Source organism: Scyliorhinus canicula, chromosome 9, assembly GCF_902713615.1.
Source record: "Scyliorhinus canicula chromosome 9, sScyCan1.1, whole genome shotgun sequence".
Lineage (NCBI taxonomy): Eukaryota > Metazoa > Chordata > Chondrichthyes > Carcharhiniformes > Scyliorhinidae > Scyliorhinus > Scyliorhinus canicula.
In genome coordinates, this window is record NC_052154.1 from 159,492,395 (window position 1) to 159,564,264 (window position 71,870).

At 46.8% G+C, this 71,870-nt stretch overlaps 2 protein-coding genes across 3 annotated transcripts; both read right to left on the minus strand.

Annotated features, from left to right (window-relative positions):
- Positions 1-576: 576 nt before the first annotated feature.
- LOC119971844 (2-oxoglutarate-Fe(II) type oxidoreductase ppzD-like) lies at positions 577-30,727 on the minus strand. Of its 2 annotated transcripts, none has more exons than XM_038808054.1 (8): positions 30,514-30,727; positions 20,002-20,183; positions 19,020-19,147; positions 17,401-17,467; positions 11,966-12,122; positions 11,081-11,226; positions 6,178-6,288; positions 577-856 (listed from the first exon to the last, which is right to left on the minus strand). In XM_038808054.1, exons 2-8 carry the CDS (start codon positions 20,152-20,154, stop codon positions 674-676), a joined length of 945 nt encoding a protein of 314 aa, XP_038663982.1. In that variant the 5' UTR covers positions 20,155-20,183; positions 30,514-30,727; the 3' UTR covers positions 577-673. The 2 variants fall into 2 exon arrangements, with proteins under 2 accessions (XP_038663982.1, XP_038663981.1); XM_038808053.1 differs by having other exon boundaries at positions 30,378-30,629.
- Positions 30,728-48,370: 17,643 nt separating this feature from the next.
- Positions 48,371-69,525, minus strand: LOC119971845 (2-oxoglutarate-Fe(II) type oxidoreductase ppzD-like). The gene is made up of 8 exons (XM_038808055.1): positions 69,494-69,525; positions 60,443-60,624; positions 59,423-59,550; positions 55,938-56,004; positions 51,539-51,695; positions 50,885-51,030; positions 49,698-49,808; positions 48,371-48,650 (listed from the first exon to the last, which is right to left on the minus strand). The coding sequence occupies exons 2-8, from the start codon at positions 60,593-60,595 to the stop codon at positions 48,468-48,470; spliced, it is 945 nt and encodes a 314-aa protein (XP_038663983.1). The 5' UTR covers positions 60,596-60,624; positions 69,494-69,525; the 3' UTR covers positions 48,371-48,467.
- Positions 69,526-71,870: the final 2,345 nt, after the last annotated feature.

The window sequence follows — 71,870 nt, forward strand, 5'->3', positions numbered from 1 at the left end:
GATTGGGTAAAATAACCAAACCATTGGAGAAACCTCAATTTAAGTCACTTTGATCACAAAGGACCGAGATGTTCTTCTTACTGAAAGTGTTGACAGACAAAACAGACACAGGTATGATAAAGAGAGGAAGTCATCTCAAGGAAGGTTAACAGTCATGTTTGATTTGAGTCTGTAAGGTACAATGTATAACAACTGAGCATTTACATTTTACTTACACATATTAATATGTAGGAACTACAGTTTGCAGTTTTTTTGCTTCAGTGGTCATTACTTTCTAATTTACTCCTCATTCTTTGCTCCCCATTTATTGGTCCAAACATTTCCTGCAGCCAAGCTGTCAGTCTTCGCCTAGGCCTCAGACAACAACCACAAAGGCACAGTGACAAACGTCCTTCCCTTGTGGCAATATCCTATTGGCCCTTCCATTGTACCTCCTCACAGAAACATGGCTGAGACTGGGAATGGAGTGAAATAAGAGACCAAACTATCGCTGACATCACACACATGTTCCCCAAAATGTTCCACCACCAGCTTTCAGACATTGTACTTAAATAATCACATTGTAGCTTCCAGAAATCGGTTGAAGTGTTCTTTATTTTGTGCCTTCTCTATTTAATCATGAAGCCTCTCCTCATAATTGCCGCTGTATTTATTCATTGGATCAGAAATAATGTTACATTTTGTATGTGGCATCAAAATGTTCTTTTAAGTACTGCAGCGGGTTGATGGGAGGGTACTTCTCAGACCCATCGCAGCACGTGACCATTACATTATCATCCGGATGAACAAAGAAAGCCAATGACTGTCTAGATTGGCACATCTTGTCATCTGATTGTGGTAGAAGCACACGATGTACCTGCAAAAAAACACAATCATTTACCCACGTTACTGTTATATACTACAAGGCAGAATCACCTGTTCCAGTCTTATCAAGAACTCTAATATAACCAGGAATGGAAAATTTCAACTATAAACCAAATGAAAGATGAATTGAGTTATCTCAAACCCGAGTCTTTGTGCTGCTGTATTTGTCTGTCTTCAGATCTCTTTCTCGCTCATCCCCCAGTTTTCTACCTCTGATATTTTACATTGTACCTGATCCCTTGTGGCATGTAGGAGCCTGATTCTGTTGACTCGCTCTTCATTTGTACAAATTTGTAATATTTTCCATTTTAGGACCACATCTTATGATTCAACTAAAAATAATAAAGTTTGAAATGATGCTTTAAATACTGACAAGTTCTTGGAAATTCTAGGTTACTGTAAAAAAAAAACTGTGAAGGATTTCAGTTAAAATGAAATATATTGGGGTGGCATGGTGGTGCAGGGGTTAGCACTGCTGCTTCATGGCACTTAGGACCTGGGTTTGATCTCGGCCCCAGGTCACTGTTCGTGTGGAATTTGCACATTTTCCCCGTGTTTGTATGGGTCTCACCCCCACAACCCTGTGCAAGGGAGGTGAATTGGCCTCGCTAACATGCCTTCAATTGGAAAGAGAAAATTGGATACTCTAAATTTAACAAAAATGAAATATACTGAACAATTGCACTCCTGTTTTCCCTTCACTCCACTCTCACCTGTGCAATCTGCCTCAGTCTTTTGCTGAGAATTGTCTCAAAGGTCCTATTGTATATTCTGGAAGTCGATAGAAAATACTCCGAGGCCCCGACCGTAGGGCTGCTGGCGGAGAGAAAAAAGCTGCAAATGGACTTCAACCTGCTATCTACTAAGAAAGTATACCAACTCCGTCAGACACGGAGGACCTTTTACAAACACGGAGACAAGGCTGGCCGCCTATTGGCTCACCTTGCTAAGAAAGCAGGCAGCCACAAGGGAAATAGCGCAGGTAAAGGATAGCAGATGCAGACTGGTAACAGAGCCAAAGGAGGTCAATCGGGCATTTGAGACCTTCCACCGGGGACTGTACACCTCCAAGCCCCCTCAACGGGGACACGGAAATAAAACAGTTCCTAGACAGACTGGAACTACCAGTGGTGGGGGAGGACGGACAGGGAGAGCTGGAAGCACCAATAGATCTGGGAGAAATCATGGAGAGCATCAGCTCCATGCAGGCGGGAAAGGCACCGGGACCCGACGGGTTCCCAGCGGACTTCTACAAAAAATTTGCACCAGCCCTGGCCCCACACCTAAGGGGCATGTTCGTGGACTCACTGGCAGGGGGCACCCGACCCCCCTACGCTAGCACAGGCCACAATCTCATTGATAGCCAAACAAGACCTGACTGAATGTGGATCATACAGACCCATTTCACTGCTGAACATGGATGCGAAAATACTCGCAAAGGTCCTGGCTAAAAGGCTGGAAGGTTGCGTACCAGAGGTGGTCGCAGAGGACCAAACGGACTTTGTAAAGGGTAGGCAGCTCACAGCGAGCATCAGGCGGCTGCTGAATGTGATAGTGACCCTCCTTGGGCAGCACGGTAGCATTGTGGATAGCACAATGGCTTCACAGCTCCAGGGTCCCAGGTTCGATTCCGGCTTGGGTCACTGCCTGTGCGGAGTCTCCACATCCTCCCCGTGTGGGCGTGGGTTTCCTCCGGGTGCTCCGGTTTCCTCCCACAGTCCAAAGATGTGCAGGTTAGGTGGATTGGCCATGATAAATTGCCCATAGTGTCCAAAATTTCCCATAGTGTTGGGTGGGGTTACTGGGTTATGGGGATAGGGTGGAGGTGTTGACCTTGGGTAGGGTGCTCTTTCCAAGAGCCGGTGCAGACTCGATGGGCCGAATGGCCCCTTCTGCACTGTAAATTCTATTCTATGAGAACACCAGAGGTGATCGTCTCCCTGGACGCAGAAAAGGCCTTCAACAGAGTCGAATGGAACTACTGGGTGAGGCTCCTGAACAACGCTCCCAAAGCAAATGTCCGAACAAACACCACCAGCTCTGAATACTTCCAGCTACAGAAAGGAACAAGACAGGACTGCCCCTTGTCCCCATTCTTGTTCACAAGAGCGATCAAACCCTTGGCAATAGCCCTACGGGACGCAAAAAGCTGGAAGGGAACCCGGAGAGGAGGCAGAGAGCACAGAGTTTCACTCCATGCAGATGACCTGCTGCTCTATGTCTCGAAGCCACAGGAGAAACTGAAGGCAATACTACAAATACTGAAAGAGTTTGGAACCATCTCGGGCTACAAACTGAACCTGGGCAAAATAGAGGCATTCCCAGTGAACACAAAAGGAGGAGGGACAGAGCTGAAGGGGCTCCTGTTTAAAACGGCCCAGAACCGATTCTGTTACCTGGGGATCCAGATAACCAGAGACTGGACACAGATCCGCAAGTGGAACCTGACCAGCCTGGTGGAGGAAGTAAGAAGAGACCTTCAAAGGTGGGCTCACTCCCACTCTCCCTGGCGGGGAGAGTGCAGATGATCAAGATGAACGTATTGCCACGTATTCCTCTTCCTGTTCAGATCCATCCTGATCTTCATCCCCAAGGCTTTTTTCCAAAACGTAAACAGTCTAATCACGGCATTTGTGTGTGTGTGTGTGTGTGGGGGGGAGGTGGGGAGGTTGGGGGGGGGGGGGGGGGGGGGGGGGGGGGGGGGCGGAGAGAACCCGAGAATTCCCAAACTGACACTGGAAAGAGGAAAAGTCAAAGGGGTTTGGATTTACCGAACCTAATATAATACTACCACTGGGCAGCAACGGCAGAAAGAGTGAGGGAATGGGTACAAGAACCCGACACAGATTGGGTAAAAATGGAGGGGGCATCCTGTAAAGGAACGATCCTCCAGGCCCTGGCTACAGCAGCACCCCCATCCTCCTCAACAAGATACACAACAACTCAGTGGCAGCTGCCACGCTGAAAACGTGGACCCAGTTGAGACAACACTTGGGGATAACCAAAATGTCACCCAGTGCCCCCATCTGTGGCAATCACAGATTCCCCCCAGCCAAGCTGGATACCACCTTCAAAAGATGGAGGCGGGACCGGGGCATATTGACAGTTGGGGGATTCTATGTAGGGCGCAGACTGGCAACACTGGACGAACTGACAAGGAAGTGGAAACTAGCAAAAGGACAGGAATTGAGACACTCCAAATAAAACACTTCCTCCGCAAAGAGATAGTAGGGTACCCCGGGGCCCCAGAAAACAACTAGAGGACCTGTTATGCACAAGCAGCAAGAAGGTGGGGGTGGGTTTGTGGGAAAATATACGGACAGCTACTGGACAGAGCCGGACTCCACTGGACGAGACCAGACAAAAATGGGAGGACGAACTGGGGACAGAGGTAGGGTGGGGACTCTGGAGCGAAGCACTGAGCAGGGCGAACTCCACCTCCCCCTGCGCAAGGCTAAGCCTAATGCAGCTCAAAGTGGTGCACAGAGCGCACCTGACCAGAACCCGAATGAGCAGGTTCTTCCCGGAGGTGGAGGACCAATGTGAGCGGTGCCAGAGGGGCCCCGCCAACCACACCCACATGTTTTGGGCTTGCAACAAGCTTTCTGGGTTGTGGGCAGCCTTCTCCGCGGCAATGTCCAAGGACGTGGGGGTGAGGGTGAAGCTATGCCCAATAGTGGCAATCTTCGGGGTATCAGAACAGCCAGAGTTACACATGGGGAAGGGGGCTAACACCCTTGCTTTCGCTTCCCTAAACGCATGCCAGAGAATCCTGCTCAACTGGCGATCAGCAACACCACCCACAGCTGCAGACTGGCTCGCTGACTCTCGGAATTTCTCCACCTGGAGAAGATTAAGTATGACATCCGAGGGCCAGAGGAAGGCTTCCTGGACACTTGGGGGCAGTTCGTCAGCCTGTTCCAAAACCTGTTTGAGGCCAGCAGCGAGGAGTAAGCTAAGGGGGGGAAAAAAATAGATGGGGAATCAAAGGGCTGCGCAACCCGAGGGGGTGGGGGCAGAAGGGAGGTGGGGAAACCGTAAGAGGAGAGGAAGGGTGCTAAAGCCAATTGGGGGGGGGGGGGGGAGGAGGAAGGGCGGGGGGGGGGGGGGGGGACGGGGGGGGGGGGGGGGGAAACGGGGGTGGGGGGAATCATAGACCGACCCAGAGGGCAACAAAATGTACTTGGAGTTAGTTAAATGAAGGACAAAGCAAACCACTGTAAAATAAAGTAAATTAGCGCTGGCAAGAAAAATGTAATGTATAAACACAGTAACTGTTTATAAATAGAGAAAAGCCAATAAAAAGAGTTTAAAACAAAAAGGTCCTATAGTATTAAAATTGGCTGCATCAGGAACAGGCCAAATGTTGCAGCAAGTCTAACAAAGGAGCCCCACCACAACTTTCTGCCGGTAACCCCAGCAATTAGATTGAGCCCTCTACTAAATTAATGATCTTCCTGAAGCACACAATTATCTTCCTGAAGCACAATCAGGTGAGTTGAGACTGAGTCCTGCTTTCTTGACTTTTAAAACGTTTTAGAATATTGATCTCAGCCAAGATATTTTACCCCATGGCAAATAAGAAGGATAGATTTTTCTGAATTAGATTAAAGGTTTTCTACAGTAACTCCTCCAAGTGAAAACATTGTTCAATAGTAAATTGCTTTGTACTGCAAAACAATTAGGCTTTAGTTTGCTTAGTGATATTTTACATATTCAACAGGAAAGCAGCATTCGGTTGCAATAGCAACCAGTATCTTAAGGATGGGTTTGTGAAAATTTTGGGCTGATATAATTCGGACCAGTATACTGGAAGCACAGTGTCACTTTGCTCCAAGACAGTCTATATTGTTTGTGACGTTCCAGTTAAGCCAGCTCATTATGGGGTAGATTTTCAAGTTACAGAACCACCTGGATGCAAACTGTCAAATGTGGGGTGAGGGGACGTGAGATGGAGGATGGGTCCATGGTGGGATGGCTGACAGGGGTTGGGGGTGTCGAAGGATCGGGGTGGCATTTAAAATTGGTGTAAAATCCAGCCTCAGCAGGACGTTCCTTGCCGAGGCCAAAAAAAGGGCAGTGTTCTGTTAAATAACGATGTCTTTAGCGCCGAGAACCTTCCCGCTAACCACGCCCAAAACAGGACTAGCTTTTGTCCCATTAAATCGCACCCTTCATCTGCATGGACCCAAAGCAGAATTCCCTTTTGCACCAGAATCGTGCCATTCATCTTCATGCACAAAAGTAGACTATTAAAAACATTTTGTTTTAATATCGCATGATTGTACTCTACCAAAACAAGTGGTATCTTACCGTGGATATCAATCTGTCAGATGTCCACCTCTGCAGCATGTCACCTATGTTGAGAAGAACAGTATTTGGGATGCGGGGGGCAGCCACGAACTGACCAGATTTGTGCATAACCTGAAGTAAAGATGTTGTAAAGTGTTGAAGTACCACCAGCTGCCACATTTACCATCTCTTTACCCCATCAAACGTTTTCTTTCACATTTATCACTTTGCTGGAAGGTACCAATTCACTGGCAGCTCTCTGCTAATTTGCCCAAAGTGGCCACTTTGAGCACTTAATGTAACCGTGAATGTTGGCACACGGAGTTGACTGATTATATCAGAATCGGATTCAGTCATGACCTGACGTGCATTTTCCGCCATAGGCCCCTGGCTATGATCAAGTGCAGGAACTTTGCTGTTGATTTTAATCCATCCTTCCTAACTCTTATTGTTAAATCAGCATGAGGTCTTGTTCGTCTTTTCCTGAAAAGCCAAATGGTAAAACATCCACTCGCTGGGGAAACATTGCTTAATTTTGCTGTTGGTATTAATGTGATACATCAAGAACCGCACTATTATGAGTCTTGTTGGTGCCATATTAATATCTGTTTCTTGTAAACAAATTCAGTGCGAGCAGAAAAAGATTGTTACAATGTAAATGTCTGATCAAAGGGGAAAATCCGGACAATTCTGGATTTGGTGATGTGTAATGAGGCAGATTTGATTAGGGATCTTAAGGTGAAGGAACCCTTAGGAGCAGTGACCACAATATGATAGCCATGATGTGGAGATGCCGGCGTTGGACTGGGGTGAGCACAGTAAGAAGTCTTACAACACCAGTTTAAAGTCCAACATGTTTGTTTCAAACACTAGCTTTCGGAGCACTGCTCCATTCACCTGAGAAAGGAGCAGTGCTCCGAAAGCTAGTGTTTGAAACAAACATGTTGGACTTTAACCTGGTGTTGTAAGACTTCTTACTGTGCTCACAATATGATAGAATTTACCTTGCAGTTTGAGAGGGAGAAGCTGGAGTCAGATAGAACGGTATTACAATTAAATAAAGGTAACTACAAAGACATGAGGGAAGAGCTGGCCAGAGTTGATTGGAAAAGGAGACTAGCAGGGAAGGCAGTGGAACAGCAATGGCAGGAGTTTTTGGGGGTTATTAGGGAGGTACATCAGAAATTCATCCCAAGGAGGCGGAAACATGCTAAAGGCAGGGCAAGGCATCCATGGTTGACGAGGGAAGTCTTAAGATCCCGAATCAAATCTGCCTCATTACACATCACCAAAGGATGTGCTGGTCTTGGAAAGGGTCCAGAGGAAGTTCACAAGAATGATCCCTGGAATGAAGATCTTGTCATATGAGGAACGGTTGAGGACTCTGGGTGTGTACTCGTTCGAGTTTAGAAGGATGAGGGGGGATCTTATTGAAACTTGCAGGATACTGCGAGGCCTGGATAGAGTGGACGTGGAGAGATTTTTCCACTTGTAGGAAAAACTAGAACCAGAGGACACTATCTCAGACTAAAGGGACGATCCTTTAAAACAGAGATGAGGGGGAATTTCTTCAGCCAGAGGGTGGTGAATCTATGGAACTCTTTGCCACAGAAGGCTGTGGAGGTGAAATCACTGAGTGTCTTTAAGATAGATAGGTTCTTGATTAATAAGGGGATCAGGGGTTATGGGGAGAAGGCAGGAGTATGGGGATGAGAAAATATCAGCCATGATTATCCTATGTCTTATGGTCTTATACAAAAATAGAATTCACACCTTTGGAATGTGTAAGCAGTACTGTAAATATATATATTAAAAACATTTTTTAGAGTACACAATTATTTTTTTTTCCAATTTAGGGGGAATTTTGTGTGGCCAGTCCACCAATCCTGTGTAAATATATATGTAGTAGTAAAGGTGCTCCTTCTCCTGGCATGCAAGCAGAAACTTAAGCGGGAGAATCCGGTTAAGAAGGTCATGCAATGCTGGTCCGAGGCAACAGAAGAGCTCCTACGCCACTGCTTGGAGTTGGTGGACTGGTCCATATTTAAGTACTCAGCAGCCAACTAAACAAGTATGCCACCACCGTCACAGACTTCATCAGCAAGTGTGTAGAAGACTGTGCCAAAGGTAGTATGTACGTTTCCCCAATAGGAAACCATGGTTTAATCGGGAGATTCACTCCCGACTGAAGGCCAGGTCTGAGGCATTCAAGACAGGCAACCCTGACCTATACAAGAAATTCAGGTATGATCTCTGCAAAGCCATCGGGGATGTCAAGAGACAATACTGACTAAGCTAAAGTCACAGACTGATGTTGATTGTGGAACGGCCTAAACAACATAACAGTAGACTATCTGGCAGCAACTCTCCCCTCCCCGATGAACTCAATGCATATCTACCGTCACCGCTTTCAAAGTCAGTTCGGCCTTCCTGAAAGTGAACCCTCAAAAAGTGACGGGTCCTGACTGGGTCCCTGGTCGTGTACTCAGATGCTGCATGGACCAGCTGGTGGATGTGTTCGTGGACATCTTCAACCTCTCCCTGCTCCGTTCCGAGGTTCTCACCTGCTTCAAGAAGACCAGCATCATACCGGTGCTAAAGAAAAACTAGGCAACATGCCTCAGTGACTACCATCCAGTGGCCTTGACATCGATCATTATGAAGTGCTTAGACCGGTTGGTCATGAGACACATCAACTCCATACTTCCAGAATGCCTTGATCCACTGCAATTCGCACACCGCCACAACCGGTCCTCTGCAGACACTGAACATCTCTACTCTAATCTAGACTCCTATTTATTGACTACAGCTCTGCCTTTTACACCATTATTCCACCCAAGCTCATATTAAATCTCCAAATTGTAGGACTTGGCTCCTCCCTCTGCAACTAGATCCTCGACTTCCTGACCCTTAGAACATAATCAGGAAGGATAAACAACAACACCTCTGACTTCCAGTGATGGTGATGTGCTGAGCGGACGCACATTAGGTGGCTCTCTTCCCAACCAGAACAAAAAAAAAGCCACTTTTAGAGAATTTGGCCTGAAAAACCAACAGAAAACAACACCACCTCCTTGATAGTCCTCAATACCAGGGCCCGCAAGGCTGCATACTTAGCCCCCTACTATACTCTCAATACACACACAGCAAAAACTGGTTCCAACTCCATCTACAAGTTTGCTGATGACACAACTGCAGTGGGTTTGATCTTGAACAACGATGAGTCAAGAGTACAGGACGGAGATATCCTAGTGGCGTGGCGCAATGACAACAATATCTCCATTAACGTCAGCAAAATGACTTCAGGGAGCAAAGTATCATTCACACCCCTGTCTGCATCAATGGTGCTGAGGTGGTGATGGTTGACAGCTTTAAATTCCTAGGTGTGCACATCACCAACTTCCTGTCCTGGTCCACCCAGGTCGATGCCACCACCAAGAAAGCATAACAATGCTAATACCTCCTCAGGAAACTAAGGAAATTCAGCATGTCCACATTGACTCTTGCCAATTTTTACAGCACCACAGAAAGCATTCTATCTGGCTGCATCACAGCCTGGTATGGCAACTGCTCAGTCCAAGACCATAAGAAATTACAGAGATTCGAGAACACAGCCTGGTCCATCACGCAGACCCGCGTCCCATCCATTGACTCTGTCTAGACCTCTCGCTACCTGGGGAAAGCGGGCAGCATGATTAGAGACCCCTCCCACCTTGGTTATTCTCTCTTCAAACTTCTTCCATCGAGCAGGAGATACAAAAATCTGAGAACACGCCTTAACAGGTGCACAAACAGCTTCTTCCCCACTGTTACCAGACTCCTGAATGACTACCTTATGGACTGAACTGATATCTTCACACATCTTCTCTACTGTGTAATACTGCACTCCATATGCTGACCTGTTTCCTGTGCCTATGTATTTATAATGTATGACCTATGTTTTTTTTCATGTATGGAACGAACTGTCTGGACTGTATGCAGAACAATACTTTTCACTGTACCTCGGTACATTGTGGCCATCTGAAATGGCCATCTGCAAAGGGTAATGGGAATTGTGGTCAAGCTGGGACACAGACAGTGCACAGCCCCTGTGTATTGTGCAAAGGAAAAACCAGACTGAACTGAAACCTGCACCTGTTAAAGGTCAATCACCGATTTCCCCAGGACAATAGACTCAAGTCAAGGAATAGCAACAGTAACAGACTCCCCGGCGCCGCTCCCCCTTATTTGGAAAGGTATACACACTTGGAACAATAATGACTCGGACTCGCTCAGCCATCAAGGTACCCGCCCCTAATTGGCCGGTATTGATCAGAGTGATTTAGACTCTATCGATCCATTGGACCCTGAGTTAACTCCACCCAAAAGGGCGCGAAAGAGAAGAAGGATAAGAAGCCCTGTGCACTAGGGATCGGTCTCTTTTGGGATCAGCCTGTGCCACACCAACTGCAGCATAATGACCAGCCAAGTTCAAGACCCGCGATCGCTACCTGAGAGAGAGAGATAAGCCGCAGCCGAGACGAACCTGACGATTTCCAGCCGACACATGTGGGGACTCAGATAAAGGCCTTATCTACCTGCACAGAGCCGGTCATCCAGAAGTTAAATAAAGGTCATCTTAGTTGATAGGTGTAGTTTAATACGTAGCTGTATGTATCATTGTACACAGAAATAAGTCTTGTGTTTTATAATGAACTGTCTTTTGAACGAACATACTGGTTGTGTGATCATTTGGTCGATACAAGAAACCTACTCGCAGCTTGTGGTCTGATAATAAAAGTGGCAACAACGTGTCAAGAAAACAAATCCAATAAAAATATAATTGGACCAATTGAAATCAAAAGGTGAAGTTTGTAAAGGTACTTTAATAATACTTTACAATATATAAAAACAATTAAATCTGAAATCAGAGATGTACATTTACCTCTAACCCTCCACATTCATCTTGGAAAAGTAAAGTGAAGGTTCCGTAATCAGAATGCTCTCCACAACGGATCTGTTGACTCTTCACAGAGGGTTTATGTATTGACGGATAATACAGAGATCGAAGCGTTGTTTGATTTTGATTACCTTTAAAAGATTGCCAATAGTTTATAATGAAGATAATGAACTAATAGTTTTATTTATTCAATTATTTCTGAATATCAGATGAGTTAGTGTATCTTACCGACAATCTCCAAGCTGTTTTATTCATAGAATTTACAGTGCAGAAGAAGGCCATTCGGCCCATCGAGTCTGCACCGGCTCTTGGAAAGAGCATCCTACCCAACTGCACACCTCCACCCTATCCCCATAACCCGGTACCCCACCCAAGACTAAGGGCAATTTAGCATGGCCAATCCACCTCTAACCTGCACAGCTTTGGACTGTGGGAGGAATCCAGAGAACCCGGAGGAAATCCACGCACACATGGGGAGAATGTGCAGACTCCGGATTTTCTATGGCATATCTTGGTGACAACTAAGAAAGCACACAAATCTATATTATATTTCGCATAAAATATAAAGTATACATTATATTAGATGCAACCTTAGCTCAGATGTTTAAATAATAAAAAGAACTTTCAGAAAGTGTGTCAAAATTTAAAATTCTAATTATGTTAGACACTGTCCAACAACACATCTTAAGTGAAGGGTTAACTATTGCCCTCAGTTTCCTCAGGGTAAGTTCACTGGGGTTTCTTCTGGAACATCAACAGCTTTCTTGGAGTTAGCCTGCCTTCTTTAACGTACACTGGATCTTTAAATCCAGAGTTTTTTGGTTACAGGAGCCAGAACCAGATGTCATTGTTTATGAAATTAGTACTTACTGTCTATCTTTTTGTGCTTGTTGATAAAAAAATCGCCCTCAAGACCCAGGCCCAGTGCAATCACTTTCAGAATTCGGACAGTCAATAGCTCGCAGATTTTGAAGAATGATTCCACACATTCCCTAAATTCAGGCTTATGATTGACGGAAGGCCATTTCTAAAGAAATATGTAAGAGGAAACAGCAAGACTTTATAATCAGGTTTTCTTTACTGAAAAATATAGAAAAAGTTATTTTCTTTACTTAACCGTGATCCAGATCTATCGTGCCACTTCTTTCTAGTCACAGGTCCAGCTGCTGTGCTCAGTGACGATGCTTGGATTGTCACTACTTCATATCCCTGGGCAAGCTGATGCGGTGCCATTCCCTGAAAATTCATGCCTGGATCCTCTGAGGACTCTAGTCTGGCCTTGCTACCTCCTCATTCAGTCTGATGCCCTGCTAATCTGGTTATTCATCTGTTTCTAGATCTGCCTCCAGCCCAGTGTCCATTTTGGGTTTTGGAAACACAATCTTGTACTACCCAAGTAACTGGCTTACCATAGTCATGTGCGGCCATTCAATGAAAGCTCTCACTAAATACACACTGGAGAGGTTCAGCTGCCCTTACACTTGAAACATGGGTGTGGTCGTGCAGATAAAATAGATTTCTGAATGCTGAAGAAGACGTCAAGTGGGACATTGTTCTCTTGCTGCAGAGAAAAAGACAAAAGAAAACCAGACACACAGAAGGAAGAAAGGACCACAAACAAAAGATGCAAGAGTGTAAAGATGAAAATTAGGGGATGAGTAAAATCGGCTGCAGTAAATTTTCCAATCCCATCTCCGTAACATTGGATAGTGATATGTGGCAAAACTGTTTTTCCACTTACCACATACGATATCAAAATTCTTTGAGGTTGCAACAGACTTCATAGAAAAAGTCTGAAATGATAAGAGGAGCAACACTTAAACACTGTTGGACAAGGACTGCTATAATGTGAATTCCACTCTAAATCTAACAGACGGACAAAGAGGAAAAAACGACTGATTTGGGAAGCCATAAATGCACACTTTGAACCCAGAGTGAATGTTCATTTTGAACCCAGAGTGAATGTTATGTATTCAATACTGGAGTTCATAGTAAACACAGGCCATTGAACGGTATGTGATGGCAATTATGTAGCATCATGTGAGTTCGGTCAACTTTAATCAGATATCTTTCTTGATCTCAACTGTGAGACCCTCCCTCAGTGAGAGTGAGTTTGACAAAAGATGAAGGGTGAGGAAAACAATAGGCACATCGTGAAACATCAACGAGAGCATATGTATGGCAGAGCCAACCAGGAGCTACATTATGCTGACAGACAGTCCTGAAACAATTGCAGACAAAGGGCAGGATGCAAACACTGCAGAAGACAAAATGTACAGGAAAAGAAAAATCTTCAGCCTGGGTAAAAGCAGTGTTTTAACTGTGAGAATCAAATCCATTTCACATCCAAGTATTTGACCAGAAAATAAAGCTAAACAAGCCTGTACAGATGACCTCTGCAGAGATATCAGCAGACAAGAAAAACAAATTTGTTTCATCACGTCTGTAGAGACAAATGGTTGTAACAATTTCCAGAAAAAGAGAAGCAAGCGAATGAGAAATGTCAGATTGACACTGTGGTGATATGCCTGTGAACAATATTGTATACACCTAGCTATGCGACCTCCAACCAGAAGGTGGCATCAGACATTAGTCATGTAACATCCGGCTATCATCAGAAGGTTGTAAGGTGTACATGAGAATAGCCGCACATAGGGGTAGTTCCAGGAAAGTCTATGCACCTCACTCGATGGGCACGATTCTCCGCACCCCACGCCGGGGCAGAGAATCGAGGGAGGGCCGGGCGAATCACGCCACGCCACCCTGGCACCCCCCGCGGTTCTCCCCCCCCCCAAAATGGCGTGTCGCGTTTTGAAACAGGCAGCTCGGAGAATCACCGGTCGCCGTATGAAACGGCGACCGGTGATTCTCCGGCCCGAATGGGCCGAGTGGCCTGCCGAACCCGACCGGTTCACGCTGGCGCCAACCACACCTGGTCGCTACCGGCGTGAACAGCGCACGACCAGCGAGTGTGGGGCCTGTGGGGGTTAGAGGGAGGATCGAGCACCACGGACGTGCTCAGCAGATGTCTGGCCCGTGATCGGTGCCCACCGATCGTCGGGCCGGCATCTCTAAAAGACGCACTCTTTTCCCTCCGCCGTCCCGCAAGATCAAGCTGCCATGTCTTGCGGGGCAGCGGAGGGGAAGATGGCAACTGCGCATGCGTGGGTTGGCGGCAGCCAACCGGCGTATGCGCGGCTGATGTCACTTTGGCGCCGCCCGCCGTGTCATTCCCGGCGCGCCGCTTTAACGTAAGTGTCAAGGCCCGGCGCGCGGAATTCACGCGCCGCCGCTCCTAGCCCCCCCCCCCCGGGGGTGAGAAGAGGGGGCAAGGAGCGGCCTCTGACGCCGGAGTGAAACACTCCGGGTTTCACTCCGGCATCGGCTGTTTGTCTCCCGATGGGAGAATTCCGCCCAATTCTTACCTTACAACGTGTACATCAAGGAATCATCATTCTAGTTAAGTCACCAGCAGTTCTGTATGAATCATTGCAAAGACAAGGTCATGGAACACAACAGACACAGGTGCATCATGCAACACAATGACCTTCACAGACCTGTATGAAGTAGCTTAGCATGGCGATGTGAAAATGAAGCTTTTGGAAGTAAGGTCAAGGCTACATGATGGGATAATACTTATCGAGCGGAAAAATGTGTCTGAGACCCAATGCAATGGCAAGAATGGTTAGATGGAACACAAGTGCCACTCATTTCACCTGAAGCTGGTCTAAAGTTTAACTAATAACCCTGATGTGCCAAGAGGTTTACAATGTCACAGCATACAAAACCACTGATGGCAGAGCAGATCCTAGAGGACGACAAAGATATGTTTACAGGATTGTGATCTCACTACTCCATACCAACCATTGAAGGAATGCTGCAACAATGGATGAACGGACATCGTGCGACAATCACCAGGCAGGAATGTTCCCTTCAGCAGTCAAGGGCATTCAGCCTCTGATCTCCGGGTAAGCATTCTCCAAGGCGGCCTTCAGGAAGCACGACAACGCAAAATCGCCGGGCAGAAACTTATAGCCAAGTTCCGCACACATGAGTACGGTCTCAACCGGGACCTGCATTCATGTCGCATTACATTCATCCCCACCACCTGGCCTGGGCTTGCGAAATTCTACCAACTGTCCTGGTTTGAGACAAATTCACACCTCTTTAACCTTGGGTTACCCATCTCTGGATCTGTAAAGACTTAATTACCTGCAAATGCTTGTATTCTAAGCATTGTCTTGCATATTTGACTTTGTCTATATATATGTTTCTGGAACATACCTCTTCATTCACCTGAGGAAGGAGCAGTGCTCCGAAAGCTAGTGATTGAATCAAACCTGTTGGACTTTAACCTGGTGTTGCAAGACTTCTTATTGATAATGCAAGGCAGAGGATGGTAGTGAAGAAGTCTGCACCTCTATTCATGGAAACATCCCTTGGCAGACTGCTGGATTCAGTGAGGAGCTTAGGCCCATCCCATACCCATACACAGGGAGGAGAATCTCAAGATCATGAACCCCGCAGGATAGACTGGTGACTGTGGGCTGGTTATCACCAGGTCCTTGCAGAGGAGCTTTCCAGCATTGGCATGAACTTGACCAGCACAATTGCAGCAAAGGTTGCACACATTAATTTGCGGATCCTCTGGAAAGTTATCATGGATTCTCAGGAGTCTGTGGATCCCAGTTTGATGTCACAGATAAGTGCTTTAAAATACAAATAGGTTACTGAGCACAAGTCCTATTGAGCTGGTTTTAGGTTTGGGTTAATGGTAGATGGGAAAGATTTGAGGTGGTGAGAGAAGAAATAGGAAGAGCGGTAACAGGCCGTGAAGGATGGGAGGGGAGTGAAGATTAAAGGATGGAGTTAGGAAGAGGAGAGGTATTAGGATATAGGGGTGAATGACTGGTTTGAAGGGAAAAAAATGAAGCAGTGAGGAGATGACGGGTATGAAAGATGTCAAGGAGGAAAACATTGGTGGTGAGAAGTAGAAGAGGTAACAGAGCTGATGAGAGAAAGAGTTGAAGTTACGAGGTAGCATAAGGATCAGAAATGGCAAAATAGGAATTAGATACCGGGAGAAAGGTAGTGAGAACAGTGAGATTGTGAAAATGGGAGAAAATTTGAAGGACAGGGAGGAGGATGGGGCAATAGGAAGTGGAGAGAGTGTGAGGGCAAGGAGCAGAAAATAAACAAAAGGGAAAATGCTGGATAATCTCAGAAAGTCTGGCAGCATCTGTAGGGAGAGAAAAGAGCTAACGTTTCGAGTCTGATGACTCTTTGTCAAAGCTAACAGACAGAAAGTGGGAACTATTTATACTGTGGAGTGAGAATGAAAGATGAGTCATAGCCACAGAAACCCAGGGAAACCAAGTGCTAATGGCCACAGAAACCAAGGGGAAAGAGAGCTAATGGCAGTCCCCAGAGAGGACAAAAGATGTGATAGGTCAAACAGCAGGGAAACTAACATCAGAGGATGAACTGTAGGTGTGGGGAGAGGGGAAGGGGGAAGCAAAGAGGAGAAAGGTGCAGGAAAGGTGGATAAGATTTGGGGGGGGGGGGGGGAATTAAATGTATATTAAGAAAGAAAGAAATGGCAAAAGACAGTTAAAATGAAATGAAAACAAATGGGTCGAGGTGGGGCTGATCATCTGAAGTTGTTGAATTCGATGTTCAGGCCGGAAGGCTGTAGTGTGCCTAACCGGAAGATGAGATATTGTTCCTCCAGTTTGCGTTGTGCTTCACTGGAACATTGCAGCAGGCCAAGAACAGACATGTGGGCATGGGAGCAGGGTCTTTTGTTAAAATGGCAAGCAACAGGAAGTTCAGGATCCTGAATGCGCACAGACCGAAGATGCTCAGAATATAAATGTGGTGAGGAAATAGTACAAATGCAAAAGGATGAGAGATCATGGGGTGTGAACACGGGGGATCAGTCATGAGGCAAGAAGAATATATTTTTGTATTTCTATGGAATTAGGCTGAAGGGCTGTGGTTGCAGATTTGGAGGAAAAAAACTCCTGAAGCAGGAGAACTCTCAACTCTCAACCCCAGATTGGATTCTGCTCATCAGCAAATGTAAGGCTCACTTGTAGCATTGACCCCAATATCTGAAGACTCAATCCTGCTTTTCTGCCCAAATGGGCAGGTGGGGTCTCCGCCTACAGCAAGCAGAAACTGGGGTTGGTGCTTCACTTTGAGCTTGTCTAACAGGCGACCAGCTAAATGTCCCCTCAAGCCCACTATTTTATCAGATCCAATTTACAATATACAGTTCATAGTTGGAACTTCTTCAATCTTACAACAAGCGAAGTTAATGTTGTCACATTAAAAGCTTCCTTCAGGTCCCCAGGTCGTGCAGGATTTAAGCTGTAAAGAACAAACATATTCCTTATTATTATTATAGAAAGGTGATGCAAATTTCTACTCATAATTTAGCATCTGATTAATTAGCTTGACTTGAATGCAAGTTTGGAACAAGAAAAATAATCTGCTCTATCAAGTCTGTCTCTCCACAAGTCATATGCAATGCACCCTAGCATGGAATTAACCCCACCGAGGGAATTATTGGAGTGAAAAATCTTTAATCTTTTGCATAACATTTGGGCTTAAAGTTAGACACATATCCAGGGCCAGATGAAATGTGTCCCAGGCTGTTGAGTGAGGCAAGGGAGGAAATAGCAGGGGCTCTGGCAATAATTTTCAATTACTCTCTGGCCATAGGAGAGGTGCCAGGGGACTGGTGGATAGCCAATGTGGTACCATTCTTCAAGAAGTAAAAGGAAGGGGCAAACAGTAAACTACAGGCCACTCAGTCTAACCTCAGTAGTGGGGAAACTATTGGAAGAAATTCTGAGAGTCAGAATTAATCTGCATTTGGAGAGGCAGGGATCAATCAAGAACAGACAGCAATGATTTAGATACGAATGTAGGAGGGGTGATCAGTAAGTTTGCGGATGATACAAAAATTGGTGAGGTGGTAAGTAGTGAGGACAGGCTTTGATTACAAGAGGATATAGACGGGTTGGTCAGATGGGCTGATCAGTGGCAAATGGAATTCAATCTGGATAAGTGTGAGGTGATGCATTTGGGCAGAACAAACAGGGCAAGGGAATACATGATAAACAGCAGGACTCAGGGACCCGGAGAATCAGAGGGGTCTTGGTGTGCATGTGCAACAGCCCTTAAGGTAGCAGAGCAGGTGGATACAGTGGTTAAGAAGGCATATGGTTTACTTGCCTTTATTAGCCGAGGCATGGAATTTATCAGCGGGGAGATTATGCTGGAACTCTATAAAACGTTGGTTAGGCCACAGCTAGAGTATTGTGTGCAGTTCTGCAATCCATAGTAAAGGAAAGGAAAGGGTGCAGAGGAGATTTACCAGGATGCTGCTTGGGCAAAGTGTATTAGATATGAAGAGATTGTATAGACTTGATTTGTTTTCCTTGGAGCAGAGGGGGGACATGATCGAAATGTATAAAATAATGAGGGACATAGATAATGTCGACAGGAAGAAACTTCTCCCTTTGTTGGATGGGTCAATGACCAGGGCACATATACTTAAGGTAAGGGGCAGGTGGTTTAGAGGGGATATGAGGGGAAACTTTTTTATCCCGAGGGTGGTGGGAATTTGGAAAGGATGGTGGAAGCAGAGACCCTCATAACATTTAAGGAATATTTAGATGTGCACTTACGATCCCAGGGAATACAAGGCTATGGTCCAAGTGCTGGAAAATGGGATTAGAATGGTTAGCAGATTTCCTTTGATTTGTGCTAACGTGATGGGCCGGAAGGGCCTTTTCTGTGCTGTGTGATTCTTTGACTCCATGATTGGTTATTTCCTTGCTTTTGTGCTCTGTGCCTCTATTTCTGTTCTTCAGGCATATACTAATTACAACAAAAGTTGTTCTAGATTTTGTACCTTTCTACCTCTGCTGCAATCCAGCCGTGATCTATATTCTCAGTGTCCACCACCGAACGGGCATACTGTTGTTTAATGTCACTTGGAAGTGTGAAGAATTTCTTGCAGATATGCATCACTTCAGTTGCCTAAGGAGCAATTACGTTTTACACATGAAATAGTTTTGCATCTTTGATATACGTTGGCATCTCACTCACTAGATTTTAATCAGTTTCTTTCTGTTCAGTGGCTGTTATCTCTAATTCCTTTTGAAAGGTTACATGAAGATTTAACATGGAAAAGGAGAGAGTTTGTCAGCATGTGCATTCTTTATAATGCTGCAAACAGGATCATTTGGAGACAGAAGCAAAATGATTTTGAATATATTGTACTGTGAGGATATTGGGTACCAATTCGGAGCACAACACTGGGACAGTGCTAATGTGCAAACTATTTACACCAATTTTATCTGAAGATATTCCGATGGGATGGAAACTTCTGCAGTTTTCCCAAAAGATGGAAAGGATCCTTGTTGGAAAATACTGACAGAGATGCTGGGATTGTCTGTGTGAGTATCTGAGTAAAAGAGAGACATTAAATTGATAGTTGCAAGGGTCAACAGAAGAGACAACACAATATCTTGTGAAAAAATGGATTCAGACTGGATAATTTACAATATCTAATAGGTTTCTCTCCAGATAAAATCTTTAAATGAAAAAAACACATCATTGGTATCTTTCCATATTGGATCTGTGCACTTATGATTCAGATATTACTATAATTGCTCACAAATTGTTCCTTCAGTTGATGATGTTATCAAATCTCTAAAGCATCAATGATCTTATAACATTGATATGGTTTATTGTTGAGTATTTGAAATGTCACCCTTTACATTGACATCATGACGACAAAAAGAAAGGAAACACAAACAAGTTCATTAAATGTGCATTCACATAGTTAAATAGTTAATTAAACATATTGAAACATTAAGATGGATACATACCTTTTGATCTTCGATCCCTGTGTTTTTGAGGTACACAAACCCAATGTCACTGAAGGCCCTCAAGATCTCTGCGGATAGTCGGTCCATTTCAATGGCCGAAGGCTCAGGTTTTCCCAAACCAAATGAGCCAAAATCAACCACTTCAATGCTCATCCTTTCCAAGGATTCTGGCTTCTTCAGAGCTTTTGATAGATTAAGGTAGAAAAATAAAGATTTAAAGAGATATCCATAAAATTCCACGATTCTCCCCTCCCCCACCTTTCCCATCTACCTCCCCCCCACTTAACTACTACCTCTGTTGAGTTTTTAAAAATCTATATTTTTATTGGTTTTGCATTTATAATAACATTGCAAAGAACATCCCACAGTAATAGAGATATTTACAGAGAGGGTATATGAGGCAAAAAGAAAAGAAAAAGTCTAATTATATAAACAGGTATGTATACAGAGGTAATGGGTGTAGGGATGCGAAGGACCCTCAGTTTGGCTGCCAGTGCTCGGTAAACACAACCGTGCCGTATTAACTTTATACATGTTGTCTCCTGGTAATAAAACATACCACGGCTGTGTTCAGTGCTACCTGGGTGTACCTTGTTGCTGTTGTTGTTCACACACCCCGATGTTTTCTCCTTCGTCCTCCTGCCTTCTTTGCCTTACCTGCCCTGGCATCCTGGTCAGACCATAGGAGCTGAATTCGGCCATTTGGCCCATCACGCCTGCTCTGCCATTCAATCATGGCTGATATGTTTCTCATCCCCATTCTACTGCCTTCTCCCCATAATCCCTGATCAGTCAAGAACCTATCTACCTTTGTCGTAAAACCGTGAATTGGCCTCCACAACCTTCTGTGTCAAAGAGTTCCACAGATTCACCAGCCTCTGGCTGAAGAAATTTCTTCTCATCTCAGTTTTAAAGTATCGTCCTTCAGTCTGAGGCTTTGCCCTCATGTTCTAGTTTTTTCCACAAGTGGAAACATTATCTCCACATCCACTCTATCTCGGCCTCTTAGTGTCCTACTCCCTCTCATCCTTCTAAACTCCAACGAGTACAGACCCAGAGTCCTCAACTGCTCCTCATATGACAGACTCTTCAGTCCAGGGATCATTCCAGGATTCATTCTCATGAACCTCCTCTGGATGTTTCCAAGGCCAGCACATCCTTCCTTAGATATGGGGCCCAAAACTGTTCACAATACTCCAAATGGGGTCTTGACATGAATAACATTGCATTTGCCTTCCTAACTGACGACTGAACCTGCACGTTAACTTGAGAATCTTTAATTGGGGCTCCTAAGCACCTTTGTGCTTCTGATTTCCTGAGCCTTATTTAGAAAATAGTCTATGCCTTCACTCTTTCTACAAAGTGTATAACCTCACACTTTTCCACATTCCAATTGCCACTTCTTGCCCTCTCTCCTAGCTTGTCCAGGTCCTTCTACAGCCCTCTGCTTCCTCAATACTATCTGTCCCTCTGCATATCTTTGTATCATCTGCAAACTTAGCAACAGTGCTCTCTGTTCCTTCATCCAAATCATTAATGAATATCGTGAAAAGTTGTGGTCCCAAAACTGACCCCTGAGGCACACCACTAGTCACCAGCTGTCATCCTGAAAAAAAACCTTTATCCCTGCTCTGCCTTCTGTCAGTCAGCCACTCCTCTATCCATGCCAGTATCTTACCCTTAACACCATGGGCTCTTTGACAGCCTCCTATATGGCACCTTGTCAAAGGTTTTCGGGAAATCTAAATAGATCATGTCTACCGAGTCTCCTTTGTCTAACTTCCTTGTTACTTCCTCAAAGAATTTTAACAGATTTGTCAGATATTATCTCCCCTTGACGAAGCCATGCTGACTCAGTCCTATTTTATCATGCAGTTCCAAGTACTACACAATCGCAAAGCCAGAAGAGGCCAACGACTTTATAAGAGAACATAAACTGGTGGAGAACTGAGTGTCGATAGGAGATGGAGGATTTGGTTCTGAAGAGGTCAGATAATGTGGGTATTGGAGGGGGGGGGGGGGGGGGGGGGCGGGGGGGCGGGGGTGCTGGATGGTGTTTTTGTGGGGGGGGGACTATCAGTTTTTAAGGGGGTAACTAATCCCCTCTCCCACCGTGTGTGGTGTTTTTTTCTTTTGGAGGGGTGAACTGTTGGTATTGGATATATCTTTGCTTTTGTGGGGAGGGGGCATATGGTGGGGTCTGCAGGGAGCTGTTTGCCCAGACCAAGGAGGGAATGGTGGAGTGGGGAGAGTGGAGGGGTATGTAGGAGCGCCCTTCGGGCAAGAGGTGCTACACTAGCAGGTAATGCTGATGAACAGAGGTGAGGTGGGGGAGGTGGCGCAGGGGGTGGCCGCAGAGGGTGGCCAGATGGGGGGGGGGGGGGGGGGGGAACACAATGTGGCAGCGTTGGAGACTGAATGTGGTCATGGTTGGAGAAGGGGGCCATCTTGGATGGGCCCAGGGTGATATTAAAAGAGGTAGAACCAGAAAGTGATGATGGCAGACGGTAGAGGGGAGTGGAGGCAGAAGTCTCCAGTAAGAATTGTAATGTGGAACGTTCAGGGACTGAACAGGCTGGTTAAGAGGTATCAGGTCTTCGCGCACCTGAGGAGTTTGAAGGCGGGGGGTGGTCTTTCTGCCGGTGATGCATCTCAGAGTGAAGCATCAGGTCAGGTTGAGGAAGGGATGGGTGGGACAAATAATTCACTCACCAGTTGATTATGGGGGGAGATTTCAACTGTGTGTTATAACCGAGGGCGGATAGGTCGAGCCCCAAGTCATTGGGGAGGCTGAGGATGGCGAAGGAATTGGGAGGGTATTAGGAACCTCGGAGGGGGGAGGGTACTCCTTCTCACACATTTAGAAGCTGCGGTGATATCATGGTTGTATTGTAACTCACCGATTGACCACTAGTATAGGAGTCTCACAAGTATATAAGTGAATGTTAAATTTAGCTGACCTCAGACTGGCTGGAGGAAGGTTTTGTGAAAGGTTGCTTGGTATGGTTTTGCTGTTTTCCATCTGTTGCCTTGTGTATAGTTTACTCACAGTTAATATCAATAAATCATTTATAGCTTTACCTACAAGTGTTCTTGTAATAAATCAGGCCATCCGACAAGAACATTACAGAAGGTATACTCCAAAATTGATTTTTTTTGTGGTGAGTTGAGCGATGTTGGTGCGGAAGAAGTACGTGGGAATTGTAATTTCTGATCACGCACCGCACTGGCTGGAGGTGAGGCTTAGTTTGGGGCAGGAGCAGAAGTAGGGATGGAGGCTGGATTTGGTGCTTTTGGCAGACAAAGGGTTCTGTGAGAAGATGTGGTCAATACAGAGACTATGTGGAGTTAGAACGGGGAGGTGTCAGCGACCACACTTTGGGTAGCGTTGAATGCAGTGGTCCAGGCGGAGGGGCGGTTCTCATTGAAGGCACACAAGGACATGAGGGGCAGGAGGAAGGAGTGTGGACAGTTGTTGGACGAGATAGTCAAGGTGAGCAGGAAATATTTGAGGCCTCCCACTAAGGGGGCGTTGGCGGAGAGAAAGAGGTTAAAGGGGCAGTTTGACAGGCTGACAATTGGAAAAGCAGTGGGGCAGTTGCAGATGGTGAGGGGGATGCAATATGAACAGGAGAGAGGATGAGCCGCATGCTGGCCCACCAGCCACAGAGGCAGGCTGTGTCCAGGGAAGTTCTGAGGGTGCGTTAGAGAAAGGGGAGGTAGTATCGGAGCTGGGGAGGATAAACGAGGATAAATTTCGGAAGTACTACAAGAAGCTGTACAAGGCCGAGCCGGGCGGAGAGGAGGCACGCGGGGGGCGGTTTTGGATGGGCTGGAGTTTCCAAAGCTGGACAAAGAGAGGGGGCGTTGGAACAGCCGTTGAGGCTGAGGAAGGTGATGGATAGTATAACGGGACCAAAGTGGGACAAGGGCCCGGGGCCAGGGGTTTGCACTGCATTTGTTGGGGATGTTCAGTTGGGCACTTAGCTCAGTGGGCTAGACAGCTGATTTGTAATGCAGAACAAGGCCAGCAACCCAGTTTCAATTCCTGTACCAGCTTGCCCGAACAAATGCCGGAATATGGAAACTAGGTGCTTTTCACAGTAACTTCATACTTGTGAGAATAAAAGGTTTTTGTTACTATTATTATTAAAAGGGGAGCTGCTGGAGACATTGACACAGGTGTCATTTATTTTAATCCCAAAAAAGGGGAAGGCGAGTTGGAGTGTGGGTCATACAGGCCCATTTCCCTGTTAAACACGGATGTGAAAGTGCTGGCCAAGTTAGTGCCGGGGAGGGTAGAGAGTTGGTTGCTGAGGACCAAGCAGGTTTTGTAAAGGACAGGCAGCTATCCCATAACATCAGGAGACTGTTAATGTGATTATGATCCCGTCGGCGGGGAGGGTACTGGAGGTAGTTGTCTTTATGGATGCGGAGAAGACTTTCGATCGGGTGGGCTGGAGGTACCTGTTCGAGATGCTGAGAAGGTTCGGCTTTGGCCCAAAGTTTGTGGCGTGGGTGTGTCTGTTGTACGTGGCTCCCGTGGCGAGTCTCGGGACAAATGAGACGAGATTCCAGAGCTTTGGGTTGCACAGGGGAACGAGGCAAGTGTGTCTGCTGTTACCACTGTATTTCGCGCTGACCATAGGGCCCTTGGCAATGGCATTTAGGGGTCAGTGGAGTGGCAGGGGTTTGTGAGGGGGAGTAGGGAACACTGGATGTTGCTGTACGCGGACAACCTGTTGCTGTTTGTGTTGGACCTGCTGGAGAATATGGGGAGAATTAAGGAAATACTGGAGGGGTTTGGGGCATACTTGGGATACAATCTAAATGTTGGGAAGAGCGATGTGTTCCTAGTGAATGCGATGGGTGGGGAAGCCATCCTGGGGGTGTTTCCATTCAGGGTAGCCAGAGAGAGGTTCAAGTATTTAGGAATCCAGGTGATGGGGGAAGTGGGCAACGATGCAGAGGTGGAAATCTGACAAGGTTTCCTTTTAATTTAGAGTACCCAATTCTTTTTGTCTGAATTAATGGGCAATTTAGCATGGCCAATCCACCGACCCTGCACATCTTTAGGTTGTGTGAGTGAGACCCACATAAACACCGGGAGAATGTGCAAACTCCACACGGACAGTGACCCAGGGCTGGGATCGAACCTGAGTCCTCAGCGCTGAGGCAGCAGTGCTAATCTCTGTGCCGCCGTGCCACCTGAATCTGATATTGATGGAGGAGGTTAGGGGGGATGTTGCAGGGGCAGAAAGGGTGACTGACATTCCCGAACATGCTGCATTATCATTGGGCAGCCAATCTGGAGAGGGGGGGGGAGGGGGTTCTTATGGCACTGTAGCACAGTGATTAGCATAGTTGCTTCACAAGTCCAGAGTCCCAGGTTCCATTCCCGGCTTGGGTCACTGTCTGTGCGGAGTCTGCACGTTCTCCCTGTGTCTGCGTAAATTTCCTCCGAGTGCTCCGGTTTCTTCCCACAGTACAAAGATGCGCAGGTTAGGTGGATTGGCCGTGCTAAATTGCCCTTCGTGTCCAAAAGGTTTTGGTAGGGTTACTGGGTTAAGGGGATAGGGTGGAGGCGTGGGCTTAGGTAGAGTGCTCTTTTCAAGGTCTGGTGCAGACTCGATGGGCCGAATGGCTCCTTCTGCACTGTAAATTCTATGATTCTATGGCACAAGTCAGCAATAAAGCAGACTGTGGAAGATACACTATTGACAGGATCGTAAGATCATACGGGTACAAACGACAATATGGAACGAGATTGGGACCCAGAAATTATGAGAACAGAAACCCATTTAATATCTATAACAGGAGGACTGACATGGAGAATGGTAATAGGAAAATGAACCCCAGGAATGCCCAGGGTATGATAAACCGATGTTTTCGGTGTGACTCTAAATTTCATTATGCCTTCAACTGGTCAACACATTATAATAAAGTGTTTGAAGCAACACATGACAAGGAAGAATGAGAAGAAGAAAAATATAGTGACTAGAAAGAAGGCATTTTCCCATTAACGAGAAGTTTTATTCCAGCAAGGAAACTGTTGGTGGCTGAGTCCTTTAATTGTGTTGTGTTGGACAGTGGCTGCACATCTACTGTGTGTAGATCGTGCGCAAGTGAAAGAAAGAGATCGCGGGCGTGCGCAAGAGAGAGGTCACGGGTGAGCGAAAGAGAGAGCTCGCGTGCGAGAGAGAGAGAGGGAGATCGCGCGCGAGAGTGAGAGAGATCGCGTGCACGCAATAAATAGATCGCGCACCTCTGGTGGCGGCCATGGAGGAGTAGGTCGCACCTTAGATAGCTCCTGCCTGTGGCGGACTTTCGGACCTTTTTCTGCTGACTTTTCTTGGATTTTATGGGATAAATTGGCAAACTGTGCTGCAGTGAGGAGGATTCCCTCTCTGGTGTATGGAGAATTGGACCAGAAGTGGGTGTGTGAAACGACTCAGCCCTGGTAGTGATAAGCAAGCGGAGCTGGTAGCGCGGGACAGCATGGCGGAGGGCAAGGGCCGAGGAGAGACGGCACAGTGGTCGATGGAGCAGCTGGTGAAGTTTTTTGAGGATTGCTTCGCCAACCTGAAAAAGGATACGCTGGACCCGATCAAAGCTTCGATCGATCAAGTAGTCTTGAATCAGGAGACCCAGGGGAAAGCGATACGGGAGATCAAACAAAAGCTATCCGACCAGGAGGACTATATAACTGTGCTGGTGGAGGTGTTGGACGACCACCAGAAGAGGATGCAGGAGAAACTGGAGGACCTGGAGAATAGGTCCAGGAGGCAGAACCTCAGAATTGTCGGCCTCCCTGAAGGCAGTGAGGGATTGGATGCGAGAGCCTATGTGATGGGCATGCTGGAGAAATTGATGGGGGCTGCAGCGTTCCCTCGGCCCCTGGAGGTGGACAGAGCACACAGAGCCCAGGGCGAATGACGCGCCGAGGGCCATGGTGGTACGTTTTCACCGTTTTACGGATAAGGAACACATTTTGCGGTGGGCCAAGAAAGAACGGAGCAGCAAGTGGGAGAACTGTGAGTTGTGTATTTATCAGGACCTGGGAGCGGAGTTGGCCAAGAGACAGGCTGGGTTCAATTGGGCAAAAGCGACCCTCTTCAAGAAGGGGGTGGAGTTCAGGATGCTGTACCCAGCGCGGCTGTGGGTTAAGCACGAGGAATGTGACTTTTATTTTGAGACATTGGACGATGTATGGACATTCATTAAAGAAAATAAGCTGGAGACGATTTAAAGGACACTTAATCTACGGAGAAGTTTTGTAGCGGTGGTTCATAATACTGTACTGGTTTTTTAAAAGAAAAAAAGATTTTATGTCATTCTGGGTGAAATAATGGGCTGTGGTGATGGTTAAAGGGTTATTTGTCTTGCAGGGATTTGATGCGGGGGGGGATCTTGAAGTTAGTGCTATTCTTCGGGAGACTGGGTTGTGTGCTAAGTTTCTGTCTCTTCACTGGTTTATGTTAATTTTGTCCTTTTTTTCCTTTGCTGCTATTTACTGACTGGGGAATGTGATACTGTTCAAAGGTTTATTCATGTGGGGGGGGAAAGTTCGAACAATAGGGAAACAGACTGTCTGGCCAGGGGCGGGGGTTATCGGGGTCAGCATGGTTCAGCTGACTCTTGGAAGCAAAGTGGGGGGTGAGCAAGTGTCAAACTGATACTTGACCTGGGGGTTGAGAATTGTGGTGCTTTGGGGGAGGGGGGAAGGGGGGGGAGAGCTGCTTTGCTGACAGGGGAGGAACTATTAGCGGAATAAATGGGAGTTGGGTATGGCTGCCGTTCTTGGGGGTACTTGTGGAAGCGGGGGGGCGCAGGCTGGGGACTGGCCTAAAAAGGGTGATGGTTAGTCGGTGGGTGGTGGTGGGGGGGTGGTGGAAGCCCCCCATCCAGGCTGATTACCCGTAATGTGAGAGGACTGAATGGGCCGGTCAAGAGAGCTTGCTTGTTCGACTGAAGGCAGACGTGGCAATGCTACAAGAGACACATCTTAAGGTCATAGATCAGACGGGATTGAGGAAGGGATGGATTAGCCAGGTGTTCCACTTAGGGCTGGACTCAAAGACCAGGGGGTAGCAATTTTGATTAGTAAGCGAGTGGCATTTGAGGCTGGGAGAATCGTGTCAGATAAGTGGAGTAGGTACATAATGGTGAGTGGAAGGTTGGAGGGGGTACACGTGGTGCTCGTGAATATATATGCTCTGAACTGGGATGACGTAGAATTTATGAGGTGGTGCTAGGCAAAATCCTGGACTTAGAGTCACATAACCTGATCATGGGGGGGACTTTAACATGGTCATGGATCTGGAATTGAACCGGACAGTATCCAGGTCACACAGGAGGCCGGCTGTGGCAAAGGAATTGAAGGGTTTTATGGTACAGATGGAGGGTATAGACCCATGGAGGTCTACACGGCTGAGGGCGAAGGGGTTTTCATTTTTTTCTCGCGTCCATAAGGTTGACTTTTTTGTTCTGAGCAGGCGCTAATACCAAAGGTGGCAGGGATGGAATACTCGGCAATTGCAGTGTCGGATCAGGCTCCGCATTGGGTGGATTTGCGGGTTAGTGAGGAGAGAGGGCAACGTCCGTAATGGAGACTGGATGTGGGGCTGCTTGCGGATGAAGCGGTCTGCGGGCGGGTGTATAAGTCCATCCAGAACTACCTGCAAACAAATGACACGGGAGAGGTATCTGCAGCGACGGTTTGGGAGGCTCCGAAGGTGGTTGTTAGAGGGGAACTAATTTTGATTCGGTCCCACAGGGAAAAGGGATGACGGGCGGAGAGGGAGAGAATAGTGGAGGAGATACTCCGGGTGGACAGGAGAGCTTGGAGGTCCCGAACGCGGGGCTCCTGAGGGAGTGGCGGAAGCTGCAAGCGGAGTTTAAGTTGCTGACCATAGGGAAAGCAGTGGAACAGTTGAGGAAGGCAAAGGGGGCGGATTATGTGTACGGGGAAAAGGCGAGTAGGATGTTGGCGCAACAGCTTAGGAAGAGAGAGGTGGCCAGGGAGATTGGTAGAGTGAAGAATAGGGAGGGTAACATGGTCTTGGACCCAGGGAGGTTGAACAAAGTTTTAAAAGATTTTTACAGTAAATTATATGAGTCAGAACCCCCGGCTGGGGTGGAGGGGATGAAGCAATTTCTGGATCAGTTGAGGTTTCCGAGGGTGGAGGAGGACCTGGTGGAGGGGCTGGGAGCCCAATTGAGATTGAGGAAATTATCAAGGGGCTGGAGGGCATGCAGTCTGGCAAAGCTACGGGGCCGGATGGCTACCCGGTAGAATTTTATAAGAAGTTCTCAGAGTTGTTGAGCCCATCCCCCCCCCCCCCCCCCTGCCCCCGCCCCCGCCCCTGCCCCCGACCCCGCCCCCGACATTGTTGCAGCCTTGTTTTCACTTATTCTTAAACAGGAGAAGGATCCTGAAAAGTCATACGGGCCGATCTCGCTTTTGAACGTGGATGCCAAGTTGTTGGCTGAGATAATGGCCACAAGGATAGAAGACTGCGTTCCGGGGTGATAGGGGAGGACCAGACGGGATATGTAAAGGGAAGGCGACTCAAGGCCAACGTCCGAAGGCTTTTAAATGTTATTATGATGCCCTCAGAACGAGGCGAGGCGGAGGTGGTGGATGCGATGGATGCGGAGAAGGCTTTTGATCGGGTGGAGTGGGAGTACCTGTGGGAGGCGCAGGGAAGATTTGGGTTTGGTGAGGGCTTTATTGGCTGGATGCGGTTGCTCTACCAGGCGCCTGTAGCGAGCATGCGTACGAACCAGCTGAGGTTGGGTTATTTTAAATTACATCGAGGGACGAGGTAAGGGCTCTCCCTGTTATTGTTTGCTCTAGCCATAGAGCCATTGGCCATGGCGCTAAAAGCTTCGAGGAACTGGCGGGGGCTGGTTCGGAGGGGGGGGGGGGGGGTGGAGCACCGCGTCTCGCTCTATGCGGACAATTTGCTTTTGTACATTTCGGACCCGTTGGAGGGGATGCGGATCTTGAGGGAATTTGGCAGTTTTTCAGGGTATAAATTGAACAGGGGAAAGAGCGAGATGTTCGTGATTGCGCCTGGGAGAGATCACAATCGATCGCACAGAAGAGGCATCGTGATCGATCACGCGTGAGAGAGATATTGCGAGCGAACAAGGGATTACGATCAATCGCCCGGGCGAGAGAAAGATTGCGATCGACAGAGTGGGAGAGAGAGAGAGATTGCGATCGATCGCGCGGGAGAGATTGAGAGATTGCGATCGACCGCGAGGAGAGAGAGAGATATTGCGATCGACCGTGTGGAGAGAGAGAGATTGCGATCGACTGCGTGGAGAGAGAGAGATTGTGGGAGATCGAGAGATCGAGAATCTCCTACCTTCACATGCTGCTCTCCACTTCTCTCCCGATCTGTTCAGCTCACTCCTCTCCACTCTCAAATAAATCAATTATCCTTGTGAAAACAAGTTTTCACGGTGGTTAGTTTGAAAAAATAACCACCGGGACTTACTCACCAGTCAGCTGCACTCTTTATAAACGTCACAGCTCCCCTCACACTCTTTGAGGAAATGGCCACAAGGATAGATTTGGTAGGATTTATTAGTCACAAAACTTGCACTTTAGCACTCGGAATGCAGCCGGAAGCCAGCACTGTAAAATGACCCGGTTTTATATTGTTTGACTCTACCCTCTGAAAACTGGCTTAATTCAGTTGTCAATTAACAAGTTGCACTGCGAGCAGAGCCTGGGTGAACTGTGTTTAAAGCTGGTTTAAAACTCACATTCTTCCAACCCAAACAGCAATTTTGAAGTTAATTTGCGAAATAAAAGGAAGACTAGACTTTAGATAAATATTAACCCTTAATTAACCATTAATTTCCCTCAAGTTGGGATTCTGGTTGGCTTTTGGTAGTGCTGTTGATCTCCAGCCAAGCAGGAGTTCCAGAGACCGATCAGGGAGGCAAAGGCTAGGGTGTTCACCTGTCTGCCCCCCTCCCCATAAAGAGTGCTGGCAGTTCTGATATCTCGAAGATCACCACTAGTGGGAATGGCTCCATTCTCACCTCCACAACCTTGGATATGGCCTCAAAAAAAGACGGTGCAGCAGCCGACAGGTTTGGGACAGAACTGGCACATGTGGGTGTGGTTGGCCGGGCCTCCCTGGTACCTTTCACATTTGTTCTTCATTTCCGGGAAGAACCCACTCATACGTGTTCTTGTCAACTGCACCTGTGCGCCACCTTCAGCTGCGTTAGGCTCAGCCCTGCGCACCAAGGAGGTGGAGTTTCCATGCTGGCGAGGAGGATTGAGATGTAAGGCAGCAGGCCATCCGCATAGAGTCAGACTCTTCTCCCTGTCTCCCCTCTGGATGCCTCTCCACCTATTCACTGATCTGAGAGAGATAACCAGTGGCTCAATTGTCAGGGTGAAGGTTAGCGGTGACAATGGGCATCCCTGCCTCGTGCTTCTGTGTAGCCGGAAGTATTCGGAGCTGGTGGGGTTTGTCCGTAAGCTCGCCATGGGAGCGCTGTACAGTAGTTTCACCACAAGATGAACCCTGGTCCAAATCCAAACTGTTCCATTACCTCCATAAGGTACCTCTATTCGGCTCTGTCGAAAGCCTTTTCTACATCTAGGAACATGATCACTTCTGGTGTCGCCTCAGCAGGTGGGGGACATGTCATGTTCAGCAGGCGCCTGATGTTTGCCATGAGCTGTCTGCCCTTCACAAAGCCCGTGTGATCTTCGGTGACCACTTCTAAGATGCAACCCTCCAGTCATATTGCCAGGTCCTTCGCCAGGACTTTGGCGTCAGTGTTTAAGAGTGGGATAGGTCTGTATGATCCGCACTCTGTCGGGTTTTTGTCCCTTTTTTAGGGATCAGTGATATCGAGGTCAGTGCCAGTGTGGGTGGCAGGGTCCGTCTCGATAGTGAGTCATTGAACATCTCCCGCAGGTACATGGCCAGTGCTGCTGTGAAATGTTTATAGAAGTCCACCAGGAAGAATCCGGACTGGTGCGTTCCCCGACTGACTACATGGAGTTGATACTCTCCATTATTTCCCTCAGTTCTAATGGTGCTTCCAGCTCCTGCTTCCTTTCCCCTCCCATAGCTGGTATTTCCAGACTGTGAATACACCGCCTCATTTTCGATCCCCCTCCGGGGGCTCAGATGTGTCCAGCTCCCGGTGTAATGGGCCAGGGTTTAGAGAACTCCAGAGTATATCATGGAGTTCACATGACCCACAACGTTTACTAAATTGTGGTATGGGGGAGCACACGGCCCACTCTACAGGTGTGGTACAGCAGAAATCTAAAAGTATTTTTTAAAGAAAAACAATGTTTATTTATGAACTCCGTTAACCTTTTTAAAACATACAGTGAACGTCTGAGCAACCATAAATTCAAATACAACCCCCAAAGAATACAACATTCTAAGTCATCCTGAAACTTTCCTTTTAACATCCATAAGACAAAAAACCTTTTAACAGAAGCACATCAGGTTTAAATTCTCTACTGAGAGCAGTTATCACTCTGAATTCACCAAATGATTTAGAGATAGTGTTTAGATGGTGGAGAGAACAAAATTACACCTTCTTTGGCTGGCTGTAGCTCCAACACTAAAACAAAAAATTAAAAAACAGACACACCCAAGCGTTTTCTCAAAGCGAAACTAAAAAGCAGCGCCAGAGCTCAGCTCCATCAACACTCTGACATCACTGCAGCTACTTGAGCAGACAAACATTTCTTAAAGTGGCATTTACATAACACGGGTGAAAGATTGCAAAGGCCTCACTGATCTGACGCTGTGACCAGTTTACCGTTCCTGTCATCTTCACTTGCGCTATCTCAGTCGGCTGCCTGCTTTCTCAACTGGTGAGCCAGCAGGTGGCTGGCCTTGTCTCCATGTTCATAGAAGATCCTCTGTGTCTGGTAGAGTTGGTGCACTGCTTTCCTGGTGGAGAGCAGGTCAAATTCTACTTTTTCCTCTCTGCCAGTAGTTCCATGGTCGGGGCTGTGGAGTATTGCCAATCCACCTCCAGTAAGGAGTCGATCAGCTGTTGTCTAGCAACCCTCTTCTTCCTGTCCCTGATTGTCTTGTATGCTATTATTTCCCCCTTATCACCTCCATTGAGACCTCCCCATTCTGGTTGCAGGATATGCTCCCGTCGATGGCTTGTGATATTTTCTCACATAATGCCTTGCACGACTCCATGGGGGCCCGCTGGGCCCGGCCCGTCTCCAGCCTCACACTTGCATTGTGTGGTGCGTGGTCAGAGATTACTATTGCGGAGTATTCTTCCCCTAACCCCTCCACCCCATAGCTGATTGTTTCCCTGATTTGGGGCTGGATTTGTCCATCCTTGGGTCCTGTGTATAGTTGAAGTCTCTCCCCCCCCCACCATGATGAGCTGGTGAGAGTTGAGGTCAGGGATTTCTGCCACGGTCCTTTTGATGAAGTCAGTTTCATCCCATTTGGGGGCATCACCGATACCCTTGCCAGGATACTGCTGACCATTACATACCATCCCCTTGGGTCTGTCACCAGATTCATTGCTGTAAAGGCTGTCCTTTTACTAAACAGTATGGCCAGCCCCCTCATCCTTGTGCCATAACTCGCTTGGTATGTCTGTGCTATCCAGCTTTTTCTTACCCTCAGTCGGTCTTTGTCTCTCAAGTGTGTCTCCTGGAGGAAAATGATGTCAGCCCTCAGGCTTTTCAGCTGGATGAAGACTCTGGTTCTTTTCACTGGGCTGTTAAGTCCCCTCACATTCCAGATGACTATTCTGGTGGGGGTGGTGGCCCTCCTGCGGGGTCAGCTGCACTTACCACGTGGATGTGCCCCTGCACGGCGGGGTTTCCTCTTGTTTGTGGGCCACCCAAGTTGGCCACCATTCTCCTCTTTGCTGTGGCCACCTTCATGTGCGACCTGCTGTAACCAGCGTATTACCCTCCCCCTTCCCTCCCCCATCTAGTCCCTGATGCCCCTCTCCCGAGCCTATCTGCATTTGCCGCTCCCCCTGCCCCATATCCCTGTTGCCTTCCCTCCTTTGCCCCCCCCCCCACCCCCTTGGTGCTCCCTCCACCCGGCCTCTTACTTCCATGCACTAGCATTTTTGCCTGTTTGGTGGCGCCCGCCTGGGAGTGGCTCCTTCTACCCTCCGCCTGTTTTTTCACCCTGCCATGCTCCCCCCCCCAAACATCCCTTCCCATCTCGGTCTACCCCTACCTTCTCCCCTCCCCCCCAGGTCGATTTTTAAAGATAAGTTGGCGCCGCTGATGGTGGGGATATTTGAGGAGGTGATAAGGAAGGAGTTGCTGTCACAGACTTTGGGGCAGGCATTGATTTCCCTGTTGCTCAAGAAGGATTAGGATCCAGAGGAATGTGGATGGTCTAGGCCCATATCACGTTTGAATATGGATGCTTAAGTGTTGGCAAAGGTATTGCCATGTAGGTTGAAGGTGACGGGAAGATCAGATGGGGATTGTGAAGGGGAGGCAGCTTTCTTCAAACATTGGGAGTGTATTGAACGTGGTTATGGTGCCGGTGGAGGGGAAGGAGACAGAGGTGGTTGTGGCATTGGATGCCGAGAAGGCGTTTGACCGAGTAGAGTGAGGGTATTTGATGGCGGTTCTGGAACGGTTTGGGATTGGGCCACGACTTGTAGATTGGGTAAGGCTGCTGTACAGGGAGCCGAGGGGGAGTGCCCGCATGAATAACATGAATTTGGGATATTTTGCTCTGCACCTTGGGGCCAGGCAGGGATGTCCTATGTCCCCCCTGTTGTTTGATTTTGTGATTGAGCCGTTGGCAATCACATTGAGGAGTCCGGAGGTGTGGAAAGACTTTCATGTATCCATGTATCAGAACCGAGTGAGTCGATGGGGGACATATTGGAGCTGCTTTGAGTGTTTGTGTCACTTTCGAAATATAAACTAAATTTAGAGAAAAGTGAATATTTTGTCTCGGACAGGGATAGGCGAAGGGGTGGGGGGGCTACCATTCCATAGAGCGGGGACTCACTTTAGATATCTGGGGGTGCAAGTAGCATGGGATTGGGGGGGTGGGGGCTCCGTAGCTATAACATTACGAGTCTGGTGGGGAGGGTGAAACCGGATCTGGTAAGGTGGGATGGTCTTCCTCTGTCACTGGCAGATCGGGTACAGGCAATTAAAATTAACGTGTTGCCATGATTCTTGTTTATTTTTCAGTGCCCGCCGATCTTCCTGCCAAAGCCATTTTTCGAGGACTATATTATTACTGGGCGGCGATGGGGAGAAGGCGTGGAGCTGGGTTAGAGGGAAGTGTGTGTGAGGTGAGTAATCCATGTCGACGGGACTGGGCAAAATTTGACGGCCACTGGGCCCATCGGGGCCCGGAGAATCGCCGGAGGGGCCGCTGTCAACGGCCCCCCCGACCGAACCTGGTGGGAATCCTTAAAAGATCTAAAAGGGTCTTTTTCAATGTGGCAGGCAGTGACTAGTGGGGTAACGCAGGGATCAGTGCTTGGGCCTCAACTATTAACAGTATACATCAATGATTAGGATGAGGGATCCAAAAGTAATATTTCTAAGTGTGCTGACGACATGAAACGTGCTGCGAATGTGAATGGTGAGGAGGACGTTAAGAGGCTTCAAGGTCATTTATACAAGTTGTGTAAGTGGGCAAATGCATGGCAGATGCGACCTCACAGAAATAAATGAAGTTAATCACTCTGGACAGAGAAACAGAATGGCAGAGTGTTTTTTACATGGTGATAGACCTGAAAATGTTGACATACAAAAGGGACCTGCACGTCCTTGTACACCAGTCACTGATAGCTGCCGGTATAGCAAGTAGCTCGGAAGGCAAATGGTAGGTTGGCCTTTATTGCAAAAGGACTTACGTACAGGAGCAAGGATGTCTTTCGGCAGCTGTACTGGCCTTGGTGAGACTACACCTGGAATATTGTGTGTAGTTTTATTCTCCTTATCTAAGAAAGGATGTACTTCCCATTGTGAGAGTGCAGCGAAGGTACACCGGACACATTCCTGGGATGGCAAGATTGCTGTATGAGAAAAGATTGGGTCAACTGGGCCTGTATTGACCGGAATTTAGAAGAATGAGAGGGGATCTAATTGAAACAGGTAGGGCTGGATAGACTGAATGTAGGGATGCTGTTTCCTCTGGCTGGAGGTCTGGAACAAGCGGTCACAGTCTCAGGATACAGGGTCCATCATTTCGAACTGAAATGGTGTTGCTCGTTCTGGTGAATGCGCTTTGCACTCATTTGGCTTTGTTTTATTCCTTAGCTCTAGAGTCGCCAGGTATCCTTATGATACCACCACGGGGTTCAAGTTCAAGTTCAGATCAATGACTCAATACACCAATTAGTAAGGTTCAAATCAAGACACGTTTATTAATACACAGTTAATCGCTACTCATGCATACAATACTAAAAGACTAGGCTATTCCTACCACTAACAGACTAATACTTATCTGGATAAGGGAACCCGCTGGGTCAGGGAACAATGGCCTCTTGCTCGATCCTGAGTCTGCAGGCTTCCAGCTGGTACGGACTAAGGGGTCAGGAGCATCTATCTCATAGCGTGCGTTGACTGGACACTTACTTGATGGTGCAGCAGTTGGCCAAGCCTCTCCTTTCGGTCAAGTTCTTCGAGAGCTGCTAAGGGTTCTGCTGGGAGGGCTGGCTAAGAGAGTGAACTGAACATGGGACCTGTCTTTTATAGGTCCCAGGGGCTTTGTGCCCTTTTGGGCGGTCCCCGAGCTTACTTCCAATCGATTGGATCCCATACCAATCGATTGGTTTGAATTCCCCAATACTGGGACTGTTTCTCGATCGCTGGCTGGTTCTTTCTGACTTGTTTGTCTCCTTTGTCTCGGACTCCCGTTGGCGCCGAGGAGTCTGACTTGCTATTGAGTGTCTTAAATGTAGCTAATTGTTGTAGCTATTGTTCCCGGGGATCGCTCATCAATATGTATAACTGCTGGTTTCAGTGCTGCCTGCTTTCTTTGCAGGCAGAATACACAGGAACTCTGCAAAACTGCTTGTTTGGTTAGACTGTCCATTTTTCCCTGCTGTCTTTGTGTTTCTCCATTTTGTGTGGGGAAGTGGCCAACTCAGGTGGCTACAATGAGGAGAAGCCACTTCACTCAGAGGGTGATGAATCTTTGGAACTCTACCATGAAAGCTGCAGAAGCCAAGTAACTGAATATATTTAAGAAAAAATTAGATTGATTTCTCGACTCTAAAGGTGTCAAGGTGTATGGGCGGAGTGTGGCAGTATGGTGTTGAGATAAAGGATCAGCCATGATCATATTGAATGGTGGAGCGGGCTCGATGGGCTGAATGGCCTATTCCTGTTCCTATTTTTTATTTTTCTATGTTACACCCACCCGCCAAGACATCTGTACTCAGCTCCATGCCAAATAGAACAATTTCTGATATTGGGCCCATGTACAGCACACCACATCAAGCCTCCTCTGTCCAGGCCTTCTTTGTCTGTTGGAGTGGACTCCTCTTTCCCTACCGTGGAATAGTATTTCACGCTGGACACTCAAGTGCCTCCAGTAGATCGCGCAAGCTATCGTCTGAGAAATGTGGGGGCTGAAGGCCCACCAACATTGGCAGTCTGCCTGCCATGCCCACAAGGTGCTGAGGCCATCAATTGTGCCACATTTCCCCCTCTCTCATCGACAGCTCCTTTAGGCTCCTCCTTTACTCCTGACAGCCTTCATTTAACTGACTTGGCGCGTTATAAACACCCCCAGAATCACCATTCGACATGGTGCCTGCCACGCTCACACCCCACCGCAGTGCTGCGACAATGCCCATCCGTGTTTCCCTCTGGTCAACCCTTTATTGGCCAGCCAGCGTGAAATCGCATTGTTCTGACGTTCAGAGACAGAATCAGACATATCGGTCGCTTTCTGGCCCAACGATCTCGAAAGGGGCAAAATTCAGGTCGATGCAACAGGAATTCAGCAGGAACTATGACAAATGAGTGGATATGGGAAATGTAGAGGAAAATAAAGCTAATAAAGAAGGAGGTGAGAATAGACTAGCAAAAACATAGACAGTATCTCAAATATGTTCTATTGGTATGTAAATATTAAACATCCAGCAAGAAGAAGAATTGGGGCTGTAAGCAAAAAATATTATATATATATGCTTAGAGATGCAGGCCAAGCATTGAATACTTAGTGAGTACTTTGTATCAGTTTTTACTAAGAAAATTGTAGTAATCCACAGGAGGCAGGAGTTCCGTCACCACACCAATATTTATTTACAATAACGATATTACAGGAGCAGCTACAAACAGTGCTGCTAGCAGTCCAGTCAATTTAAGACTAGCTCACAAAGCCTACACATGTGATTATATGGGCCCCCTCAATGAGCTATCATTGAGGGAGCTCATACTCCAATTGGCCAACCAATAAAGCCAATTGGAGTTCATTACAAAAAGTAATATTGACAAAATATCTGTAGAAATGAAGATTGTAAATGTAATGGATTGGGTTAAAATTGATTGATGAAAGGTTGGCTATGAATGAAAGGTCATCTGGTCCAGATGGCTTGAATCCCAGGTTGCTAAGCGTGGATAGAGATAGAAGAGCTTGTCATAATCTTCCAATCTTTCCTAGGTATGACTTGGCCTTTTGGCTAAAATACAACGTTTGATCAAGCCCAAGATTAGGTATAATATATTTTCTTGTCAGCTTGGATCTTGTATGTCTCTATTGTGGGGACCATGAATGGGATCAATTTGAATTTGAATTGGTTTTTGGAACAAGCAAGGAGATAGATTAAGGGTTTGCCCTGTCCACTCTGCGCATTGGCTTCATAACTCTGAGAAAGGAATGAAATTATGAAAGGTCTTCCCTAGAAATGAGGAAGGTGCCAAAGGATTAGAAAGTGGCAAATGAACACCCTTGTTCAAGAAAGTACATCCTTAGTAACTACAGCCTAGTCAGTTTAAAATCAGTGGTGGATAACGTTTTACAAACAATAATCAGGAAAACAATTACCAGAAACTTGGTGAAGTTTGAGTTAATTAAGAATAACCAGCGTGGATTTGTAAAAGGCAGATCTTGAGTATTGCTGCAAAAAGTCATCTTGACGAAACTGTCTTGCAATCTCCTCAGACAAAACCATTAAAGAGATTAAAGTTCCAATACCTTAAAAGATGCACACACAGAAGTACAAACTTGAATAAAATGATGTCATACTGCAGTAAATGCCATCCAATCTATACTGAATACCTTATCAGCTAATTGGCAGACACCTAGCTGGGCAAACCAAAGACAGGGATCCGGACAAAGAGCCAATTAGAGACAAAGCAAGGGTTAACCCAAAGATAAGCATCTCCTTAAAAGAGAGGTGCCCAGCAAGATAGCTTTTGTTCGAACCACCTATCTCTCTCTCTCTCTCCAAGTCTGTTCTTGACCTATGCTCCTTTACTCTGCCATGTGCTTTCTTCTTTAAATCATCTCTAAGTATCTTCTAAGTTTATCACGGTTTGTACTGGCCAGTTGGCCGAGTTGTTTTATTGGAGTATCAGAAATCGTGTATTGTCAGCCTCACTGCCTAACATTAAAGTCAAAAGTGAACTTTTACCCTCGCACGGAATCGGTGCTTTTATTGAGAGAAAATATAAGGGGCTGGATTCTCAGATTTTGAGGCTATGTCCCCACGCTGGAGTGGGAACAGTGGCATTTCACAACAGAAAAAATGGTGTACAACGGCCACCAATCCTCCGTTTGGCTGGGAGCTAGCATGCCGGCAGTGTAGAGCACCCGGATTTGGCTGCTGATATGGCCCGGAGAATTGCCGGGTCTGTGGCCGCTTATGCACACGGCGGCGGCCTGCAGCGGCCGCTCCGTGCTACATGGCCGGCTCATGCGCCATGGACCACCCCACAACAGTGCTGTCTGGATTACTGTCCGGAGAGATAGCCTGAATCTGATGGGTCAAATGGCCTCATATTGTGTTCTAATAAATCTATTAGACATATACCTAAAGGATTCCTAAGAAAATGCATTTTACAATTTAACATTTCTCATTTCTACACTTGAATTTCTTTAAAAAATTGATTTTAAGAGAGTGAGGCTGAACCATCACCATCAGACACTCCCACACAGTGTAGTGCAGCAGTGCAGGGTAAACACACAGTAAAGACCCCTTTATTCTGTTACCACAACGCAGCTCAGCCCCTCTCAGTAGAGATCACTAAGCTGCACCAGTGGCACATTTTCCTTTCTCCACATCAGCTGTCCTTGACTCTTTGAGCAAATTATCTTAACTAACTAGTATTGCAGGAGGACAAGTATCAAGTGTTGACAAACAACGTTAGATAACAGGGTGGAATAAACATACAAACCAGGCCACCCAGCCCCTCAAACCTGCACCGATAACCTTTCATCCAAGAATCGATCTGGTTCTGCCTTCAAAAAATATTCAAAGACTCTGCTTCCACTGACTCTGTTTCCACTGACTTTTGAGGAAGAGACTTTCAAAACTTGAAGACTCTGAAAATATTACTCCTCATTTCTGTCTTAAATGACTGACCCAATGGGCAGGATTTTCCGTTTGCCTTGAGGTGAAATTGCGAAATGGGATTGAGCGAAGAATAGATTCAACGGCATAATCGCGGCGGGCGCCGATTTGACTCCAAATCGTAATCCTCCGTCACCTCAACAGCGGCGACAATGTGTTCCGGAATTCCCGTATAGTAAACACCGTTTACATATCATTAACGAGTCTGACCCGGTATGTTCCAGGGCCTCCGTGAATCTCTGCCTCCGATGGGGCGAGTTTCCGACGGCGCGGTTCAATTGTGCTTTTTAAAAATGTGAAACCGGCGTGGTGGCTGATGAGAGAGAAAGAGAGAGAGAGGAGGATCCGGGAGGAACAACTGCGGGCTGCCGGGCTGGACATTGGCCAGGTTGGCTGGGGTGGGGGGTCCCTGCCAGAGCCGGGGGAGGGGATGATGGGGGAACAGGCCGAGTGGCCGGGATGATCCCCAAGCAACTGCACGCACTGACCACCCACCTTAGCCCCTTGTTCTGCAGAGTGACACCGCCAATAAGGGTGCCCCCGACCCTCCAACCCTGCACTCCACCCTTCGCCACCCCCCCCCCCCCCCAAACTGGCCGCCACCCACCGGTGGGGCAGTGCTAGCCGACGGTATCCCTGACATCAGGGATGGGCACCAGGGCCGGCCACCGACGGGGCCAGGCGTGCGAAGTTGTGGGTGCTGGGGGAGGGACATGCGGCGGCAGAGCCCTCCGTGCCAACCGTGGCCACCACATAGCTGTTGGACCTGGTTGGGCACTGGGGTATGCAACTTGCTAATATGTCGGCCTTTCATCCTCTGAAGACAATGGACATTGGAATTCAACCAGAAATGGTGGCCTTTCTGCTGGTCGTCGCAGCCCTGGGGAATGCTCTGCAGCTGTAACAGCGGGTGCTGATCGAGGAGGAGGAGGAAGCTGCAGCAGCGGAACTGGTAGCAGCGGAGCGGGCAGCATAGGGGCAGGTGGCAGCCGCCCAGAATGGAGAGTGAGCTGCCAACAGGCCAAGGAGGAGGAGGTGCCAAGTAGGCGCCGCATGAGGCTTTGCACGTACCGGTACCACCTGTCATTCGAGGACCTACCGGACTGGGCATGCTGTCGAAGATTCCGGCTGAGCAGGGAGACAGTGCAACATATCTGCCAGATGATGGCACACCTGGCACCGCTGGGTTATGGGGGAGGACACCCACTCCCGGTGGCCATCAAGATGCTGGTTGCCCTGAACTTTGACACCACGGGGTCTCTCCAGGTGCCGAGTAGGGACATGCCCGACATCTCACAGACCTCGGTGCACTGCTGCATCCGTGCAGTCTTGGAGGCCCCATATGCCCAGGCGGCACAATACATCTATTTCAATGTGGACCGATCCCAGCACGCTGCCCGTGCAGGGAAGTTCGCCGGGGATGTCCCGGATCCAGGGAGTGATCGACGAGATGCATGTCCCCCTATGAGTACCTGCAGATGACAGGCCGCTGCACTCAAACCGAAAGGGGTTCCACTTGATGAACGTGCACCTGATATGTGACCATCAGCTGCGCATCATACACCCCTACACCCGATACCCGGGCAGTGTGCACAACGCCTTCATCCTGGAACACCCGACGATTCCTGACATGTTTGGGTCCCCCCCCCACCATGTCTGAGGGGTTGGCTCCTGGGTGACAGGGGTTATCCACTACAGTCATGGCTGATGACACCTATCTGGAGGCCACAGACCGACGCGGAGACCCGATTGGATGACGCCCATGCAGCAACCAGGAGCATGATCGAGCGGTGCTTCACCCTCTTGAAGATGCGGTTCAGGTGCTTGGACCATTCTGGAGGGGCCCTCCAGTATGACACAGAGAGGGTCGCCTGCATCATGGCGGCCTCCACAACATCGTGCAGGAGAGGGATGATATATTGGAGGAGGAGGATGAACACCAGGACTCGTTTGACGAGGAAGATGTGGGGGAGGGCAAGGATGGGTAGGACATGGAGACCACGCAGGCACAGGAGGCCACACGACATGTGTGCCAGGGCAAACGCACATGGTACGCTCTGATTGCCTCCAGTTTCATCAAGTAGGTGTGGGGTTGGCAGAGAGGGTGAACTGGCCAGGGGCACAGAGACCACATCCACCCCCTCACCCCCTCACTCCCCCCTCCCAACCACCCCGGCCTGCACCCCCCTCCGTGATACATACCTCTAGCACTACAGTATGGGCACCCTTGGTTGGCAGTCACAGCGGACCTGGTCCATGGGATGGAGGATGATGACAACCCGCTCTGCGATGAGATCTGGTGCTCCACATCATTTGTCTCCATATTGTCTGCCTCCTGCCCACGGTTTCACTTCCCACCATCCACCTGGGTGGTCCCTGCATGCGAGCTGGCCATTCCTTTACACGGTGCCATCGAATCCCTGGGGTGATGGTGGTGCAGACGGCCGAGGGGTCGGGGGGGGGGAGATGTTGAGGCAGACCACCTACAGTGTCCTCCCATCTCCCCCACAATGTCCTCCCATACCCCCCCCCCCCACCCTTTTGGTAGGTCAAACATAGAGGGGAAATATACTGTAAATGGCAAAACTTTTAGGAATATTAATAGTCAGAGAGATCGGGCGTGCAGGTCCACAGATCTTTGAAAGTGGCAACACAAGTGGACAAGGTGGTCCAGAAAGCATACGGAATGCATGTCTTCACTGGACGGTAAGTAGCCTTACAACACCAGGTTAAAGTCCAACAGGTTTATTTGGAATCATTGGACGGGGCATCGAGTATAAAAACTGATTCGTGATGCTGCAGTGGTATAGAACCTTGGTAAGATGCACTTGAAATATTGCTCACAATTCTGGTTTCCACATTTCCAGAAGGATGTGGAAGCTTTAGAGAAGGTGCAGAGGAGGTTTACCAGGATGTTGCCTGGTCTAGAGAGTGTTAGCTATGCGGAGAGGCTGAATAGACGTGGACTATTTTCATTAGAATGATGGAGGTTGAGGGGTGACCTGATAGAGGTCTACAAGATTATGAGGGGCATGAGTAGAGTGGATGGGTGGGCACTCTTTCCCAGGGTGGAGGGGTCAGTCACAAAGGGGCATAGGTTTAAAGTCCATGGGGCAAAGTTTAGAGGAGATGTGCGAGGCAGGCTTTTTACACAGAGGGTCATGAGTGCCTGGAACACGTTGCCAGGGGAGGTTGCGTAAGCAGATACATTAATGGCATTAAAAAGTCACCTTGACAAATACATGGATAGGATGGATATAGAGGGATATAGCAGAAGGAAGTGCTGAGGGTTTTAACCAAGGTGGTATCATGACCGGTACAGGCTTGAAGGGCCAAAGGGCCTGTTCCTGTGCTGTATTGTTCTTTGAGGTGCTGCAGCGTTCCGGCACTTTCCCTGTACGAGTCACCGGCACGGGCCCCATCACCTCCTCCTCCCGCGAGGTACCCGATGGCCTCGGGCTACTCCATGGGATGGGATACGAATGGAGCTGTCCCCTGAGGCTCCCCGAGACCTGGCGTGGCCAGTCCTGGAGGCACGCTCTGGTCTCGACCAGGGTCCACACGTTCGTGGCCATGGAGCACAGGGAGTGGATCATCTCCATCTGGGATTGTGCCACATCAGTCATCGACTCTGCCACCACATTCTGGGTCTGTGTCACATCAGCCAGTGACTGAGGCAGCTCCCTCTGGGACTGGGCCATCTCCCACTGGGTCTAAGCTACGTCGGTCAGTGCCCGGGCAATGCCGCCGACGTTCCCAGCCATGGCCAGCTGTGACTGGGCCACATTCAGGAGCGCCACTGCGATGTCCCAGGTGGCTCTGGCACATGGTTGCCTATGAGACGGCAACCCTGTCCTGGGCCTTGGCCAGCGCCTGCACAGAATGCCCCAGGCCTTGGTCATGTTGATCCATGGCCAAAACCATCACCCCAAATGCCTCCACCATGGATGCCACCCGTGCGGTGTTGGCCCGGGTGGCACACATGGCTGGCACCATCTCCTGCTCCTGCACACGGTTGGACTCCTACAACTGCACCTTCAGGTGCTGGAAGCTCACCTACAACCCGTCATGTAGTCCCTGACTCTGCGACTGCATCTCCATTATAGGTGGGACTTCCGTTCCAGAAGCCCGAGACCCATATAGACGGCAGCTGGTCCCTGGGGTCGGCCTGCCCTCCGACCGTCCACCCCCTCAGGTGCCCTACCTCCACTTGCTGTACCAGGTCAACTGTGTCGTGCTTACCAGATAGTGTTCCAGATTCCACTTCACTAAAGTGCCCAACCGAGGTCAGTGTCGCTCGGATGGTGGAATTGATTGCGTTTCAGGTGGTGCCAGCGCTAGCCCCTCTGCAGTAGCAGAATTGGTCCAGGTGTGGCAGCAGTTTTTCTCTCATGGAAGTCCACGGAGTTTGCGTTGGCATCAGCACATAGTCTCAGAAATGGAGAATCCCGCCACTTACGTTTAAACAGTGACCCATGGTTCCAAGAGACCCCAGAGCATGTCCACAGACAAGATGATTTGGTGAAAACCAGCCTCTTACTGCCTGGTTAATCTGTGACTCAGGGCTGGTGCACATGGGAAGTGTTCACATTTTTTGGGCTATTGGAGTGAAATGTAGAACAAAAGATGTTGATTCCAAAATAACCTACTAACCAAAACAGCAACAATTTCTGAATGGACAAGGTAATTGGAGGGTGGAGTAGCACAAACTAATTAGCCATGGGCTGGGGAGTGTCTCGAGTTAGGAGATAAAAGCCAATTACTGCAGCTGCTGGAATCTGAAACAAAAACAGAAAATATTGGACAATCTCAGCAGGTCTGACAGTATCTGGAAATCGCTATCCAGCCCCACCGCTCCACGCCCCCCCCACACCAACTGCAGCATAAATCTGACCCCCCCATTTCCAGTTCTCTCTATCTTTGACAGAGTCATCCAGACTCAAAACATTAGCTCCCTGTTATAACCTGCCTGCTTACCATTGGCTGGGGACTAATAATAATCCCACAATCCTGTGGGAGTATGAGCTTCCCCAATGAGGAGAAATCATTAGCAGACTCCCTGCATAAATAGAGCTGGCCAGTTTGGAACCAGGGAGAGTGGAGTTTGGCAGCAAGACAAGTTGTTGCTGCTGTTAATTTGTAAATAAATGTTATTTCTTTGTATCCTGAAAACCTGTGCTGGATTCCTCGTGGCCCTCACAAAACTGGCGACGAGGATGGGATTTGAACCCACGCGTGCAAAGCACAATGGATTAGCAGGTGTGACCAAAATGAAAATGTTGGCCCGGACTTATGTCTGGTGGCCAGGCCTCGACACCGACATTGAGAAGGTGGCCAAAAACTGCTCCATTTGCCAGGAGCACCAGAAGCTTCCGCCGGCCGCACCTCTACATCACTGGTAATGGTCAGGGCGGCCTTGGCCGCGCTTGCATGCGGATTTCGCCGGCCCTTTTCAAGGATCCATGTTCCTGCTATTAATCAATGCCCAGTCTAAATGGTTAGAGGTGCATAAGATGGGAGGCACAACGTTCTGCGCAACAATCGAGAAGATGCGTTTGTCTTTCAGTACGCATGGCCTCCCCGAGGTGCTGGTCACGGACAATGGCACTCCGTTCACAAGTGAGGAGTTTGCAAGGTTCATGAAGATGAACGACATTCGCCATATCTGCACTGCCCCTTACCACCCGGCTTCAAATGGGTTGGCGGAGCGCGCAATGCAGACATTCAAACGAGGCCTAAAGAAGCAGTCTTCCAGGGTCGATGGACACGAGACTGGCTCGGTTTTTGTTTGCATATAGGACCACCCCCCATGCGGTGACTGGGGTAGCTCCCGCAGAACTCCTAATGGGCCGGAGACTTCGCACCTGCCTGAGCATGGTTTTCCCGGACATTGGCGCAAAAGTACGCCACACACAAGAACGGCAGGGACATGGTTTCTCTCGGCATAGGCTGATTTGGCAGTTTACGCCCGGTGACCCAGTGTTCATTCGGAATTTTGCTGGTGGTGCCCAGTGGGTCCCTGGCGTAATCGTTCTCCAAATGGGCCCTATCTCTTACCAGGTGCAAGCCCAGGGTCGTCTCCAGTGCAAACATGTAGACCATGTTCGGTCCAGAAGACTATCCCTGCCAAAGATTGTCTGCCGCAGGAGCTGATTCCTACAGCCCCAGAGACCAGAAAGTATTCCTCACAATCTTCCTCTGGTGCCTCACTCAAAGCCTGCGCAGGTCGTGACAGAACCGCGTGGAGATAAAGACACCGAGATGACGGAGGCAGCAGACTCTGACTCCGAGATGGAGACACAAGACACCTCAGAGGGGGAATCCTCGGGCCGACGGGCCGTGGATGTACAACCGTTACGTCGTTCATCACGGAAGCGCCGGTCTCCATTTCGTTACACGCCGCCTGATCCAGCGCCTTGTGCAAATGGTGTCCGGCCTGCGGCAAAAAGAGTCCGACGCCCTCCTTCGCCAGGATCTTCGGTGGATTCCTTGGACTTTGGGGGGGAGGGGTGTTTTAACCTGCCTGCTTACCATTGGCTGGGGACTAATGACAATCCCAAAATCCTGTGGGAGTATGAGCTTGCCCAATGAGGGGGGCAGAGAAATCATCAGCAGACTCCCTGCATAAATAGAGCTGGCCAGTTTGGAACCAGGGAGAGAGGAGTTTGGCAGCAAGAGAAGTTGTTGCTGCTGTTGTGTATATATATGTTAATTTGTAAATAAATGTTATTTCTTTGTATCCTGAAAACTCGTGCTGGATTCTTTGTGGCCCTCACAAAACTCCCTTTTCTCTCCACAGGTGCTGTCAGATCTGCTGTGATTGTCCAGCATTTTCTGCTTTTGCTTCTAGAGTTAGTACAGATTTCACCCCCACCCATCAGTGTCACTCAGGTACATATATGCACAGCAACATAAATCACAAACCACACTTGTCACTGCCCAGTGATAGTGACTAGGAATGTTAGCTCTAAACCAGGGCACTTAACCACCTTGCAGCCCCCTTACTGCTGCCCCTATTAGCACCTTCAATAGTTCCCTGATCATGCACAGGGTAGCATCATAGTAATTCCCAATCCTAAACTAGCATGATATCCTCATTTCAACTTCCAGCAGGATGCTTTAATGTTGATCAGATGCAGCAAATCTTGTCAATTTTCCAGTCTCTATTTTGGGGGTGGGATGTGGGTGAATTTGGCAAATGTGGAATTCCATTGGCCTTTGTAGCTCAGCTGCTGATTGGGTAAAATCACCAAACCATTGGAGAAACCCCAATTTAAGTCACTTTGATCACAAAATACCGAGATGTTCTTCTTACTGAAAGTGTTGACAAACAAAACAGACCCAGGTATCATAAAGAGAGGAAGTCACCTCGAGGAAAGTTAACAGTCATGTTTGATTTGTGTCCTATAAAAGATACATTGTAAAACAACTGAGCATTTACATTTTACTTACACATATTAATATGTAGGAACTACAGTTTGCAGTTTTTTTGCTACAGTGGTCATTACTTTCTAATTTACTCCTCATTCTTTGCTCCCCATTTATTGGTCGAAACATTTCCTGCAGCCAAGCTGTCAGTCTTCCCCAAGGCCTCAGACAACAACCACAAAGGTGCAGTGACAAATGTCCTTCCCTTGTGGCAATATCCTATTGGCCCTTCCATTGTACCTCCTCACAGAAACATGGCTGAGATTGGGAATGGAGTGAAATAAGAGACCAAACTATCACTGACATCACACACATGTTCCCCAAAATGTTCCACCACCAGCTTTCAGACATTGTACTTAAATAATCACACTGTAGCTTCCAGAAATCGGTTTAAATGTTCTTTATTTTTGTGACTTCTCCATGTAATCATGAAGCCTCGCCTCATAATTGCCGCTGTATTCATTCATTGGATCAGAATAATGTTACATTATGTATGTGGCATCGAAACGTTCCATTAAGTACTGCAGCGAGTTGGTGGGCGGGTACTTCTCAGACCCATCGCAGCACGTGACCATTACATCATTATCCGGATGAACAAAGAAAGCCAATGACTGTCTAGATTTGCACATCTTGTCATCTGAATGTGGCAGAAGTACACGATGTACCTGTAAAAAACACAATCATTTACCCACATTGATGTTATATACTACAAGGCAGAATCAACCAGTTGCAGTCTTATCAAGAACTCTAATATAACCAGGAATGGAAAATTTCAGCTGCAAATCAACCAAAGGATGAGTTATCTCGCATCTGTTGTTGAGCTAAAAGGCAATATTCTGACCAGTATACTAGAAGCACAGTGTCATTTTGCTCCAAGATCGAATATTCAGTTTGTGAAGTTCCAGATGAACCAGCTCATTATGGGGTAGATTTTCAAATTACAGAACCCCCTGGATGCAAACTGTCAATTCAGATAGGAAATTAAAATCAAATGCTTTCTAAATCAGTGGGCATGATCAACATCATTATATTTACATTAGTCGTTAAACTCATTTAAATGTGTCTGCACCATATTCTCCCCGGGCCAGGGAATGAATGGCCATACCTCGGACACCTTGCCAAGGTGCTGTTTAGTACTGGTCCACACAAACTGCACCTGAGTGTGAGAGAGGGGGTGTCCCAGGACCTTGGAGACCATCTCCCAGGCCATCGGGGCAGAGTGGTACCTTGGCACTCTTGCTGGCACCTGAGCTTCCTTGGCACTGCCAGTGTGCCCTAATGACACTGCTAGGCTGGCAGTGCCTAGGTGCCTTCGAGCCAGGTTGCCCATTCCAGGGCCCGGGGGTGCCTTGTCCTTAAGAGGTGGGTAGGGGATGGTTTGAGGTAAGAGGTAAGTTGGATGCAGTGAGGGGATCCGGAGGACATGGTGAGGTGGCTGAGAGGGTGGGGCCGAAGGTTAGAGGAGATCCGTGACCCGTCTTCCTGCATTGGCGAGCTGAGCTTGTCAGTGGAAGAAATTATGTAATGTGTGGCCTCAGTGGGGCCCAATACAGTGCAATGTTCTGTTATATAGCAGTGTCTTTAGCACCGAGAAACATCTCCTAAATGCGGCAAAAACGGGACTCGTTTTTGTCCCATTAATTCGCGCCCTTCATCTTCATGCACAAAAGTAAAATATTAAAAACACTCTACCAAAACAAGTGGTATCTTACCGTGGATATCAATCTGTCAGATGTCCACTTCTGCAGCAGGTCGCCTATGTTGAGAAGAACAGTATTTGGGATGTGGGGAGCAGCCACGAACTGACCAGATTTGTGCATAACCTGAAGTAAAGATGTTGTAAAGTGTTGAAATACCACCAGCTGCCACATTTACCATCTCTTCACCCCATCCCACTTTTTCCTCACATTTACCACTTTGCTGGAAGGTACCGCTGGAAGCAGCGCTCTGGTAATTAGCCCAAAATGGCCAGTTTCAGCACTTAAACGTAACCATGAATGTTGGCACACAGATGTGGAGGTTAGGTGGATTGACCGTTCTAAATTGCCCCTTAATACCCAAAAAGTTAAGTTGGTTTACTGCTTTACGGGGATAGGGTGAAGGAAGGGCTTTAGTAGGGTGGTCTTTCCAAGGTCTGGTGCAGACGTGATGGGCCAAATGGCCTCCTTCTGCACTGCAGGGATTCTATTCTCCCTGAGTTGACTGATTATATAAGAATCTAATTCGGTCATGACCTAACATGCATTTTCCGCCATAGGTCACTGGCTATGATCAAGGGCAGGGAGCTTTGCTGCTTTTTAAACCATCCTTTCTGATTCTATTAATTGTCAAATAAACGTGAGATCTTGTTCGTCTTTTCCTGAAAAGTTAAAAGGTGTAGCAATCTCGCTGGGAAACAGCGCTTAATTTTGCTGCTGGTATTAATGTGATACATTAAGGGGGGGGGGGGGGTTGTTGGGGGTATAGGGTGGATACGTGGGTTTGAGTAGGGTGATCATGGCTCGGCACAACATCGAGGGCCGAAGGGCCTGTTCTGTGCTGTACTGTTCTATGTTCTATTAAGAAACCACACGGTTATGAGTTTGCTGGTGTCACGTTAATATCTGTTTCTTCTAAACAAATTCAGTGCAAGCAGCAAACAAAAAGATGGTTACAACACAAATTTCTGATGAAAGGGTAAAGGAGCTTAAAGTACCATTTATAAAAAGAATAGAATTCAGAACCTTAGGAATGGGTGAGCAGTACTGTAAATATATATATGGTAGTAAAGAAAAAAATAATACCTGAAACAATTAAAATCAAAATACATCATTTGATGATTGGGGTTTGAAAAGGTGCTTTAATAATACCTGACAACATATAAAAACAATTAAATCTGAAATCAGAGATGTACATTTACCTCTAACCCTCCACATTCATCTTGGAAAAGTAAAGTGAAGGTTCCGTAATCAGAATGCTCTCCACAACGGATCTGTTGACCCTTCACAGAGGGTTTATGTATTGATGGATAATACAGAGATCGAAGCGATGTTTGATTTTGATTACCTTTAACAGATTGCAAGTAGTTTATAATGAATATAAGGAACTAATGGTTTTATTTATTTCATTCTTTCCATATTTCTGAATATCAGATGAGTTAGTGTATCTGACCGACAATCTCCAAGCTGTTTTATGTAAATACTAATGGATTCTTATGGCACCTCCTGGAAACATTTAAGAAAGTACACAAGTTTATATTATAATTAGCATAAAATATAAAGTATACTTTATATGTTATAAGCAACCGTGGCTCAGCTGTTTAAATAATTACAAAAACTTTCATAAAATGTGTCAAAATTTTAAATTATGTTAGACGCTGTCGAACAACACATCTTAAATGAAGGGTTAACTATTTCCCTCAGTTTCCTCAGGGTATGTTCACTGGGGTTTCTTCTGGAACACCAACAGCTTTCTTGGAGTTAGCCTTTAACATACACCGGATCTTTAAATCCAGAGAGTTTTTTGGTTACAGGAACCAGAGCCAGGTGTCACTGTTTATGAAATTAGTACTCACAGCCTACATATTTGTGCTTGTTGAGAAAAAAATCGCCCTCAAGACCCAGGCCCAGGGCAATCACTTTCAGCATTCGGACGGCCAACAGCTGGCAGGTTTTGAAGAATGATTCCACACATTCCCTAAATTCGGGCTTATGATTGACAGAAGGCCATTTCTAAAAAAAATATGTAAGGAGAAACGGCAAGACTTTATAATCAGTTTTTCTTTAGTGAAAAATATAGAAAAAAGTTTTTTTCTTTACTTGACCGTGATTCTGATCTTTCGTGCCATTTCTTTCTAGTCACAGGTCCAGCTGCTGTGCTCAGTGGCAATGCTTGGATTGTCATCACGCCATATCCCTGTACAAGCTGATGCGGTGCCATTCTCTGAAAATGCATGCCTGGATCCTCTGGGGACTCTAGCCTGGTCTTGCTACCTCCTCATTCAGTCTGATGCTCTGCTAATCTGGTTATTCATCTGTTTCTAGATCTGCCCCCAGCCCAGTGTCCATTTTGGGTTTTGGAAACACCATCTTGTACTATCCAAGTAACTGGCTTGCCATAGTCATGTGTGGCCATTCCCAGCCAGTTCAATGAAAAGTCTCACTAAATGCACACTGAAGACCTACATCTGCCCTTACACATGAAACATGGGTGCGGATGTGCAGATAAAATAGATTCCTGAATGCTGAAGAAGACTGAAAGTGGGACATAGTTCAGAAAGGCACACCAGAAGTACACATCTGCAAACAAATCCACTGAAAAAGGTCAAACGCACACAAGCTGCGAATGCAATTACTGGCTGTAGAGAAAAGGGACAAAGGAATACCAGATGCAAAAGGAAAAAAGGACCACAAACAAAGGCTGCAAGAAAATAACTGAGTAAAAATGAAAATTAGTGGATCAGTAAAAGTGGCTGCCGTAAATTTTCCAATCCCATCTCCAGTAACATTGGACAGTGATATATGTGTCTAAACTGGCAGTTTTTTCATTTACCACACACAATGTCAAAAATTGGAGGTTGCAACAGACTTTATGGAAAAAGCCTGAAACAATAAGAGTAGCAACACTTAATACTGTTGGGGAAGGACTGCTACAATTTGTGGGCCCCTAAATCAAACAAGATGGGCAAAGACGGGCAACAGATTTTGGAAGCCGTGAATGCAAATTTTGAACCCAGAGTGAATGGTATTCAAGTGGCAGATCCAACCAGGAGCTACATTATGCTGACAGACAATCCTGAAGCAATTGCAGATAAAGGGCAGGATGCAAACACTGCAGAAGGTAAAGTGGACATGAAAAGAAAAAGCAGTGTGTTAACGCTAAGAAGCAAACCATTTCACACACACAAGTATTTGACCTGGAAAAAATGCAAAACAAGCCTATACAGATGGCCACTACAGGGATATCAGCAGGCAAGAAAAAATATATTGTTCCATCCAGTTTATAGGAGACAAATGGTTGTAACAATCTCCAGAAAGGGATAATCAAGCAAATGAGAAATATCAGATAGACACAGGTGCATCATGCAACACAATGACCTTAACAGACCTGTATGAAGTAGCTTAGCATGGCGATGTGAAAATTAAGCTTTTGGAAGTAAGGTCAAGGCTACATAATGGGACAATACTTATAGCCAGTGGGAAAATGAGTCTGAGAACCCAATGCAATGGCAGGAAGGAAGATGTAAATTTCCAGATCATAAATGGGCACAGTGCCACTCCTTTTACCTGAAGCTGGTATAACATTTAACTGGTAACCCTGATGTGCCAAGAGGTTTACAATGTCACAGCATACAAAACCACTGATGGCAGAGCAGATCCTAGAGGACGAAAAGATGTGTTTACAGGATTGTGATCTCACTACTCCATACCAACTATTGAAGACATTTTTGCTGCAATTTGCTGAGGCAAAGATAGTCACTATTGAGAAGCAAAGGATGGTGACTGGGAAATGAAGCTGGACGAAAGCAGCAGCTTTCTAATGACACTGTTTGGGAAATACAGATGGTTGTGCATGCCATTTAGCATTTCCATGGCTCCAGAAGAGAGTCAACTCAGTCAGCACACAGTCATCAGTAATCTCCGAAGAGTAGAAGCCACAGTGCTTGATCAATTAGTCGACGGATGTGGAGACACAATGGAATATGCCATAAGTGACCATGGACAGAATTTAATACAACTGCTGGAGAGAGCTCGCCAGAAGATGAAGAAGAAAAAAATTGCAACAATTTGTTCGATTCATGAACTATTCAGCAAAGGTTTTGCCTAACTTGTCTGCAGAGTGTGAACCATTACACAAGCTCACTACCAAGGAGGTGCCGTGGTACTGGGGAACAAAGCAAGATGCAGCATTCATTAAAAACAAGCTACGGATAATGACAACATCAGTGTTGAAGTACTCTGATGTAAATGATGTGATCACCTTTCAGAATGATTCCAGCGAGCTGGGTCTGGGAGATGAAGCAAGGACAACTGTTTGCATTTGCTTTCTGGGCACTAACACAAACAGAACAACTTTATGCTCAGATTGAGAAAGAGAGGATGGTTATTGATTTTCTTGTGAACATTTTCAACAGTAAAGTAGCAGTGAGTCTGATCACAACCCCCTTCAAAGCATTCTTTATAAACTGCTAAAATCTGCACCAAAATGACTAAAGAATATTGATTTGTTGAAAAATATCATGTGGACGTGACATACAAGCAAGAAAAAGATAGGAACTTAGAAAATAGGAGCAGGAGTAGGCTATTTGGACCTTTGAGCCTGCTCCGCTATTCAACATGATTATGGCCGATCCTCTATCTCAGCGCCATACTCCAAGCTGTTTCCCCATACCCCTTGACACCTTTAGAGTCTAGAAATCCATTTTCTCATTAAATATATTTGTGATAGAGAATTCTATAGGTTCATCACCATTTGAGTGAAGACATTTCTCTTCACCTCAGCACTAAATGGATTATGCTGCTCCCTGTGAGTGTGACCCCTTTCTCTAGACCCTCTAACCAGAAGATGTACTTTGCAAACAAGTTCACGAGAGCAGTGCTCCTCATGAAGAAAGTTGAGGAGACTACAACAGAATGTAAAATCGTCCAGATTCAATGTGAAGCAGCAGTTCAACATGCACTGGAAATCATCAACACAATCTGAGACAGAATCCGACAGAAGCACCTTGCTCAAATCAAGTAAACTATCCAGAAAGATATAAGTGCTGCAACACAGGAGGCACTGATGAAAGAATGACCTGAGAACGTCAAGGACACACCCGAGCTCACAGGAAACTATCCGGCATACCGAGATGAATTGACAGTGCAAGGTGGCATGTTGTACAAAGGAAATATCGTCATCATCTCAACGGAGGAGAGAGAAGAGCTGAACAAGGGCGTCGATTCCATTAAGGAATTGAATTGACTCAAAGAAGCAAGAGAAGTGCTCAAATGGCCAAACATGGGTGATGAAATTAAAGACCACGTTGACCAATGCAGTGCGTGTAATAAGTAAAAGCTAAACAAGCTAGAGTACAGTTGATGATACGTGACATTTCAGACAGCCCATGGATGAAGCTGGAAGTAGACCTTTTCACTTGACAGCAACTCATTATATTGAAAGAGTTGGAGTTACGAGGTAGCATAAGGATCAGAAATGGCAGAATGGGAAGGGGACACAAAATAGGAATTAGATACTGGGAGAAGGTTAGTGAGAACAGTGAGATTGTGAAAATGGAGAAAGCATGAAGGACAGGGAGGAGGATTGGGCAATAGGAAGTGGAGAGAGTGTGAGAGCAAGGAACAGAAAATAAATGTGGTGAGGAAATAGTAGGAATGCAAAAGGATGAGAGATCATGGGATGTGAACACAGGGGATCAGTCATGAGGCAAGCAGAATATATTTTTGTATTTCTCTGGAATTAGGCTGGACCTTGCCCCAACTAATAATAATAATCGCTTATTATCACAAATAGGCTTCAATAAAGTTACTGTGAAAAGCCCCTAGTCACCACATTCCGGCGCCTGTTCGGGGAGGCTGGGACGGGAATTGAACACACGCTGCTGGCATTGTTCTGCATTACAAGCCAACAGTTTAGCCCACTGTGCTAAACCAGCCCCTTGCAACTGAAGGACTGTGGTTGCAAATTGGGAGAAAGAAATCTCCTGAATAAGGAGACCTCTCAACTCTCAACCCCAGATTGGATTCTGCACATCAGCAAATGTAAGGCTCACCTGTAGTCTTGACCCCAGTTTCTGAAGACTCCATCCTGCTTTTCTGCCCTGCTTTCCTTGCTTACAGCAAGCAGAAACTGGGACTGGTGCTTCTCTTAGAGCTTGTCTAACAGGCGACCAGCTAAATGTCCCCTCAAGCCCATTATTTTATCAGATCCAATTTACAATATACAATACATAGTTGGAACTTCTTCAATCTTACAATACGTGAGGATAATGTTGACACATTAAAAGCTTCCTTCAGGTCCCCAGGTCGTGTAGGATTTAAGCTGTGAAGAACAAGCATTTTCCTTTTTATTATTATTGTACAAAGATGATGCAAATTTCTACTTATAATTTAGCATCTGATTAATTAGCTTGACTTGAACGTCAGTTTGGAAGAAGAAAAAGTAATCTGCTCTGTCAAGTCTGTCTCTCCACAAGTCATATGCAATGCACCCTAGCATGGAATCAACCTCACCTAGGGAATTATCGGAGTGAAACATCTTCTTTACTCTTTTGTATAACAATAGAATTCCACAATGCGTGTCTGACTATTGTCAACGCTAATTGTGAGAAACAAAACATTACCAGCCCTAATCTTACCCAAATGATTGATAAAATGTCCAAATTATTCGAGACCTTTAGATTGTTACGATCCTGTTAAAACTGTTAATGCTTAAAGAAGAAATCGGAACACCCAGCAATTAACTGAGACAATTACACTGCAAGATTTAAAACAAAAATTAATTTTGTTGCATGTATAAAAAGAAATTGAACAACTAAATTAACACAATAGCTCCTAACGAATTATGCAGTAAACTCAGTTCTAATTTTTACTACCCTCCCCCACTCCAGCCACCACCAGATGCCAAGGGTTTGATGTTTCAATGGAAAGCTGGAAGATCACTGAACCAACAGCTAATATGGTTCAAACAACCTTTCAGGCAATGCATTTCAGACCATAACACATCTTTGCACATCTTTTTTTATTCATCTCTTTTCTGGTTCTTTTGTGAATTAATTAAATTTTTTGCCCGATGGTTAGAGGAGTCATATTGTCCTCTGGACGAAGAGTTAAACTGGACTCAAATCATTAATTCTGTTCCTCTCTCCACTGATGCTGCCAGACCTGCTGAGTTTTTCCAGCATTTTTATTCTTGGTTTCCAGCATCTGCAGAGGTTTGCTTTCATTTTACCATGGTAGTTAAGCTCCTCTTATTGTGCATCTCAGGTGACTTAAAAGGTTTTGCAGAACTGTAATAAAATTGAAGAGATTAACACAAACAGAGAGGAGGTTCTGAGGGGGAGGGGGGGGGGGGGGCGTCTGGCAGGCTTAAAGTTAGACAAATCTCCAGGCCCAGATGAAATCTATCCCAGGCTGCTGAGTGAGGCTGGAGGAGAAATAGCAGGGGCTCTGGCAATAATTTACTGTTCACGGGAGAGGTGCAGGAGGACTGGGGGATAGCCCAGGAAAGTACAGGCCAGTCAGTCTAACCTCAGTGGTGGGAAACTATTGGAAGCAATTCTGAGAGTCAGAATTAACCAGCATTTGGAGAGGCAGGGATTAAGAATTAATCAGTTTTGTTAATGGGAGGTCATGTCTGATCAACATGTTTGAGTTTTTCGAAGAGAGACCAGGTGTGTATATGGGGAAAATGCATTTGATGTAGTCTACTTGGACTTCAGCAAGGCTTTTGATAAGATCCCACATGGGAGATTGATAGAGATGGGATCAAAGGACATTTTGCAAATTGGATCCATAATTAGCTGAGTGGCAGGAAGCAGAGGGTGATGGTTGACAGGTGTTTTTCTGACTGGAAGCCTGTGTCCAGTGGGGTCCTGCAGGATCAGTGTTGGGGCATTTGATGTGTGTGGTTTATGTAAATGATTTAGATATGAATGTAGGAGGGTTGATCAGTACATTCAAAGATAATACAAAAATTGGTGGGGTGGTAAATAGTGAGGAGGATAGTCTTCGATTGTTTTTGTTCATTTACGGGATGTGGGCATCGCTGGTTAGGCCAGCATTTATTACCCATCCCTATTTGCCCTTCAGAAGGTGGTGGTGAGTTGCCTTCTTGAACCGCTGCAGTCCTTCATTGTGCTGTTAGGGACGGAGTTCCAGGATTTTGGGCAGCACGGTAGCACAAGTGGCTAGCACTGTGGCGTCACAGGACCAGGGTCCCAGGTTCGATTCCCCGCTGGGTCACTGTCTGTGCGGAGTCTGCACGTTCTCCCCGTGCCTGTGTGGGTTTCCTCCGGGTGCTCCGGTTTCCTCCCACAGTCCAAAGACATGCAGGTTAGATGGATTGGCCATGATAAATTGCCCTTAGTGACCAAAACAACAAATTTAGGAGGGGTTATTGGGTTATGGGGATAGGGTGGAAGTGAGGGCTTAAGTGGGTCGGTGCAGACGAGATGGGCCGAATGGCCTCCTTCTGCACTGTATGTTCTATGTTCTAATTTGTCTCAGCACCAGTGAAGGATTGGTGATATATTTCCAAGTCAGGGTGGTGAGTAACTTGGAGGGGAACCTCCAGGTGATGGGGTTCCCAGGTATCTGCTGCTCTTGTCCTTTTAGATGGTAGTGGTCATGGGTTTGGAAGGTGCTGTCGAAGGAACCTTGGTGAGTTACTGCAGTGCATCTTGTAGATGATACACAAGGCCGCCATTGGGGGTGGGGGGGGGGGGGGGGGGGGATGATCAGGAGATGAGTTACTCACCGTAGGATTCTTAGCTTTTGACCTGCCCTGGTAGCCACAATATTACAGGAGGATATGGACGGGTTGGTCAAATGGGCTGATCAGTGGCAAATGGAATTCAATGCGGATAAGTGTGAGGTGATGCACTTGGGAAGGACAAACAAGACATGGGAATACATGATAAACGGCAGGACCCTCGGAAGCACTGAGAATCAAAGGGGTCTTGGTGAGCATGTGCACCGGTCCCTTAAGATAGCAGTGCAGATGGATACAGTGGCTAAGAAGACATATGGTTTACTTGCCTTAATTGGCTGAGGCATAGATTTTAAGAGCAGGGAGGTTATGCTGGAACTGTATAAAACGTTGGTTAGGCCACAGCTAGAATATTGTGTGCAGTTTTGGAATCCACATTATAGGAGGGATGTGATAGTACTGGAAAGGGTGCAGAGGAGATTTACCAGGATGTTGCCTGGGCTGGAGAGTATTAGATATGAAGAGAGATTGGATAGGCTTGGATTGTTTTCCTTGGAGCAGAGGAGACTGAGGGATTACATGACTGAGGTGTATTAATTATGAGGGGCATAGATAGAGTAACAGGAACAAACCTTTCCCCTTGGTGAAGGGGTCAGTGACCAGGGGGGCATAGATTTAAGGTAAGGGGCAGGAGGTTTAGAGGGATGTGAGGAAAAACTTTTTTATCCGGAGGGTGGGGAGTTTGGAATTTGCTGCCTGCAAGGGTGGTGGAGGCAGAGACCCTCATAACATTTCAGAAGTATTTAGATGTGCACTTGCGATCCCAGGGCATGTGAGGCTATGGGCCAAGTGCTGGAAAATGGGGTTAGGTGGTTGTTTTTGATCTGTGCAGACACGATGGGCCTTTTCTATGCTGTATGATTCTATGACTCCATGACTGGTAGCTTCCTTTCTTTTGTGCTCTGTGCCTCTATTTCTGTTCTCAGGCATATGCTAACTATTACAGAAGTTGTTCTTCAGAATTTTGTACCTTTCTATCTCTGCTGCAACCCAGCCGTGATCTATATTCTCAGTGTCCACCATTGAACGGGCATACTGTTGTTTAATGTCACTTGGAAGTGTGAAGAATTTCTTGCAGATATGCATCACTTCAGTCACCTACGGAACAATTATGTTTTACACATGAAATAGGCTTTGCATCTTTAATATAGTAATGTTGGCATCTCACTAACTAGATTTTAATCATCATATTATTTCTGTTCAGTTTCTGCTATCTCTAATATTTTTGAAAGAGTTCATATAGATGTCACATGGAAAGGGAGATAGTTTGTCAGCATGTGCATTCTTTATGATACTTCAAGGAGGATTCTTTTGGAGAGAGAAGCAAAATGATTTTGAATATATTGTACTGTAAGGATATTGGGTCGCAATTCGGAGCACAGCACAACACTGGGACAATGATTTTTTTTTTAAAATTTAGATTACCCAATTATTTTTTCCAATTAAGGGGCAATTTAGCATGGCCAATCCACCTACTCTGCACATTTTTTGGGTTGTGGGGGCGAAACCCACGCAGACACGGGGAGAATGTGCAAACTCCACACGGACAGTGACCCAGAGCCGGGATCGAACCTGGGACCTCAGCGCCGTGAGGCGGTTGTGCTAACCACTAGGCCACCGTGCTGCCCTCCACTGGGACAATGATAACGTGCAAGCTGTTTACAGCAATATTTTATCTGAAGATATTCCGATGGGATGGAAACTTCTGCAGTTTCCCCAGAAGATGGAAAGGATCCTTGTTAGAAAATAATGACATAGAGATGCTGGGATAGTCTGTGTGAGTATCTGAGTAAAAGAGAGACATTAAATTGATAGTTGCATGGGTCAACAGAAGAGACAACACATGTCTCAAGTAGTTGAAATGTGACCCTTTACATTGCCATTATAACACAAAAGAAAGGAAACACATGCACAAGTTAATTAATTGTGCATTCACATAGTTAATGAGCACAGTTAGTAAACATATTGAAACATTAAGATGGATACACACCTTTTGATCTTCGATCCCTGTGTTTTTGAGGTACACAAACCCAATGTCACTGAAGGCCCTCAAGATCTCTGCGGATAGTCGGTCCATTTCAATGGCCGAAGGCTCAGGTTTTCCCAAACCAAATGAGCCAAAATCAACCACTTCAATGCTCATCCTTTCCAAGGATTCTGGCTTCTTCAGAGCTTTTGATAGATAAAGGTAGACAAATAAAGATTTAAAGAGATATACAGAAAATTCCACACTTCTCCCTTCCCCCACCTTTCCCATCCACCCCGCCCCCACCGCCTCCTCTACACAGAGGGTTTCTGTTGAGTTATTTTTAAAATATATATTTTTATTGGTTTTGAGTTTATAACAACATTGCAAGGAACATCCCACAGTAATAGAGATATTTACAGAGAGGGTATAAGAGGCAAAAATAAAAGAAAACGTTCGGAATATAAGCAGGCATGTGTGCAAAGGTTATGTGTCAGACGTGGGGGCAGTCACTTTGGGCTGCCAGTGACCGGTTAACACAACTTTGACCTATTAACTTTATACCTGTTGCTTCCACAGGTATAAAGTTAATAGGGTGTACCTTGTTACTGTTATTGTTATTGCATCAATGTGTTTCCTTGCCAATCGTCCCCCGGCTCCTTTGCCTTGCCTGCCCTGCATCCTGATTAGACTACACGACCATAAGACATAGGAGCAGAATTAGGCCATTCCACCCATCGAGTCTGCTCCGCTGTTCAATCATGGCTGATATGTTTCTCATCCCCAATCTCTTGTCTTCTCCCCAACCCTCTGATCCCCCTATTAATCGAGAACATATCAATCTCTATCTTAAAGAAAAGTGATGACCTCCACAGCATTCTGTGGCAAGAGTTCCACAGATTCACCACCCTCTGGCTGAAGAAATTCCTCCTCATTTCAGTTTTAACGGATCGTCCTTTCACTCTGAGGCTGTTCCTTGGGTTCTAGTTTTTCTTACTAGTGGAAACATCCTCTCCATGTCCACTCTATCCAGGCCTCTTAGTATCCTGTAAGTTTCAATCAGATCCCCACTCATCCTTCTAAACCCCAATGACTACAGACCCAGGCAGAGTCTTCAACTGCTCCTCATGTGACAAGCTCTTCATTCCAGGGATCATTCTTGTGAACCTGCTCTGGACCCTTTCCAACCCAGCACATCCTTTCTCAGCTACGGGGCCCAAAACTGCTCACAATACTCCAAATGGGGTCTGACCAGAGACTTATACAGCCTCTGAAGTACATCCCTGCTCTTGTATTCTGGCCTTCTCATCATGAATGCTAACATTGTATTTGCCTTCCGAACTGTCGACTGAACCTGTGTGTTAACATTAAGAGAATCTTGAACTGAGACTCTTATGTCCCTTTGTGCTTCTGATATCCTCAGCCTTTTCCCATTTAGAAAATAATATTTGCCTCCATTCTTCCTACCAAAGTGCATGACGTCACACTTTTCCACATTGTATTCCATCTGCCACTACTTTGCCCGCTCTCCTAGCCTGTCCAAGTTCTTCTGCAGCCCCCTGCTTCTTCAATACTACCTGTCCCTCTGCATATCCTTGTATCATCTGAAAACTTAGCAACAGTTCCCTCAGTTCCTTCTTCCAAGTCGTTAATGTATATTTTGGTCCCAGCACAGATAATGAGGCACACCACTAGTCATCAGCTGCCAACCTGCAAAAACCCCTTTATCCCCACTCTCTGCCTTCTGTCAATCAGCCAATCCTCTATCCATGCCAGCATCTTACCCTTAACACCATGGGCTTGTAACTTATTTAACAGCCTCCTATATGGCGCCCTATCAAAGACTTTCTGCAAATCTAAATTAGAATTGGGTGGCATAGTAGCACAGTGGTCAGCACTGTTTCTTCACAGCGCCAGGTTCCCAGGTTCGATTCCCGGCTTGGGTCACTGACTATGCAGAATGTGCACGTTCTCCCCCTGTCTGCGTGGGTTTCCTCCGGGTGCTCCGGTTTCCTCCCACAAGTCCGGAAAGACGTGCTGTTAGGCAATTTGGACATTCTGAATTTTACCTCAGTGTACCAGAACAGGCGACTGGTGGATTTTCACAGTAACTTCATTGCCTACTTGTGACAATAAGAAAAGTTATTATTATTATCATGTCCACTGGTTTTTCTTCGTCCAACTTTCTTTTGTCAAAGGCTTTACTGAAGTCCATGTGTACAACATCTACTGCCTTTCCCTCATCTATCAGCTTTGTCACTTTGAAAACTCGATGAAATTAGCGAGGCATGATTTCCCCTTCACAAAACCATGCTGTTCATCACAAATAAGTCCATTTGTTTCCAAATGTGAGTAAATCCTGTCTCTAAGAAATTTTTGCCAATAATTTCCCTACCAGTGACTTAAGACTCACCAGCCTATCATTTCCTGCATTATCCCTGCTGCCCTTCTTAAACAATGGAACAACATTGGCTACTCTCCAGTCCTTTGGAACATCACCTGTAGCCAATGAGGATGTAAAGATTACTGTCAAGGCCCCAGCAATTTTCCCCCTTGCCTCCCTCAGTTTTCTGGAGTAGATCCCATCAGGTCCTGGGGACATCTACTTTAATGCTTTTTAAGATGCCCAACACCTCCTCTTTATTAATATCAACATGACTCAGAATATCTACATACTCTACCCTATACTCTTCATCCACCAAGTCCTTCACTTTGGTGAATACTGAGGCAAAGTATTCATTTAGTTCCTCTCCCACTTCCTTTGGTTCCATACATAGATTCCCTCCAATATCCTTGAATGGACCAACCCTTTCTCTGGCTACCCTCTTGCTCTTTACTTATATATGAAATGCCTAGGGATTTTCCTTAATCCTGTTTGCCAATGACATTTCATGACCCCTTTTAGCCTTCCTAACCCTTACCTTAAGTTCCTTCCTACTTTCTTTATATTCTTCAAGGGCTTCATCTGTCCTAAGCTTTTTAGACCTTACGAATACTTCCTTTTTCTTTTTGACAAGTTCATAATATCCTTTGTTATCCAGGGTTCCCTATAATTGCCACCCTTATCTTTCGTCCTCACAGGTACAGGCCAGTCCCGAATTCTAATCAACTGACATTTGAAAGCCTCCCACATGCCGGATGTTGATTTCCCCTCAAACAGCCTCGCCCTGTCAACACTCTCCAGATCCTGCCTAATGCTGCTGTAATTAGCCTTCCCCCAGTCTAACACCTTCACCTGAGGACCACTCTTGTCAGATCCATAAGCAGCTTAAAACTTACGGACTTGTGATCACTGTTCCCAAAATGATCTCCTACTGAAACTTTGACCACCTGACCTGGCTCATTCCCCAGCACCAGGTCTAATATGGCGCCTTCCCGAGTTGGGCTATTTACATATTGTTTCAAGAAACCCTCCTGGACACTCTTTACAAATTCTGCTCCATCCATGTCTCTAGTAGTAAGTGTGTCCTAGTCAATATAGGAAAAGTTAAAATCACCCACCAGAACAACCCTCTTGTTCATGCATCATTCCACGATCTGTCTGCATATCTGCTCCTCTATTTCCCACTGGCTGTTAGGAGGTCTGTAGTTAACCCCCAATATTGTGACAGCACCCTTCCTGTTCCTGAGCTCTACCCATATTGCCTCGCTGCTTGAACCCTTCGAGGTGTCCTCCCTCAGCACAGCTGTGATATTCTCCTCAACCAATAATGCAACTCCCCCACCCCTTTTGCATCCCCTCTATCCTGCCTGAAACATCTAATTCCTGGAATGGTTAGTTGCCAATCCTGCCCCTCTTTCAACCATGTTCCTGTAATAGCAACAACATCATAATTCCACATCCTAATCCAATCTCTAAATTTATCTGTTTTACTGAAATACACCTCGCGTTGAAATGAATGTACTTCAGCCCGCCAGCCCCGCTGTGTGAAACAGCCACTCCCTGCCTGCTCTTCCTTTTAATCTTACTCGCCTTTGTCTGTAGCTCTCCCTCAGAGATCCAGAGATGATTACCTTTTTAGTTCTGCATTTAGCTCCTAGATGTTCATATTCCCTGACCAGAGCCTCTGTCCTTGTTCTACTTATGTCATTGGCACCTACGTGGACCCGGGAAACTGGATCGTTACCCTCCCACTCAAGTTCCTTTGCAGCCCACATGAGATATCCCGAACCCGTGCACCAGGCAGGCAACATAACCTTTGGAATTCTCAATCCTAGTCACAGAGAACAGTGTCAATGCCCCTAACTGTGCTGTCCCCATTTAAGACTAAGTTTATTTTCTTTCCCCCCCCACTTGAACGGCTCCCTGTACCACAGTGTTGTGGTCAGTTTGTTCATGCCCACTGCAGTCCCCATTCCCAGGGAGCAAGAACCTGTTGGGCAGGGCAAGGGCTGAGGCTCCTGCAATCCTACCTCCTGAATCCCACATTGGCCTCACTCACAACCACACCTCCTGTCCCTGACCACTGGCCGAATTCAAGATGGTTAGTCTATGGGGTTTGACTGCTTCCCAAAACACAGCGTCCAGGTATCTCTCCGCTTCCTTGATGTTTTGCCATGTCTGAGGCTCGGCTCCAGCTCATCAACTCTGAGCCAGAGCGACCAACACTTACTACAGTTGTGGTCACCAGGAATCACATCATGCAGGAACTGCACATCGGGTGGCCCTTCATACTTATTTTATTTATTTACTTTTTAATTTGTGGGTGCACCATCGAATGGTTTGTCTCATTGAAGTGTGCCATGTTACTGAAAGGGTTGGGAAACACTGGATTTTTTAATAAATAAATTTACAATTCCCTTTTTTCCAATTAAGATAATTTAGTGTGGCCAATCCACCTAGCCTACACATCTTTGGGTTGTGGGGGCAAAACCCACACAAACACAGGGAGAATGAGAACTCCACACAGACAGTGACCCAGAGCAGGGATCGAACCTGAGACATTGGCGCCGTGACGCAGCAGTGCTAACTACTGTGCTGCCCTGGGAAACACTGGATTAAGATGTACTTTGTAATCAGTGTTAATCCTAAAATCTAGTTGTGCAATTTGTCAGGACTCTGGTCCCAGCATGATTCAGTGGAAGACCGTCCCATCAGAACAGATCCCTTCTTCCTCAGTACTGGTGCCAATGCCCCATTAAATTTAAAAAAAAAATTTAGAGTACCCAATTATTTTTTTTTTCCAATTAAGGGGCAATTTAGCATTGTCAATCCACCTACCCTGCACATCTTTTGGGTTGTGAGGGTAAAACCCATGCAAACATGGGGAGAATGTGCAAACTCCACACGGGCCGTGACCCAGGGCCCGGATTCAGACCCGGGTCCTCAGCGCCGTGGGCAGCAATGCTAACCACTGTGCCACCGTGCTGCCCAAATGTCCCATGAATTAAACACCATTTCTCCCACACTACTTTTTGAGCCACACATTTATCTCCTTAATCTTATTGACCCGAGTTGTTAAACTAAGGGGGGAGTAAAGGGACATGGTATCATAATCCAATTTTAGCCTCCGAATGAGTTGTCTCCGCTTTCGCTATCCATGAAGGAAGGTGGGGAGAATTGGGACGCTGGATACTCACTGTGAGGGTGTTTGCCTTGGCTCACTGCTCGACAGCCCCACTGGGAGAGGTGGGGTGCTACAGATGCAGAGTGGAGGGTAGGGGCACCTCAAAATGGAAAGGTCGCGGAAGGTTCCATAACAAAGAAAGTCCAGAATTGCTGGGTCCATTAATCTGAAGAGGTAACCTTTTCTTAAGAATAGTCATTTCAGCCTGTGGGGCATGGCGATCAGGCTTAGATAGCTCTGACTCTGATCGCCTGCTCTGAGGTCAGCTTTAAATTGTCACCAGGGTCTAGTGGCCACTCTGACACCAGGAAGGTTTCATTGATGTGGGAAAATTACCCTTAATTATTTGCTTTACTTCTTGTCTCCATGGCAGTCCAGCCCAGAAACTTCCCTGGAAGTGGGAGAGCATTGGGGATCTGTCCTGACAGGGCTTTCCACTACTTTACCGGCCCTCCGGGGCTCTGAGTTCAGACTTTAATTGCAAAGTATTTGCACTGTCAGCAATTTGAAATGAAATCTTACAAAATGTTGAAACTATTTAAAACTTACATAGAACATAGAACGATACAGCGCAGTACAGGCCCTTCGGCCCACGATGTTGCACCGACATGGGAAGTCAAAAACTAAAGGCCATCTAACCTACACTATGCCATTATCATCCATATGCTTATCCAATAAACTTTTAAATGCCCTCAATGTTGGCGAGTTCACTACTGTTGCAGGTAGGGCATTCCACGGCCTCACCACTCTTTGCGTAAAAAACCTACCTCTGACCTCTGTCCTATATCTATTACCCCTCAATTTATGGCTATGTCCCCTCGTGCTAGCCACCTCCATCCGCGGGAGAATAGTGTATGCCACTATTAAGTCACCTCTTAACCTTCTTCTCTCTAACAAAAACAACCTCAAGTCCATCAGCCTTTCCTCATAAGATTTTCCCTCCATACCAGGCAACATCCTGGTAAATCTCCTCTGCACCCGTTCCAAAGCTTCCACGTCCTTCCTATAATGAGGCGACCAGAACTGTACGCAATACTCCAAATGCGGCCGTACCAGAGTTTTGTACAGCTGCAACATGACCTCATGGCTCCGGAACTCAATCCCTCTACCAATAAAGGCCAACACACCATAGGCCTTCTTCACAACCCTATCAACCTGGGTGGCAACTTTCAGGGATCTATGTACATGGACACCGAGATCCCTCTGCTCATCCACACTGCCAAGAATTTTACCATTAGCCAAATATTCCGCATTCCTGTTATTCTTTCCAAAGTGAATCACCTCACACTTCTCTACATTAAACTCCATTTGCCGCCTCTCAGCCTAGCTCTGCAGCTTATCTATGTCCCTCTGTAACCTGCAACATCCTTCCACACTGTCTACAACTCCACCGACTTTAGTGTCGTCTGCAAATTTACTCACCCAACCTTCCGTGCCCTCCTCTAGGTCATTTATAAAAATGACAAACAGCAACGGCCCCAGAACAGATCCTTGTGGTACGCCACTCGTAACTGAACTCCATTCTGAACATTTGCCATCAACCACCACCCTGTCTTCTTTCAACTAGCCAATTTCTGATCCACATCTCTAAATCACCCTCAATCCCCAGCCTCCGTATTTTCTGCAATAGCCGACCGTGGGGAACCTTATCAAACGCTTTACTGAAATCCATATACACCACATCAACTGCTCTACCCTCGTCTACCTGTTCAGTCACCTTCTCAAAGAACTCGATAAGGTTTGTGAGGCATGACCTACCCTTCACAAAACCATGCTGACTATCCCTAATCATATTATTCCTATCTAGATGATTATAAATCGTATCTCTTATAATCCTTTCCAAGACTTTACCCACAACAGACGTGAGGCTCACCGGCCTATAGTTACCGGGGTTATCTCTACTCCCCTTCTTGAACAAAGGGACTACATTTGCTACCCTCCAGTCCTCTGGCACTATTCCTGTAGCCAATGATGACATAAAAATCAAAGCCAAAGGCTCAGCAATCTCTTCCCTGGCTTCCCAGAGAATCCTAGGATAAATCCCATCAGGCCCCGGGGACTTATCTATTTTCACCTTGTCCAGAATTGCCAACACTTCTTCCCTACGCACCTCAATGCCATCTATTCTAATAGCCTGGGTCTCAGCATTCTCCTCCACAACATTATCTTTTTCCTGAGTGAATACTGACGAAAAGTATTCATTTAGTATCTCGCTTATCCTCAGCCTCCACACACAACTTCCCACCACTGTCCTTGACTGGCCCTACTCTTACCCTAGTCATTCTTTTATTCCTGACATACCTATAGAAAGCTTTTGGGTTTTCCTTGATCCTACCTGCCAAAGACTTCTCATGTCCCCTCCTTGCTCGTCTTAGTTCTCTCTTTAGATCCTTCCTCGCTTCCTTGTAACTATCAAGCGCCCCAACTGAAACTTCACGCCTCATCTTCACGTAGAGCTCCTTCTTCCTCTTAACAAGAGATTCCACTTCTTTGGTAAACCACGGTTCCCTTGCTCTACCCCTTCCTCCCTGCCTGACTGGTACATACTTATCAAGAACACGCAATAGCTGTTCCTTGAACAAGCTCCACATATCCAGTGTGCCCAACCCGTGCAGCCTTCTTCTCCAACCTACACATCCTAAGTCATGTCTAATGGCATCATAATTGCCCTTCCCACAGCTATAACTCTTGCCCTGCAGGGTATACTTATCCCTTTCCATCACTAACGTAAAGGTCACCGAATTGTGGTCACTGTTTCCAAAGTGCTCACCTACCTCCAGATCGAACACCTGGCCTGGTTCATTACCCAAAACCAAATCCAATGTGGCCTCGCCTCTTCTTGGCCTGTCAACATATTGTGTCAGGAAACCCTCCTGCACACATTGTACAAAGAATGACGCATCTAATGTACTCAAACTATATCTTTTCCAGTCAATATTTGGAAAGTTAAAGTCTCCCGTAACAACTACCCTGTTACTTTCGCTCTTTTCCAGAATCATCTTCGCCATCCTTTCCTCTACATCCCTAGAACTATTAGGTGACCTATAGAAAACTCCCAACAGGGTGACCTCTCCTTTCCTGTTTCTAACCTCAGCCCATACTACCTCGGAAGAAGAGTCCCCATCTAGCATCCTTTCCGCCACCGTAATACTGTCCTTGACTAGCAGCGCCACACCTCCCCCTCTTTTGCCCCCTTCTCTGAGCTTACTAAAACACCTAAACCCCGGAACCTGCAACAACCATTCCTGTCCCTGCTCTATCCATGTCTCTGAAATGGCCACAACATCGAATTCCCAGGTACCAACCCATACTGCCAGTTCCCCTACCTTATTTTGTATACTCCTGTCATTGAAGTAGACACACTTCAAACCACCTACCTGAACACTGGCACCCTCCTGCGAAGTCAAATCTGTGCTCCTGATCTCTATACTCTCAATCTCCCGTACCCCAAAACTACAATCCAGGTTCCCATGCCCCTAACTTACTTTTCAGATTTTAGTTCACTTACCTCTTCGACCTACTGTTTCAAAAGGTTTGTCCTTCGATGTGTTCGCAAATGAACTGAAGAGAGGTTAAATACTGCACTGCAAACAAACACTGCAAATAATAATCATTACCCTGGATTTAATCAATAACTTGTCCCAAGGGCAATGTTAAGAACTGACTTTTGTTTAATTAAGATAATAGGAATTGGTATACTTGCCTATATTGAGTATCAGTCAAAGTACTTTAGGTTAGATACATAATGGATGCAGGTGAGGAGCTTCTTCTCTGCTCCAACAATGCTCTGTAGCCCTAAACCTCATCAAATATTGCAGTAGTGTATTACCTTTCATTTCTTAAACAGCTGTCATGTTCTGAAGGAGTGTAAGATATTTGGATTCAGGGGCGACAGGTATCTGAGATAGACAGTCAACTACACAAATAATTTCATCATAGTTTATTAGGAAACTAATTTTTTGTTTGATGCATTAACTAATTAGACCAAGTATACAACCCATGTTGGTTGAGTGGTTTACTGATTCCAGAAGGCAAGCATACGGTTGGCACAGAGTTTGTTGATCACAGTAGCTTGTGATTGCAGCATTCTGATCTCTAGTTGAAGTGTCTGGGGATTCTTCTCGGTCTCCTTTATCCTCTGGTCCATCTATCGTTTGAAGGGGGCGACCTAACCAGCACTGCTCTCATGAGCACTGCCCTCTATCCCCCAAACTCTTGCTAATTTACCCTTTTCCTGGGGGCTGATGGTTTACTCTTCTGACCAATAAATGCCAAACAGGTATCCAAGAAGTCAGGGCAGCCACCTTCCCATCCTGGTTCGTCACCCGCTCGAGGTCAGCATTTTAATTTTCCACATGTGGAGGGACATTTCCTGTCTTTTTCTAAATACTTGCATAGCTAAGGGGGCACACAAGGTGCCAACTTAGGAATGTCAACATGGAGACCTGAACCAAGTGATCCTGATGGGATTCTCTGTCCCGCCAGACCTGGGGCGGCATTCTCCCCTACCCGGCGTGATGGAGGGTCCCGGAGTAGGGGAGTGGCGCCAACCACTCAGGGGTCGGGCCTCCCCACCTTTGGGGGCCAGCCCCGCGCCGGAGCAGTTGGCACCAGAAGACTGGCGCAAAAAAACGGCGCCCCCGGCAGCGGGGCTGGCCGAAAGGCTTTCGCCGGTCGGCGCATGCGCCGGCAGCGACGTCAGCGGCAGCCGGCGCATGCGCAATGTGGGGCTCTCTTCCGCTTCCGCCATGGCGAAGGCCGTGGCAACCGCGGAGGAGAAATAGTGAACCCAGGGCACTGGCCCGGAGTCTGAGCGGGGGACCCCGATCGCGGGCCAGGCCAACGTGGGGGCACCCCCCGGGGTTCGATCGCCCCCCGCCCCCCCAGGACCCCGGGGCCCGCTCGCGCCGTTGATCCCACCGTTCCAGAGGTGGTTCAAACCTCAGCGGCGGGAGAGGCCTCACAGCGGCGGAACTTCGGCCCATCCGGGCTGGAGAATCACCACAGGGGCCTCTCCGATCGGAGTGGCGAGATTCCCGCCACTGCCACTTCCCGGGTGGCGGAGATTCTCTGCCACGGCGGGGGCGGGATTTTCGGCGGCCCCAGGCGATTCTCCGACCCTGCTGGGGGTCGGAGAATTTAGCCCCTGTTTTCTGGCGTGGCATGCCCCTACTGGCGCCTGGGTCCACTGACCCGGCAGCCGCCCATTGTGGCCACCCCCATGCCGGCGGGAAATTTGCAGGCGTGAGTGTGCTGCTGGAGGAGCGGAAGATCACGTAAATTTTTTTAAAAATCCAGTATGTTGCTGACAGGGAATTCCGTGATGGTAATACCATCGAAAATTCAATTCAAGTGATCAAATGCAATCAAAGCATTCATCAAGTGATCAACGCTTAAACTTGTATCACTGAGGACAAACACTTATTTAAGCCAAAGGTTTAACTTGAAATAATCTTTTATTTCACTTACCACCCAAAGCTCAGCCAATATCAAACCAAATGCAGATCCTTTCTGCTGATGTGATTTGTATTGGTGCCAGGATTGTAAAAGCAAGCCATGAATGTTGAGTTATTGAATTTGGAGTGAGGTAATAGCCGTGTTTAGTCGCACATGCCAACACAATTTACTTTTGACTGTGATTAGAATGAATCTAATGCACTTTGTTTTTGTAGCTGTAAAATGAAAAATGAGATGCAAGTAATAAAAGATTTATTTTATGGTTGAAACTTTCTGCAGACAAACTGAAATAGAAACTTGTGTGCCCAAATGTGCAGTTATATGGAAATTATTCCTGCATCTTAATGTCATCTGGTAAGTTGCTGGCCTCTATTTAACAACACGCAGTACAGCAGGACTTGAATCAGGAACTCAGGAGATTGAGGATT

Coding starts and splice junctions, on each gene's coding strand:
- LOC119971844 (XM_038808054.1), bottom strand. CDS start 20,154: ATGAGCATTGAAGTGGTTGATTTTGGCTCATTTGGTTTGGGAAAACCT. Junction 6,289..11,080: donor ATGAATGTGGAGGGTTAGAG/GTAAATGTACAT, acceptor TCTTTACTTCAG/GTTATGCACAAATCTGGTCA. Junction 857..6,177: donor CTGACAGATTGATATCCACG/GTAAGATACCAC, acceptor GTTTTTTTGCAG/GTACATCGTGTGCTTCTACC.
- LOC119971845 (XM_038808055.1), bottom strand. CDS start 60,595: ATGAGCATTGAAGTGGTTGATTTTGGCTCATTTGGTTTGGGAAAACCT. Junction 51,031..51,538: donor CAAGCACAAATATGTAGGCT/GTGAGTACTAAT, acceptor AATCTGTTAAAG/GTAATCAAAATCAAACATCG. Junction 49,809..50,884: donor ATGAATGTGGAGGGTTAGAG/GTAAATGTACAT, acceptor TCTTTACTTCAG/GTTATGCACAAATCTGGTCA.